This window comes from Vipera berus (assembly GCF_964194415.1).
Source record: "Vipera berus genome assembly, chromosome: 2".
NCBI classification, from domain to species: domain Eukaryota; kingdom Metazoa; phylum Chordata; class Lepidosauria; order Squamata; family Viperidae; genus Vipera; species Vipera berus.
Window position 1 is genome coordinate 73,811,248 of NC_138203.1, and position 60,020 is coordinate 73,871,267.

Here is a 60,020-nt window from a genome sequence, read left to right on the forward strand (position 1 = left end):
TTAACTTGAAAATTTCTATGGACAGCAATAAAATATGTATTAAAAGAGACTCATGCATCCTGCATGATGGCTAGAGCAAAAAATCATAAAGCTCCCTTGGAAAAAAAATGTTAACAGTTCTTTATTAGTACTGTGCAACATCTGTTTATGATCTTTAAGCAAAGGCTTCTGATAGTATTAAATATGGATTGGTATTTCTGCTTGAAAAGAAATCTGAAACACAGATGGTTGTTACTTTCCAAAGAGACAATATGTTCATTCAAGCTATTTCAAGCACAGTTTTATACTTACTGTACCAACAAGTGCAATCATAATAGTGTCTTTTGAATTTTATATTTAATCGTGAAATCAGAACAATTACGGGATTGAAACCTAGTTTTCTATTTAGAATGGTAAGTTCAGATTTGAATAAGTCTTTCAGTGCAGATACAAATTCACTATTTGCAAACACAGCATTTCCGATTTACACTGGTAAAATCAATGCATGGTTATAGTGAATTTTTTGCAACATTCACAACTTTTATTGTGTTGCTTTTAAATACAGTCATGTTTCAAGCACAATTATAGTGAATAGCTGCCAGTATTTCAACTTTAAAATTTGGTTACCAGAATATACTATTTTGGAATTAAAACTAAAAATAAAATACACATATTTTGCTTGTATTTTATGTTTATGTAAATTGTAGAGTTTTCACTATTAAGCACTTTCACTTTTGCAATGAAAGTAAATGGATAAGTGCTTCATCTCTTTAAGCTTCTACAGTATGTACAAAATTCTTTGTGCAGCTGGAAGAAACAGGGAGACCACTGCTTTTGATATGTCAGTTCTACAATCCAAGAAATCTCTTGATATTTTGTATATCAGACACAATTTTGGGAATCTCTGTTTCCATAGCTGTCAGAATCCATTTATATCATATTCATAAATGTATGTTTAAAACGTTGTTCCTGGATTCTGCCATCTCCCGAGGAGGAAGGAACGAATGTGTATTGAGCCTATATTAGGCATTTCAAAGGAAAAGAGAAGCCTTTTGAACTGGGGGAACAAAAGGGAGGGTTAGGGTAGGTAGCATCTGGCTTGTGTCAAGGAAGACAGCAATAAACATAAAAGGTCCTAAGTTCCTTTTTCCCACGAGAGGGATGATACAAGGTAACTGATGGGGGGCTGACCAAATGGGGTTAAGGGGGGGTTGAACCGGGAACTCTTTATAAGGTTTTAGTTTGTAGAACAATATTAAGTCCTGTCTTGTATTCCTACAACCAAGCATGTTATAGTAAAGATTCCTTTTGGACTAGATTTGGCTCCAAGAGTTTTGTCTTCCTAAGTCGTGGTTTGGGGTGGGTCCTGACAATAGCATTGATTTTTGCATCAGTAATTATATGCCCTGCTTTTTAAACCAATCTTCTTTATATATATTTCTTTTACAAGGAGTTTCATTAGCACGTATAGTAAATTAAACATATGCATACATTGGAATTTTTCTTTGGTAAATATTTGCACTTCAAACAATTCTGATGTAAATATATCCTAACAGTAGTCTCCAGATCGTTTTCGCTTTCACTCACACACACATTTTATTCAGTTTTGTTGTTTCTAACGTCTTTCAGGGGGGGGGAACCGAGGGTTTCTTTTCTGCTTGAACTAACAGAAGCATATGTTCTTATACAGTTTCATAGACGAATCAAGCCCCCACTTCATCAAATTATAATGCTAGATGGCTTTGTCATATGAAAGAAGCCTTTGCATTTGAGTGCCTCTATTAGTAAAAGACTCAAATATCTTTACAGCAAGCGGCGAAGCAGTAGAAACTCTGTAGTGTAACAACTGAACTCTGCCTTAGGCGCAGGTTCATCTTGTTTCAATTTCAAAAGGAACTTTTAAACTACATTAATGAAACTGATCACAAGATGTGTTGATCGCGGAGAGATAGGGAGTGGACCTTAAATTACGAGGCGTACCTGCCTTTGTGACAGGGATTATTTATTTATCGCATGGCACATTCACATCCCATAAAAACACAGATAAAAACGATAACAACATATGACACATACAGGGAGTGCAGAATTAGTAGGCAAGTTGTATTTGTGAGGATTAATTTTATTATTGAACAACAACCATGTTCTCAATGAACCCAAAAAACTCATTAATATCAAAGCTGAATATTTTTGGAAGTAGTTTTTAGTTTGTTTTTAGTTATAGCTATTTTAGGGGGATATCTGTGTGTGCAGGTGACTATTACTGTGCATAATTATTACAGTAGGCAACTTAACAAAAAACAAATATATACCCATTTCAATTATTTATTTTTACCAGTGAAACCAATATAACATCTCAACATTCACAAATATACATTTCTGACATTCAAAAACATAACAAAAACAAATCAGTGACCAATATAGCCACCTTTCTTTGCAAGGTCACTCAAAAGCCTGCCATCCATGGATTCTGTCAGTGTTTTGATCTGTTCACCATCAACATTGCGTGCAGCAGCAACCACAGCCTCCCAGACACTGTTCAGAGAGGTGTACTGTTTTCCCTCCTTGTAAATCTCACATTTGATGATGGACCACAGGTTCTCAATGGGGTTCAGATCAGGTGAACAAGGAGGCCATGTCATTAGATTTCCTTCTTTTATACCCTTTCTTGCCAGCCACGCTGTGGAGTACTTGGACGCGTGTGATGGAGCATTGTCCTGCATGAAAATCATGTTTTTCTTGAAGGATGCAGACTTCTTCCTGTACCACTGCTTGAAGAAGGTGTCTTCCAGAAACTGGCAGTAGGACTGGGAGTTGAGCTTGACTCCATCCTCAACCCGAAAAGGCCCCACAAGCTCATCTTTGATGATACCAGCCCAAACCAGTACTCCACCTCCACCTTGCTGGCGTCTGAGTCGGACTGGAGCTCTCTGCCCTTTACCAATCCAGCCACGGGCCCATCCATCTGGCCCATCAAGACTCACTCTCATTTCATCAGTCCATAAAACCTTAGAAAAATCAGTCTTGAGATATTCCTTGGCCCAGTCTTGACGTTTCAGCTTGTGTGTCTTGTTCAGTGGTGGTCGTCTTTCAGCCTTTCTTACCTTGGCCATGTCTCTGAGTATTGCACACCTTGTGCTTTTGGGCACTCCAGTGATGTTGCAGCTCTGAAATATGGCCAAACTGGTGGCAAGTGGCATCTTGGCAGCTGCACACTTGACTTTTCTCAGTTCATGGGCAGTTATTTTGCGCCTTGGTTTCTCCACACGCTTCTTGCGACCCTGTTGACTATTTTGAATGAAACGCTTGATTGTTCGATGATCACGCTTCAGAAGCTTTGCAATTTTAAGAGTGCTGCATCCCTCTGCAAGATATCTCACTATTTTTGACTTTTCTGAGCCTGTCAAGTCCTTCTTTTGACCCATTTTGCCAAAGGAAAGGAAGTTGCCTAATAATTATGCACACCTGATACAGGGTGTTGATGTCATTAGACCACACCCCTTCTCATTACAGAGATGCACATCACCTAATATGCTTAATTGGTAGTGGGCTTTCGAGCCTATACAGCTTGGAGTAAGACAACATGCATAAAGAGGATGATGTGGTCAAAATACTCATTTGCCTAATAATTCTGCACTCCCTGTAAAATCCGACAGGGAAGCCCTGATGAAATACAGTGCATGTACGTTTGGACTGACCGCTTCAAAACGATCTTTTGCCGATTAGAACACCTGTGCGCGTCTGCCTAATTCCTTGGCCATCAGGGTGGAGAAAGGAAGTCGAGTCTGCAAAACCGGGACCTGCCGCCTTCCCCTTCCCCGCGATGTCACCAACCGCTTTGGAGTACGGCATCCGACGGCAAAACGGAGAAGTCCTCCACTGCACAGGAAATGTGAGGAAGGGGGCGTTTCCTCCGTTCTAGCCTTTCTCGGTGGTTCTTCCGGAGATTTAAAACGTCACTTCCGTTTTTTTCCTACGGGCCCTAGGCCAATCACGGCGTCCTCTACCCCCGAATTCTCCGCCCCCTTTTTCCAACCAGTACTGAGTTGCCGTCCTGAGGCAAACAGGGCTCAGTTCCCTCCTTCGGGTCGCATGCGTCTCTCGCTCGCTCTTTCTCCTTCTTCGCCCCCGCCCCCCCTTTCTTTCCACCGCCAGACGCCGACGTAGCAGAAAGAAAAGAGATGGCGGCGGGCAAGGCAAAGGAAGCCGCGGCGGGAGGAACGCGAGGCGCCCGCAAGATTAAGGCGACGTCGCGAGGGCGCCGTCTCGAGCTGTAACCGTTCTTTCCCCTTAGGACGCCCACCCCCACCCGCCGGTCCCGTAGCTTCAACCCGCCAGAAAGGCAGCTCCGACTCCCTTCCTCTTCCTAGCGCCTCTCAGCCTTGCGAGGGGCGACGCCGGCCGCCGAGAGGAGCTTCCATTCCTTCGCTATTATGCTGGTACCTCTCGGGAACGGCGAGAGCCTCCCGGCCGCCCGAGACAGATGCTGAAAACCCTTCTGGCTCCGGCCGCCGTTTCTGCCTGCTAGGACGGCGCCTGGCCGGGACGCTGGGTCCCTCTCCAGCCATGTATTTCCTCAGCGGCTGGCCCAAGAGGCTGCTCTGCCCTATAGAGGCTCAGGAGCCCCCGCTCGGTATTCAGGCCGACCCGCAAAGGACTTTGTTCGCCGTGTTGTCCCCGTCCCAGCTCAGCGTCTGGTACAACAGGGTGAGTAAAGCTGCTTCACCGCGTCGTCACCCTATAATCACCTGCCTGTTTTTGGGCTGCCTTCTCCTCCCGAAGCGCTCTCCTTTTTCCCCCACCCAGCCAGATTACTCCGTACCTGACTTTAGCGAGCCTTTCTTCCCCCCTCTCGGGTTTGAATAGCGAGAAAGATGTGTGTATATGTATATGTGTGTTTGTGTGTGTGTATACATGTATGTGTGTGTACGCATGTATGTATACATATGTATACATACGTGTATACATGTATACATGTATGTATGTGTATGTATATATATATATATATATATATATATATATATATATATATATATATATATATATATATATATATATATATATATATATATATATATATATATATATATATATATATATATATATATATATATATATATATATATATATACACACACACACACACACACACACACACACACACACGTGTGTGTGTGTGTGTGTGTATACATATATATATGTGTGTGTGTGTGTATATATATGTATATGTGTATGTATATGTGTGTATATATATATATGTGTGTGTGTGTGTGTATGTGCGTTCATGTGTAGCCTGGGGATGTGATGATGAATAGGGAAATACTTTAGAAAAAGTGGCTCAAACAAAACTTGTGGCTTTGGTTTGTGGTATGGCTAACCTGAATGTGACTGTGTTAATGTTATCCTTTTAAATATGGACTGAGGGGTTTAATATTTTTAAACTGTGATTTAATTTTTGCGGCTAGACTTAATTTAATTTATTTTAATTTTATATTGGATTGTTTTTAAATTTTCCTTGTAAACCGCCCTGAGTCCTTTGGGAATAGGGCGGTATATAAACCAAATAAATAAATAAATAAATGTGGGTCCTTTGCCTCTTCTCTTAAATCTTCAGATTGACAGCATTGTTTAGATGTATTTTTAGTCACTTAATGGACTCTAGAGGTGTGAGAAAGTTGATTGCAAAGGGATGCTTACTTAAAAAGAAAGGACTTGTTGTATCATTCTTGGAATGCTTTATTTTCTTTTGAACTTTACTAGTATTTCTTAATCTCAGTTCCAAATCTGCCTTCAGGTACATACAGGTAGTCCTTGATTTAAATTTGTTGCTGAGGAGACATTTGTTAAGTTAGCTGTGCCCCATTTTATGATCTTTCTTATCATAGTTGTTAAATGAAGCATTGTGGTTAAGTTAGTAACACAGTTGTTAAGTGAATCTGGCTCCCCTATTGACTTTGCTTGTCAGAAGATCATAAAAGGTAATCACATGACCCTGGAACACTGCAACCATCATAAATACATACCAGTTGCCAAGCATCTGAATTTTGATCACATGACCATGGGGATGCTACAGTGGTCATAAGTGTGAAAAATGGTCATAAGTCACTTTTTTCAGCGCTGTTATAACTTGAATGGTCACTAACAGAATGGTTGTAAATGAAAGACTATCAGTAGTTGTAATGGCTTGGGCACAGGGGAAAAAATAATTCCAAGAAACTGTTCGCCACTTTTAAAAGGAGCAGCAGAACTGCATTCTCAAGAGTTCAATCCTGTGATATTTTTCCTAAATTATATTTACATTTTAGGCAAATGGCAATAACTCCTCTTGAATTTCCATTTTGTATACTTGTGACAGTTATGAAAAGCATTTAGGTTTGCATCTGAAATGTTCATAAATTTGAGTTTCTTCATTTCATACATTTGTTCCATTGGATATCAGAATCCATGGAAGGAACAGGATGTGCTGTTTATATAAGATACATAAGAGATGTATTTAGAAAGAACCAACTAACAGTAATGATGAAGGTAATTTGGTGGGTTTAAATTTTCTGTAAGAGTGAAATGTATTTCAGTAACAGTAACGACATATCTGACAGTATAGTACTGTATACTCAATTACTATATACACCATATGGTGCCCATGCCTTAACATTTTTTTTTCTGTAACTGAATTTGAATGTATTAATATCATAGTGTAATGTCCTATCAATCTGTTGGTCTAAATTTAACATTAATACTTTGATTTCATAAAATCCAGAAAGGAAATTGAATTTTAGTTGTTCCATTTGCCTTAGCTTCTATTTCATTTGGTATCTATGATGCAATATTGTGTTGCAATGGCAGTCTGTTAGTTCCAGTAGTTATTTCTTTGTGACTATTAAAATAATGATCTTAATCATGTTTATCATACTATTACATATGTTTGCATTAGAGTGTAATTTGTTTGGGACAAAGCAATGTGTTTTTATATTAGATGTGATGTTCGATAAAAAACATAATCCTGGAAGGAAATTCAGAAAACAATGATTAAAATTAAAATGATTGGACAACCTCCTCAAGGGATTTCTTAATTTACAAAAAAAGGTAGAGATGGAGCAATAAAGAAGAGAAATTTAAAAAGCGAATATGAAAAAAAGAATATCAGATATACTGTATTACTAGAACTGAAGATTAGAGAATCAAATGTAATGGAAGGTATAGGATGAAAAAGAAAATATATAATTACCTACAGCTCACTTTCTCAACACGTATTAATCATCTACGTGGCATTAAACAATTTTGAATGCAGTTCTACATATACTTCCATGAGATTAAACTCTGAACTAAGTACCAGAATATCAATTTCCAAATGTATTATGCCATTACACAGCCTTTGGATGGCTGTTAGTTGTAAAGGATGAATACAATTTATTTTTGCTCATAATTTATAATTTATCTTTCCATTTTTCTGGCGAGGAGGGCAAGTTTATAATCCATTTGCAAACATCCAGTGTAATATATGTATGTTATTAGGTTATTTGTGCAAATACAGAAAGCCTTTGTTATCTTCAATTTTGTTCTAGTATTTCACATATGTATAACTTTTTAGAATTTTTTTGTATTTTATATGCCCAAATCCCAATAGTTCTGAATACATCACCAACCTTTATTTGTGCTCTTCCTCTTGTCCTAATGACTTCACATGAAGTTGTGAATTCTTTAAAAGAATCTTCAAACAGAAGTTGGATGGTTATTGTCAGAGTTGCTATAATAGAGTCTGTTTTGAGATGGTGTTGGATTGTATGACAACTAAGGTTCTTTCCAGCTCCGATTCTATGAGTAGATTGCCAGCTTGTATAGATAAATATTTTTAGACAAATGCATAGTTTATACATGTGTCTATAAATGGTATCAATGATTTGTAATGTGTTTTATGTAAATATGGCATCAGAATTGTAAAAAAATTTCACTATTAACAAGAAGCATTGCTGAGAAGCTATTTTTTTCAATATCTGCTATTAGAAATTTCCCTTTTTAATTGGATATTAACAATGCGAGCTATTTTATTATATGTTTTGTTATATCCACTAGAGGTGTCAAACTCAATTTCATTGAGGGCCGCATCAGCATTGCGGTTGCCCTCAGGGGGCCGGGTGGGTATGGCCAGGGTGGGCGTGACCTACTGGGTGGGCGTGGCTAGAGCGCGTATGGCCTACTGGGTGGGCGTGGCCAGCTCTACATTGTTCGCATCAAGGGTGCCTATGGGGGCCTGGGCAGGAATGGGACAGATCTGAGGGTCTCTGGCAGAAGGAGGGTCTCTGGGCCAGGGCCAAGGCAGTGGGGGCCGTTCCCTCACTGTTTCCAAGATGGCTTCGCGGGCCACATGAAACCACTTCGCGGGCCGGATCCGGCCCCCGGGCCTTGTGTTTGACATGTCTGCACTAGATAAAATATCACTGAAATGAGTTTGATCCAGAGGGTTCTGTCATTAAAGTAAGAATGGAAGCTATATTTAATAATGATTTGTTCCCAATAGAGCCAGTTCTGTTCTGTGTAATAGAGGGACCTTTTGAACAGTTTGTGTGGGGTAGAAGGATTGCAGTAAAAAAAAACCACACACACAATTCAATAGAGCAGCTAAGAAGTTGGGACAGAAACCAGGAAATATGCATTTTAGGCATGGGAGATGGCTGGGTGGCATTGAGACAGTCACTCTCTTGGCTCAACCCACCTCACAGGACTGTTGTGGAGAAAAGAGGATACATATGAACACTGCCTTGAGTTGACAATACAAAAGAGGGATTTAAACAGTTGAAAAGAGGAACTTTTTCAATTTCTATTACTGCTAACAATATTTTCTACTGCATCAAAGTATACCATCCGCAGTGTGATTCCAGTTGGCAGCAACCATTTGCAAACATGTTTTCACTTGTAAATTGCAGTCCAATTTTACATTTCTAATATGTAAAGCAGTTTTTTTCTGAAATTATGCATATGAACACTCTTTTGGATAGATGAAGAACTGGGTGACCTTTGTATTTTTTGGAAAAAGACAATAAGATTATGACTCTCTCTTAAAATCTAAGGCAGTAGAGGGAAAGGAATAGGGTCAGTGCAAGAGCCATGTTAAGATACTTAATATGACTTCCAGGTTTCAGTTTCCAACCCTTTTGGGCCAATAGATGGATTTGGAACTGTGCCATAGTTGTACTAAATAAAGTGGCAAACATCGGAAAACTATTAACAATTCACTAAATACTGTTGTAATGAGCATGGCATGTAGCCATTTTTTTGAAGTCAAGATACTGAGGCTAAAGATAATTTTAGCAGAATGGTTTTAAACTGTATGAGTCATAATTACAAATATGCAGAAGGTATAATGGAAAGCTTTTAAATAATTAGCAGCATCTATGGATAACTATATTAAAGGAAAAAGCTTGTTAGGCTTATTCTCTATTCCACCTTTTCTTTAGATGCTTATGTCTGTTTCAGCCTGCTACATTCCAAATTATTTCAGAAGTAACTCCCATAAAGGAACAGTTAGTGAAACAGTGAGTTTTGATACAGAACATCCCTGTCGCTGGTAATCAAAAAATTATAGGGTTAGGAGTGCATGTAACATAGATGTGTGTGTGGACAAGAATATCAACCTTGCTGTCAAGCAAAATCAAGCTTTTAATAGCGAGTGCCACACAAAGTGCACTAACCAAACAGGTGGTAAGAAAATAGGGGAACTCAGGCACCACACAGGTTATGTATAAAGTAAACACAGGATCAGTCATAAAGGACTCAAATGTTTATACACCAATGCACAGAGTATGAACAATAAACAGGGTGAACTAGAAATTCAGGTAAATAAGGACAGATATGATATTGTTGCCATTACAGAAACATGGTGGGATGAAACCCACAAATGGACACACAGCTAAAGGGATTTAAATTATTTAAAAGAAACAGGCCAATAAAAGAGGAGATGGAGTTGCTCTATATCAGACATGTCAAACTCGCAACGTCACATGACGTATCACAACGTATCTGAGCTTTTTCATCATTGCCGGCAATGGGGTGGGTGCAGTTTCTTCATGACGCATTCGGCCTGTGGGCCAGCAGTTTGACACTCCTGCTCTATATAAAAGAAATAACTACATCTCTACAGAAATAGACCACAACAATGATGAAAACTGTCTTGAATGCATTTGGGTCAATATAAAAGGGGGAAAAATGACATTGCCATAGGTATATACTATAGGCCACACAACCAAACAGAGAAAATAGATTAACTTTTTGCTAGTCAGCTAACTAAGGTATGTAGGAAGCACATCACAATAGTAATGGGGGACTTTAATTATACCCTGACATCAACTGGGAGACAAACTCTGCACCAAGTGGAAGATCAAGCAGATTCCTGACAAAACTAGCAGACAACTTTGTCTCCCAAAAAGTAGAAAAGGGAACTAGGGGGTTAGCCATACTAGACCTAATCCTCACTAACAGAGATGAAATGATAGAAGGTGTTGAAGCCACAGGAACCTTGGGGGGAAGTGATAATGCAGTATTGGAATTCAACATTACGGAAGCACAAGCAATAGAACACAGTCAAACTAGAGTCTTGGACTTTAAGAGAGCTAATTTCAATAAACTTAGAGCTTGGGAAGGATTCCATGGATGAGAATCCTCAAAGGGAAAACAACTCAAGAAGCTTGGGAAATTTTGAAAAGTGAGATAATAAAAGCCCAGTCTAGCACAATACCAATAAAGAAGAAAAATTACAGCTCTCAAAAGAAACCAGTATGGCTGCATAAAGAACTCTCTGATAAATTGAAACATAAAAAGGACAAGTATAAAAAGTGGAAAGAGAGGCACATAACCAAAGAGCCTTGGTGGAGCAGTGGGCTAATGCCTCCTTAAGTAACACCAGCTGCCTGCAATTAGTGCAGGTTCGCATCCCACCAGGCTCAAGGTTGACTCAGCCTTCCATCCTTCGGAGGTAGGTAAAATGAGGACCCAGATTGTTGGGGGCAATTAAGCTGACTTTGTAATAATGCCGCTTGGGGTGTGTATGAAAGCCCTAATAAGCAGGCATATACATAGAATGAAGGCTACTGCTAAGCTTGTAAGCCGCCCTGAGTCTTCGGAGAAGGGCGGAATATAAATGTAATTTAAAAAAAAAGCAGAATATCAGCAACTTGTCAGAGCCTGCAAAGATGAAGTGAGGAAAGCTAAGGCTCAAAATGAACTAAGGCTTACGACCAAAGTCAAAAATAACAAAAAAAGCTGCTTTCAACATGTAAAAAACAAGAAAAAAGTTAAGGAAATGATTGGTTCATTAATGGGGAAAAGTGGCAAGAAGATTACAAGCAACAGGGATAAAGCAGAACTATTTAACTCGTTTTTTGCATCTGTCTTTACACAAAGGGAAAAAACAGTCCAATCTAAACAGTGCCATTAGAAACACAAGATAGGCAAGAAAATGGTAAGTGAGCACCTGTCCAGCCTAGACGAATTCAAATCACCAGGACCAGATGGATTACGCCCCAAGGTTCTCAAGGAACTGGCAGATGTGATCTCAAAACCACTGAGCTATATTTTTCAAATATCCTGGAGCACTAGGGAACTACCAGAGGACTGGAAAAGAGCTGATGTAGTTCCCATCTTCAAAAAAGGGAAAAAAATAGATCCAGGAAACTACAGACCTATCAGCCTGACCTCAATACATGGGAAGATTCTGGAAAAGATAATCAAACAACAAATCAGCGAATATCTAGAGGCAAACAAAGTAATTACTAAAACCCAACATGGGTTTGTCAAAAACAGATCATGTGAGACAAATCTTATTGCATTCTTTGACCAAGTGACAAAATTAGTGGAACAGAGGAATGCTGTGGATATAATTTACTTGGACTTCAGTAAGGCATTGGATAAAGTAGATCACAACCTACTACTTGATAAGATAGAAAAATGTGGATTAGACAGCATTACCACCAGATAGATTCATAGCTGGCTGACTGTGTGGTCCTCAATGGAACTGCATCTACATGGAGGGAAGTGTGTAGTGGGGTGCCCCAGGGCTTTGTTCTAGGCCCAGTGCTCTTCAACATCTTCAACAATTTGGATGAGGGGATAGGTGAGGAACTCATCAAATTTGCAGACAACACCAAGCTGGCAGTAATAGCCAACACTCCAGAAGATAGGCTTAAAATATAGGAGGATCTGGACAGACTTGAACACTGGGTGCTGTCTAACAAAATGAAATATAATGGTGAAAAAAGTAAGGTTCTACATTTAGGCAAGAAAAACCAAATGTACAGGTATAGTATAGTATAGTATAGTATAGTATAGTATAGTATAGTATAGTATAGTATAGTATAGTATAGTATAGTATAGTATATACTATATGTTTTGTTGTTAGCCGCCCTGAGTCCTTCGGGAGATAGGGCGGGATATAAATCCCATCAATAAATAAATAAATAAATAAATATAGTATAGTATGGTACCTTGTTCAATATTAGCAACTGTGAGAGGGATCTCAGAGTCCTAGTGGACAATCACTTAGATATGAGCCAGCAGTGTGTTGCAGCTGCCAAAAAAGCCAACACAGTGCTAGACTGCATTAACAGAGGGATAGAATCAAGATCACATGAAATATTAATATCACTTTATAATGTCTTGGTAAGGCCACACTTGGAATACTGCATCCAGTTTTGGTCACCACGATGTAAAAAAGATGTTGAGACTCTAGAAAGAGCAACAAAGATGATTAGGGGACCAGAGGCTAAAACATATAAGGAATGGTTGCTGGAATTGGGTATGTCTAGTTTAATGAAGAGGGAGTCAAGCTATTCTCCAAAGCACCTGAAGGCAGGACAAGAAGCAAGGGATGGAAACTAATCAAGGAGAGAAGCAACTAGAACTAAGGAGAAAGTTTTTGACAGAACAATTAACCAGTGAAACAACCTGCCTCCAGAAGCTGTGAATGCTCCAACACTGGAAGTTTTTAAGAAGAGACTGGACAGCCATTTGCCTGAAATGGTATAGGGTTTCCTGCCTGAGCAGGGGGTTGGACTAAATGACCTCCAAGGTCCTTTCCAACTTTATTATTATTGTTATTATTATAGCTTGTAGGTCCTATACTTGTCTATGTTTTAATTAACTGCTGCTGCTAAGTTGTGTATGGTATAAGGCAAAAGTCCTTTAATTCATGATTCTTAACTAGTTACGGTTTAATGCTACTCGGTACAGGAATCACATTGGGATTTGTGAACCTATCTGCATGTCTTTCATAGTTCTTCCACTTTAGCAAGGGTTTTACACTTGTTTCCCTCAGGATTTCGATAGTGAGAAGATCTCTTCCTCTGAGCATGCCTGTTTCTGGGGTGCTGCTGGTTAAGGCTACTAATTCCAAAGCTATGACTAAATAGAACAACGGTTATCTCATTTAGAAAATAAGAGGAGGGCATTTCAGGTGGCAGGTTGTAGCTGCTTTCATATCACCTTGCCTTTATTTAACAATTTAAAAGTCCAACAGATCCAGAAAATAAACCATGAATTCTCACAATCTGTATGTCATCCTACTGAAGACAGTTGGATTTGAAAGACATAGATATTAAAACAGGATTCCTGAAAGGTCCTGTTGGTCTTACAGAATTATTTTCTTACCTACAAAAACCACTACCAACATTTTTCTTTCCCAATTATGGATTATTAATAGCTTCAGTTTTTCTTCCATTTTCATTGAAATTACGCTAAGCAGAAGAAGGACTTTCTGTGCTTTTGTGTAGTCTAGTAGTTTCACAAGTCTCTTCATAGCACATTTCCCATTTTTTCCATTTTTCAGGTACACTATATGTGTACGTGAAATCTTTACCATCCATTCCAGGGGGTATTGCAAGATTCATCCAGGGTTTATAATGAACTTCAACATGTTAAGGCTCCCCCAGACGCACTGGGCTGACTTTCCATTAAACAAAACTGTTCTATTCCCCTTTTCCTAAATATTTAGAGTAGTACTCATTAGCTTCTGATAATTGTTCATGTCAGTGCTGTTCTATGAACTGTCTTCTGAACGACTCTGTGAGGATTTCCAGTTTAATTAGGAAACAAACCATTGCAAGAAAAAACATTTGCAAGATACACAAAAGACCTAGGCAATTTGCCTCATATTGTCTAGCAAAAATGTCCACCATAGCAATAATAAACAAAGGCATGTAGGCACACACATAAAGCAAACACATACTACAGCAATCCAGACAAAACATTTAGAAGACCATATATTCTTTTGTATTGGTTATAGTCATTCCTGTGTATTCTTTGCTACCCCTAGCTTTTTTTTCCTGAAGGCCATTTGCTAAATATATGTTGCAATATACACATGAATCAAGAAAAACAAGGTAGAGTATTAGCATCAGAGGAACTATCCAAGTGCTTTATAAGCTCTTTTTCTGATTTTCAGAAATGTAATGTGAGCTTAATTTTTTTAAATTGACACATAAGAGAATTGGTTGATATATAACATATGATATGCTTATTACAATGCTCAGCTATCACTGTAATTTCCTGCCATCGACAATGCATATTTAATGAGCTGTATTGTACAACACATAGGACAAAAAATAAGTAATATTTGTTCTGAAAAAATCACTTGCAAGCAGATTGTGATAAGGTTTTGTGTAGCAGAGACAAGACTTGTGCTCTGTCATCCTTATTTTTACAAATATCTGAAAGCCCTTTAACCCACTGAATTGAGATGATACACAACATTTAGAATCAGCAGGATAGCCTTCAGAATCTAGTAAATGAGCTATACCATATTTTCCGGCGTATAAGACGACTGGGCGTATAAGACGACCCCCGACCTTTGAGAGGATTTTCAAGATTTTTCGTCTTATACGCCAGAAAATACTTACATGCCAGTTGCCAAGTGTCCGACACAAGCCCGATTCAGACCCGTCTGATGCAGATGGTACAAAGCCCTGCCGGTTCCCGCCCGACGCCGGATGGCTCCGCCGGTGCCACCTCGAGAGGGAAGGGCGTGAGGCGCCTGCCACAGCTCCCTGAGGACTCCTTAGCAGCTGGGGAGCGTGCGCGTGCGCAGGACTGCCCTGCCAGCTCCCGCCTGACGCCAGCCTGCCCTGTTTCCTCCACAGTGAGAAGGGAGGGCGTGCCTTCCCGGGCTCGTCGACTTGCAGCCATGCCAGAGCCGAAAGGGGCTTTTCCTTCCACCCACCCTTTGGTTTAAGCTCCCGGGGTCTGGCGTTTGCAAGGGGGAGGGGAAGGGGCTTAGAGGCTCTTGGGGGTGGGAAGGGAGAGTCACGTTGGAGGGGGGACTGGACTAAGGAGGCTTGAAGTTGCTTTGCAAGAACGGGGGCGCTTGATTGATTTATGTACTATTTTCCGGCGTATAAGACAACTGGGCGTATAAGATGACCCCCCAACTTTTGAGAAGATTTTCATGGGTTAAAAAGTCGTCTTATACGCCGGAAAATACGGTAAATAGGTAAAATAGGATTGCTTCTAAAGATACAAAAATCAAATTGTTAATTGCAGTGCTTATATGATTTTTCTGATACATGACTACACTTCATATTTTCATATTTTGAGTTGCCAATTAAAGTATTTGTTTTAAAAGTGTGAAGTACTTTTGGCATATCTTTCAGCAAGATTAGAAGACTGAAAATTTAATCATCTTTCAAACAACAGTTACTATTTATAATTGATAATAATATGCTTCAGTGCTATGTGACATTTTCTTTTAAATGTTTAAGCTCTTGTGTAAATGATAGAAAAGTGAAATGCACGTGAAATGATAATGCATAAGGAAAATTAAAATTTCTATGTATGACTTTGAAAAAGAAGTCTGATATCAGAATGTAAAGCAAACAAATACATCAAGAATGTCTGAAAGTAGCAATATTGATTTGAGATACGAATTTGTTTATTGTTTGTAGAAGGATAGTTCCAGAATGCTCTATCTTCTGTGAAACAAATAAAAGCATTTTTGAAATAGCTGGTCAGCCATAGTCTTAATACAGTCAACTTCTTTTCTGCTTTCTCCTTGCTTTTCTCTTCCATTTTCTTGATGAAAATGAAGGCTACTGCTAAGCTTGTAAGCCGCCCTGAGTCTTCGGAGAAGGGCGGGATATAAATGGAATTAAAATAAAAAATAAAATAAAATTTTACCAGTATATAAAATAAGATTAGTTGGTGCTAATGCTTCGATACATGTCTATTCAGAAGTAAGATTTCAGTAGAAGTTTCTATCAGATAAATTTTTATAGGCTTCCATGTAAATAAACACTACATCCATAAAAATATTTTATTGCTCCTACGCAGTAAAAAATCTTCCTTAGAAGTATGTTAATTTATAATACATATTTATAATAAATTTGTCTTGATTATTATCCTATCTTCCAAAAGAGCAACATTTCAAAATTAATGAATGATTATGGTTCTTGCTAGTGCCTGTCTGAAACAAAACAAGATGTTATTGTTTTAGCATATTTACTTGCAATAAGCTTACATGCTGAGACTAGCTACTGTGCTTGTGTCCAGTTAGATTTTCTTCCATACAATTCTCAGTTTTCCTTATGAGAAAAATGTAGGACTTTTTTTTCATTGAATCTTAAGATATTTTAAAGTAAAGGTAAAGGTTCCCCCGCACATGTGTGCTAGTCGTTTCCGACTCAAGAGGCCGGTACTCATCTCCATTTCAAAGCTGAAGAGCCAGCGCTTGTCCGAGGACGTCTCCGTGGTCATGTGGCCGGCATGACTAGATGCCAAAGGTGCACGGAGTGCTGTTACCTTCCCACCGCAGTGGTCCCTATTTTTCTACTTGCATTTTTTTTACGTACTTTCGAACTGCTAGGTTGGCAGAAGCTGGGACGAGTAACAGGTGCTCACTCTGTTACGCGGCACTCGGGATTCGACCTGCCAAACTGCCGACCTTCTGATCCACAAGCTCAGCATCCTAACCCACTCAGCCACCGCATCCCTTTATTTTAAAGTACTTATTATTTAAAAGATGTATTTGACTATCCATCTTAAGCAACTCTGGGCAGCTTATAACAATCATAAAAGCAATAAATAAAGCAATCATAAAAATAAATAAGTCAAAACCCTGCATCCAGTTAGATGCATTTTCTTCCATACAATTCTCAGTTTTCCTTATGAGAAAAATTGTCCCTCAGCCACCCTCCTCCCATGCATATAAATCTAGCATCTCAGTAAAAAGCCAGGTGTTCATGGCCTTCTGAAAGGTTAGAAGTGTGTGTGTGTGGGGGGGCTGTTGAATTGCCAGGAAGGGTGTTCCACAAGGTAGGAGCAGCCATGGAAAAGGCACACTTCCGAGTTTCCTGCTCAATGGAAAGATTTCAGGGAGATTTCTGTCCACCCTATTTAATTGAGTGGGACGGGTGATTATTCTTCCTGAAAGGCAGTCCTGCAAATAACCAGAAATATATTCTCTGAACTTAAGTTAACTTAACTTAATGTTTAACAGAACCCTTAAACAGAATCCTTAAACTTTCAGTATAGAAAGTTTCTGTAAATATGCATAAACTGTTTAAAACTATTTATAAAAGCAGGTATGTTCCAGCATGATTACCATATTTTAGTAAGTGGTTCTTTTCATGGGGTCCTTATAAGGTTATTTAATTCATTTTGCTAATTTCGTATGGGAAAATATATTTCCATAGTAATACAGATAATAAATAATCTGAGAAAGAAAAAGAGTGGAGTAGGTCAACGTTTTTCTAATTTATACAATATTTCTGAGTTAAATGCAGGCTAAGATAAAATAAATTATACATATCTATGTAAAATTGTTTTGGAAGATAGGAGTTTTAATGTTAGAATTCAAGCTAGAATTTTACTATAATTTCCATTGAAGGAGAAAATAGAGAAATGAAGTACAAGTATCTCTGATTAGGGAGAAATCATTACAGTACTAAACTGTGCTTCTCTTAACTGCTGAAGCCCTCTTTTCCCATTGTGCTGCTTTCCTCAGCAGCTTATCTTCTGCAACAAGTTGCCATTAGTTACTGCCAAATGTTATAGGTAAGATTGTGCTTTAAATGCTATATCAGCCATTCCCAACTGGTGCCTTCCAGGTTTTTTGGATTATAGCAACCATTGTTCTTGACTGCAGGCCTTAAATGGCATTGGAAGTAGAGGAAATGGAAATTGTAATTCAAAACAACTGGAGGGGCACCAGATTGAAACAGCTTGAAGTAATATTATTGCAACAGCACATGCCAGAATACGGCGTGTGGAAGATATGGAATCTTAATATTCCATATCTTCATTTTAAGATATGAGTTTTCAGTTGAATTCCTATCATTATTGAAATGTATTTGAAGCATAAAGGTAAGGAGGTTAGTGCATATATTATGTGCTGATATAGTAGTTCGTGGTTGCTTTGAGCTTGACAGAGTTTAAAACCTAAATTTTTCACATTGCTAAATTTCATGGGTTACAATATGAATGTAAAACTACTTATTTATGGGCCACCCAAATCCAGTGGACTTTGGGCAGTGTATAAAAATATAAAACAAAACATAAAGGCAGCTAAAAACATTGAATCAGATTGACAGCTCCAACTAAAATGATGTAATAAAAAGCAAAATCTATAAAATAGGGATCTTAGACCAGAGGTCCCCAACCTTTTGGGCACCAGGGCCTGGTTCATGGAGAACGGTTTATCCATGGACCGGAAAGCTTGTGGTTTTGTGTGCTGCCTGCATCCCACAGATGGGGCTTTGCTTGTTTGTGCGGACTGGTTGCTGGCATGCCACGGACCAGGGGTTAGAGACCTTAGACAAATAATAAACATAGTCCCCAGATCTGAAATCAAAGTTAGGCTTTCAAGCTTTCCAGACTCCTAGGAGAAAAGGTGCCAGCCTTATCTCTGAGGGAATGCTGTTCCAGAGGGTGAGGCCAGAAGACATGCTTCCTAGGTCCCACAAAGTGATATTTAATGGAGGGGAGCTGGAGCACACTCATTTTGCTGGAACATACTGGCCAGGCAGTTTTTCAGATATCCATCTAAAAGATTAAACATGCAGATATAACTAAGGTTACTTATTTGAATATACTAGAAACCAAGCATTACACTAAACTTAATAAGTAGTTGAATAATGATCATAACTTTTCTATCATTATTGATTGTAGAATCGGTGCTGGAAATGTATAACACTCTACATATAACACTCTGCTAGCCTTTGTTTAGAAAAATAGCATTGGAAAACCATAAATCTCCAAATGTGTCTAAAAACAGTGCAATAATTTGAAAAGTAAATTATTCAAGAAATTATTGTTTTGTAATAAAAGCAAGTTCTTGAATGGTACTCTATTTTCATTTAGATATTCATAAATGAAAAAAGTATAGCTTTGACATACTATATTTGTTTTATAATCTTTTATTATACTCTTGGGACCCATCAAATTTTCTGGAGGTATATTATTGATACTATAGGGAATTTATAAATTAGCATCTTGGTGAACCATCAGCTCACTTTCCAATGTTTCTAGTATCTTCCAGTACATTGATCTGAAATTTTATGCTGCAAATGATAGAAATTAAATACCATTATAAAACAAATTTTGGAACAAATGCTCAGACGTTTGTTAAAATAAACATTTCTGGGCAAGAGAGAATGTTCTGATCTTTCCAAGCCTGAGAATTATGATGCAATATTAGCTTTTATTAATACATTTCTCACTTTGGAATGATTAACTATTCTATCTGAATAGAACCATTTTGAATGATAGCTGTACATCTTGAATAAATGTTTGAAACCGGTAATAGTGCATGAGCCATATTTTTTAGCAGAACATTTTAAGACATCATGCTTAATTTATATCCTGCTAATTAAGTAAGATTATATTGTGGTTTTGAAATAAGGAAGTCTTAGATTTTCCTAGCCACAATTCCTAATTAATTTGCTAAGAGGTAGCTTCTTAAATGTTAATGTATACTTTTTGGTATTAAGCATTGAATTTAGATATAGAGCAATATCTTAGAAAATATAAACAATGATTTTTACGGTTGTACTATAGTCTTCTTTGAAAAGAGGTAGGTGTGCTATCACTTAAAGTGTTTAAAGCTATTTGAAAGAGTTGAACTTGTGAAAGTAATAGCTAGTAGATTTAGACTTTTAAAAAAAAGGTAACATTGAAATATAAAAGAATGTAACTGTTGTGTACTATCTCTCTTCCTATCCCAGCCCAGTGTGCTAATTGTAAGCTACAAAGAAACATTAAAAGCTGTGTCGCAGTTTGGACATTATGACCAAGCTGAATGGAAGCCTGACAGTACCATGATAGCTGTTTCGGTAAGTAAAGAATCTTGTATAAGTCTAATAGAGAGACATTTCACATAAGTTTTTATTGAAAGATATAAAATTAATTTAAAAGTAAATTTAAAATATAGATGGAGTTGGTATCTAAATTTCTCATATATATTTTTTGCTCAGAGCAATCAGATCTGAAGAGTTAAATGCCATCTCTTTTAAGCTGTCATCGGTTAGGGCTGTTCCACAAGGCTATCACAGAGTCCTTTGGGTACTCTTTTTTTTTGTCTTTCCTCCAAATATGTTGGATAAAGAATTCAGTGTCCTATATTCTTATGATTCCAGCAACAACTTGTCTGAATACAAGTCTAAATTTGGGGTTGTATTATGCTTCATAAAACCATCATTCTTCATAAAGACATACATTCTGAATTTTTAATATCTCATTCAAACATATATTCACATCTTTACATTGCATTAATCTTTGTAATATATTAAACACAAATACAGCAATAGTAGGACATCTTCTTAGAGATGAAACATGCTTACTTCATTTTTCGATAAGATTTCAAACACTTATTTCCATTGTTTGATATATTCCTGTAATTTGTCAGTGTAAAATTAAGGTTCTCTGAATGAGGAACAGGGAGGTTGTGAGGCCACAGTTACCCTCCCTTGGTTACTTGCTTGATTGGCTAATTTTATTTAGCATCATAGTTGGCGATTAGCTGGTTTTTTTTACTCATTACATTCCAAAGCACTATTTTAAGGCAGTTTTTGCATATATTTGTGGCAAAGTTGGGAAAACATTTAATTTTTTTTTAAAAAATGGCTTTATAGTTTCACATGGTTGTTATTCAAGAAATCTAATAAAGTAGATTTTTGAAATACAGGTAATCATAATTACCCATTATCTCTTCATGTATCATAAAAGGTATTTTTAGTGTCCAGTCAATAAAATAAAACCATATTGATAAACTAATTTGTTTTAAACATCTTTGTATTTAAATGTGAATTTAAACGTGAATTTTGATTGATTTGGTATTCTATGCTTCATTATAATATGTTTTCAAATAATAAGGAAAATAATTGTCTTTATTTTCAAGTTTTAAATTATTAAAGTGCCAAATCCTGACTGTTGTTTTATTATATTGCTAGTGATCATCTCTTGCTACTAATTTTTCAAAATCTCAACAGATTTTCTAAGTAGCAAATTTTGTTATCCAATATGGCAAATTCTGTTTAAAAAAAAGCTCACAATTTTTATTTAATTGCTTGGTTTGTATTACAAGTAATATGTAATTTTTATTCTTTAGCATAAAATAGTAAGAGTGGTGTTTTTGCCACATCAAAATACATTTTTGAGATAATACATACAGTATTCCAGTTAGCATTCAAATACTTAAAAATGAATAAACACAGTAATGAATTTGGTGTGGTAAACAGGTATAATGTTGTGAGCTTATGCATAAAGTTTGAAAAACTGATGGAATTTGACAAGATTGTCATTAATCAATCTAGTATCCAAGCAGTTTGTTTCAGTGATATTAAAATTAATTGGTTTGATTACTTGATAGGCAAAGAGAAGCAAGGTCAAGTGCTGAAACATGGCATAACTATAATGTTTTCTGTATCAAGACTTGAAGTATTGGAGCAATCAATTACTATTATTTGCATCATCTTGAAATTTCAATGATACACAAAAATATGAAGGGGAGGCATAGATTTATTGTTGACCAAGCAAAATTAGTATCTGGACGTTTCAACACAGTGTAGCATATAGCTTGAACCTTGCTCATAAAAAAAAATGACATTAAAGGTAATCTGAAGAATCAGATGTTCCAAGCACATACAGCATTGGTTTCCTTTGGATTTGTGGCCAAAGTAATATTACATAATATCAATATCATAAATAATATCACATTTTTAATTCTAATACTGCAATATTTACTAGTAAAAGAATAGGGGAGAAATAAAACCATTTCTCATTTCTGCATTTCATTTCAAAATGCAGGAAGTACAAATTTATAACTGTTCATAACTTGATTCTCTTCCATCAAGTCTGCACTTAATCCATGTGATTTCTTGGTGGAAAAAGGAAGCCAGGTAACAGGCACAAGGCCTTGCTTCATCCAAAGTACCTCTTTGAAATATTTTATAAGATTGATATCCTAAACCTCATGAGACTTCGGTATTTTATCCATGATAGCCTGGATCTTTTACTGGCAAGACTAGGTTTGGATTGCTTAAGAAAATTTGGCATCATTCTTCTGAGCCTGCTGTAACTTTCGATAATGATAATTGCTATTGTTTGGAAGATCCTATATGTAAATCTGTTTACTTATACAAATTCCAATGGAAGTTAATGATAGCTTCTTAAAATTAGAGAACTGAATATAAAATAAGAACAAGTTGGAATAATAATTGTTACAGAAAAATGTATGTTAAATATGACTATTTCAGCCTTCTTCATATTAGCATATACAGAACTGAGTCTTATCAACTTGTATGGCAAATGGAACTCAAGAATGCGCATCTATGCTGATGTCAGGATGATACTTCTACAAAGTGTCATTTTACACTTTTTTGTAGCATAACACAGCAAATGAATAAATTATTTAAAGACAGATAATGGTAAAGAATGCAAGATTAAATAGACAGTGCTATCTTGTTCCTTTTGTTTCTTTCAAACACTGAATTCAATTAGAACATAATCTGGAAATTGTAATATATACATAGATATAGAAACACATCTGTGGATAAGTCTTTGGATTTATAATAGTTTTGCTTTAAAAATTGAAGAAAAAAATATCACTAGGTGGAGCAATTGTGGAAATATGCTTTCCTTTTCCATCATATTCTTAACTGAAAAACAGGAAACCATGCTTGGAAAGAAACCTGAAACCTGTATTTTTTTTCTTCCTTATGTCTTTGAGAAATATATTTTAAAAATTAAATCATTTAAAAGAAGGAATTTGGTTAACATTCTTTTAAGTGTCTGCTTTTGATTTAGAGTCCATTTTACTTTAATTTTGGGGAAAATGCTTATTAATGTTGTGGGCAGTTATCCATCTAATGGGGAGGTTAGGATTAAATGAATAAAACAACATATTGAAACCAAAGAATGAAAATTCAAAAATCAGGTGTTTGAACTAATATTGTGTTTTCTCTCTCTCTTTCAAAATATAAACTCCTCTGCCTTTTAAGTACCTTTCTGTCTTAAAGTTTTCTTAAACTTTTTTTCTGCCATTAATTTGGTTAAAATATAAAACTTCAATATGTCATGAACAAAAAGTATTTCTGAGTAAAAATAAAGCACAGATAATGTTGCTTATCAAGTTTGTTTACTCTAGAAATATGTATTGGGGTAACTTGGAAGACTAGACCAGGGTTAGGCAACCTCGGCTCTTTTATGACTCATGGACTTCAACTCCCAGAATTCCTGAGTCAGCTGACTCAGGAATTCTGGGAGTTGAAGTCCATGAGTCATAAAAGAGCCGAGGTTGCCTAACCCTGGACTAGACTGTATGGTCTGATACATTTTTTTAAAATTTTCATAAATGTAAGACACAGTTCAGGGAGAAGAGAACGCTGTTTCTTACTTCATGAATAAAATATGATTGATTTGTAAGCCGAGGACTACCTTTTTTAGTTTTTCCCTTGAATGCAATATTCATGTTTTAAATATATGGAGTTTAAATTACTGACAGCTCTATTTATGTGAAAAAATTAAATCTATTCATTTTTTAATTTTGGCTGTCTTATCTTTTAGACTGCAAATGGATACATATTATTTTTCAATCTTCTTTCTTCAAGAGACAAATACTTGTATGAGCCAGTGTATCCCAAGTAAGTTTTACTGTAAATCCTTTATTGGTTCCATTGTACAGGGCTACATAAACAAATTTCACAGAAATAAACACCACAGAAACATATTTCTAGTTACGTATTTCCTTTATTTTCTTCCCCTTCCCCAGATCTGTTTTGGTACTTTAACATTTTGCTGAAAATATTATTTTTGAATTAGAAAATATTCATAAGGGAAAATATGGGGAAAGAAAAACAAATTTGCTTTTTGTATGACATAAAAATATGGCTATATTAGTAATGTATACAGTATATTTGTCAATTCTTTTGTACTTTTTACTCCATAATATGAAATTTTAAAATTCTGTTTTAATAGCAGGAACTTGAAAATTCTATTTAATAAGTATAAATAAGAAAAAAAATACATATCTAGATCAGTTGTCTAGAGAAAGGATGGGCAGATTTCAGGCATATTCAGAAGTTGGCAGTGATTTAGAAGTGGTTTGTTGGTTCAGTATACTGACAGTGGTTTGTTGTTGGCAGTGATTTGTTAGTGTATTTGGAAGTGTTATCAAATTAACCATCTAGTAACCCCAACAATTGTTATGTTAACCCTTGGAACTTTATTAAAGTTAACAGAACACAGCAGTGCTTCTTCAAAACAGCTGTATTATTTCTTTAAAAAAATGATAAATAATGCCAATAATTGGATGTTCTCAAACTTTGCAGTGCTATGGGGAAAAAAATTCACATAGGATTGACTTTTGTCATATTGATGACATAAAGGCAGGAATTTGTCCTAGATAATTCAGTTTAACTAAAAATAGATGAGAGCCTTTGGAAAATGAAGTGCTTTGGGAAAGAGATTTGACACAAAAAAATGTTCCATCTAAAGAATTTCCTTTCAGCTGGATAGCATTTTTTAATAACAAAAGAAAACCTGGTTGCATTTGTTTTCTTCAAATAACTGAAGGCATAAGGAGAATATTCCTATTGAGTAAGAATTGTGAAAATAAAAATGATTAGAAATAATTTTTTTTCTTTTTAACTCCCATTTCATTTTTAAATCTTTATTGACATATGCCGAGTTAGATAACTAAAGACACTTTAAAGCAGAGGTGGGGAACTATGGCCCTTTTATGACTTGCAGACTTCAACTCCCAGCCTGGTTGGCTCAGGAATTTTGGGAGTTGAAATCCACAAGTCATAAAAGGGCTATAGTTCTCTCCCCCTCCTTTAAAGGGTCTAATAGTTAAGCTCAGCTAAAATTCTGAATTTGCTAGTCACACATCTGCTTAGAAGTGGTGATGTGATACAGTTTTCTACCCAGAATGCTTATGACTTGAATAGGTATGCATTACCCATAAACCCCTAAGTATGTACAGAGTTCTTTTCAAATGAATCAGTAGAAACTATGTTTTTCATTAGTATCAATAAGAAGAGAAAATATGTTCTTCATTTGGTTTTAACTCCCAGGATTTTTGATGCAAGTAGAACAATTAATCCAAACATCACCTTTTTCCTATTCTGCCTGTCTGGAAATTCTGAACTGTGATAGTGTTGCAGCTGTGACCTCTACTTGCTCAAACATGCTCTGGACTTCTTGCTTTTCCTGATCTGGCAGGGAACATGTGAGGTTTGACTTAGTTGTGCTAATATCTAGAAAAAAAAATAACAACTGGTTCTTAAAGGTCGGACCAAACTGATTAAATAACTCTCTGCAGCCTATTAGATGAAATCGTTTCACTGCCCCCAAATCCTGGCTCCATTAAATTGAAGAATAGCAGCATATGTAGAATGAAGCACACATATTTCAAATTACAAAAGACTATGGCATCTTGAAGCATATGCTAAAGTCAGGGATTTGTTTAGTATAATAGTGCTTAAAGGCCTTTCAATCACAAATTTCTGTTAGCACTGGAGATGGTGAAGTGCTACTGTTAATAGGAAGACAAGAAACACTTAAAGGTCTGCTGCAAATTAATAGTGATTTATCAGTAGAATATAGTTCCTGTTCCTGTAGAATACATATATAATACAGTTGTCTTAATGACTGAGTGACCAAACTCCTTTGTGCTATACATTATACTGAAGTTTAGCTTTCAAAGCTATGATGACCTTGATGGCACTGAAATAATACTAAGCCACTACCTTGAATTAGCTGCATCTAAGGCAAATTAATAGAAATGGGGGATATACAAAACTCCCCAGTTTGGGAATAGTGCTTTCTGGAGAACTTTGGAACATTCTGTAATTCTTCCAGATCAGACTAAACTTCTTCCAGGATCATACTGTCCCAGGGATGGTCTATGGTCGAAATGGAAGATTTAAGAGTTTTCTGGAACTGTTTGTGAAGCAGTGAGCTTTTCAGCATTCTTATTCTTAGTTGAATATTTTAATAATTACCACTTGGTTCCTTAAATTATATATAAACAAGAGGGACAATAAAGTTTTAGAAATCAATCTACATTAAAAAAATCAGTTTCATTTAATAAGTATCTGCTATTATGTTTTGACCATTTTGTGTTTACTTCATGTTAATAAATAGAATTCTATTAATTTTTTTCTGTCACTATGTTAAGAGATTAGCTAATTTTCAAAGAAGTGAGCTATCATAAATAATGTATGTAACAGCCACAAATATTCTTTCTCCTAATATCAAACTCTGTCCTGTGATTTTGAAAAAGTATTAGTTTTCAGCCAAAAATTAAATACTTTATGCTTTTGATTAAAACGGTACTCATCTTCAGAAACTCTTCCCATCTCTGCTGCCTCTAGTAATAATACTCTTGTCAATTTGAAGAAAAAAAACTTACAAATCTGCTATGGAAAAATGACAATCATCTCGGAAAATAATTGTTTGGAAAGGCTATGCATGAAATATGCATATTTGTGTTTATGATAGAAGGAGAGATACACATGTAGTTCAGAAATGCTCTTAGGCTTGATAGATAAATAAATTTCTAAGAGTATTATAAAACATTCTTGCTGACAATCCCTCATATCTCATTGTAATAGAATTAGAATTTCTATACAATGTATTCATAGAAAACATTTTATATAGAATCACTTGTTTTTGCCTTCTGTTCATGTGTTCTTTAGTGATCTTCCTCTTCGTTTCTTTTAATTTTTAGACATCTATGGTAAGAGACTACAGAAATATAGCTCTTGTTGGTTTGGCAACATAGATGAAACATTCTTTCCTGCTTCTGTCACCAACTTACATTCAGAGTTTAAAGGTCAAAGCTATTGAAGTACTAAAATAAAAGTTCACAAGGCTATTTTGTGTGTCAGAGTATTTTAAAGGGGTGTGATCATGTTATATCTTTCAACCTTTTCAGTGGCTATTAACAAAGAAAAAAGAGTAACGTGGAACCATTTCTGTTAAAGGATTTAACATTGCACGGGACTGAATTCTGGCTTGATTCCCCTTAGACTGAGAAGAAAAACAATTAGATTTTGGCATCTTCTGCAAAACAGTATCAAATTATGTTAGATGTTTGAAATGCATCTTTTTCTTAAGACTTAAATATAACATTTTAAATGAATTTAAGTGATTTTAGATATAAGGCAGTGGCTTCAACCTGTGGTCCATGGACCTCTGGGGGGCTCCAATGTCGTCACAGGGGGTCAGCAAAGGTTTGAAGAAATGTTATGATTTAAATCTTGAGTTAAGTCTTGGAGGGTCCATGCCCATGATCCATGGCCACAAAATGTATTTAAAGGGGGATCTGTGGTAAAGAAAAGGTTGAGGACCACTGATATAAGGCATTGGTTGGATTTGTGGTAGGAGGAAAAGGCAGAGGATGTTATGGAAATAGTGGTATGTGGAAACAGAGCAAGAAAGAATGATGGATATGAAAATATTAGCTGTTCAGTTAAGGAGACAAATGGGAGCAAGGTTGTGGAGTTGCATTTTAATTCTAGCCTGTTGGTCCTAGTCATAATGTCCTCAGCTTTTTATTCCCCTTCTGTAACTGGATGAGTCAAAAACATTATACTCATTCATTTATTTATTGAGGGAAAGGAGCCAAGGCTACTTATTGGTTTTAGGACTTCTGTGGAGAACAGATCACATTTTTGTTTGTATTTATGCAGATATATTGAATATTCAAAAAAGTTCATAAACTTTTATGCACCACTATATATGTACTGCCTTTTCATTGTTTAGGTGTACAGGTAGTCCTCAACAACGGTTTGTTTAGTGACCATTTGAAGTTACAATGGCACTGAAAAAAGTGACATGACCATTTTTCACATTTATGACTGTTGCAGCATCCCCATGGTCATGTGATCAAAATCCAGACGCTTGACAACTGATTTGTGTTTATGACAGTTGCAGTGTCTTGGGTCATGCAATCACTTTTTGCAACCTGCTTCCCATGTATTTTACCAGGAAACATAGATAGGGCAGGCTAGAAAAGTCAGTGCCTTCCTAACCATACCCAAGCACTCCGATTTTGTTGGAGGTGTCCATTTTGCAATCCAAGGTTATGGTGACCTAACCCTAACCCTAAATGGAATTTTCCTCCAATGGGATTTTCCCATGTATTTTATCAGGAAATGTAGATAGGGCAGGCTAGAAAAGTCAGTTCCCTCCTAACCTGACCCAAGCACTCCAAGTTTGTTGGAGGTGTCCATTTTGCTCTTTGAGTTCATGATGACCTAACCCTAACCCTAAGTGGAATTTTCCTTCATTGGGATTTTCCCCTGTATTTTCCCAGGGCAAGTTGAAAAGGTAGGCTAGAAAAGTCAGTGTCCTCCTAACCATACCCAAGCACTCTATGTTTGTTTGCGATGTCCATTTTGCTCTCCGACTTCTGGGTCACTTAACCCTAAAGCCTTTTATCGTTTTGTAACATGAAAATCATGGTACAAATAACTGAAGTAATAAATCTGTGTTTTCTGCATAGATAAGCTTTTCTTGATGAAAATTTCTTTCAAGCTCTTTTGAATTGCAACATATAACTGTTGTTGAGTAGATAATATCTTTCTGAGCATAAACTAAGTCTTCAGTCTTCATGATTTCATAATACTGATTAAATTGTGATCAAGTTATAGAAACGGTAGGAGCTATTTTGCATAAAACTTATTCTGGGAAAGATTATCTTTCTTGGAAGCTATGAATATTTGGTTGTCTTAGTACCACATATTTGATTATATCAAACGTCAAAATAATTGTTAAGTGTTTTGCATTGAAATATTGTATATCTCCATGGGTAGAGGAATCTCAATGCCATGCAGTAATTTGGGGTTGAAAAGTATTTCCTATAGCTTACTTTGGTGGCTGGAGGAAAAGTGTGAATTAGACTGAGTATAGGTCTCCCCAAGGCTTTTTATAAGAATTGTTTTCAGGACCATAGCTTGTAATATAAATGTTGGTGGGTGCTTGGAATGTTTTGCTTTATCATGTATCTTCAGATCAAAGTTTATTTTAAGGATTTATTTAACCACAGGCTGAATTAGTATGTTAATATACAGAACTTGGGAGGAAAATGTATTGAGTACTGTTGATTCTTTTTTTAAAAGAGGAAGCCCCCATCTGAAAGGAACACTGTATTATAAGGAAGAACAATGTGCTCCATCATTAAATCTAGAGAAGAAACAAGTGCTAGATTTACAAGCATCTATTACCAGGTACAGAGACTAATAACTTATATATTTAAATTCTTTTCCAGAAAATCAGGAAATAAGGTGATTAATAATGCATTATTATCAGATTATAGTATAATTAAGAGTAGAAGTGAATAATGTCATCTTAGAGTATCAATTTGCTTGGCAGTTCCTTAGAATCTTTAGTAGATCTTTTCATCATCTACTATTTAATTCTTTTAATCGGAAATACTACAGCTGCCCCCACCCCCAAAAATTCTAGAAACTCTGATAAATGGGCTTTGAGAGCTTAAGGGCAGATAAACTGGTTATACTGTTTGGACAGATTCTGTATATCTTTTCCTGCAGCACTACTGAGTGCCAGGATATGGAGCTTTTGCACTGTACAAGTAGTCCTCACTTACGAACCACAAAATCTGTCGCTAAGCAGAGTGGTTGTTAATTGAAATGCCACCTGACTGCACTGGCTTACATCAGTTCTAGCGGTGGTTCTTAAGTGCATCACCACAGGTTGTTAAATGCAACATCATGTGACTGCAGCGTGCAAGTTCCTGTGACTTCTCTGTTGACTTTGCTTGTTGCATACTGGCTGTGGTGATTGCAAATAGCGATAACATGATCATAGGATGCCTCAACCACTGTAAATAAGCACTGCTTGCCAAGTGACTAAATTATGATGTGACTTTGGAGATGCTGTGATGGCTGCAATTTTGAAGACTAGCTATGAATCTCCTTTTTCAATGGCATCATATCTCTGAGCAAGCAGTCAACGGACCACTTGTATGCAGTCTGTGCTATTTCTGTAGTTACAAAAGTACATGCGCTCAATTGCCAGTACAGGGTCTGAACCCATTGAAGCCCCACTGGCTACCTTTGGGTGGCAAATCCCAAATAGGACCAATCTGGCCATGTAATGCCTCTTAGTGGTGACCAGTGTAACTGAAAACACAATATATACATTGTATAAAAATAGAACATTTTCCTTTTCCCTTAAAGTAGAGGGGATGGAAATCATGTAAAACCTTGTACATGCAAACGTGAAATAATGTAACATGGTATCTCTCTCTGCTCTGAATGCTTAATAGAAGGTGAACTGTATATACCAGGGGTAGGCAACCTCGGCTCTTTTATGACTCATGGACTTCAACTCCCAGAATTCCTGAGTCAGCATAGCTGACTCAGGAATTCTGGGAGTTGAAGTCCATGAGTCATAAAAGAGCCAAGGTTGCCTACCCCTGGTATATACCATTCTGATTAATTTCAGATAGTTGGGAAGCTCTAAAGTAGTGTCCAAAGGTCTGTTTCCGATTTACTTTGCTTCTCTTAGCAGAATCCAGGGCTACTTTCAATAGTTCTTGTCCTTCCATCCCTACATCCTTCCTCAGTGAGTTGGAGAATTATTTAGAGCAGATCTTGGAGGTGGTGTTGGGTTATGTCTATAAAAATGTTTAAAAGTTCTAAATAGAATTGATGTATTGGTAAAAAATTCATTTCTTTTGTATCAAATGTCTGATAAAACAATGTGCCTTGCTTGTAGTTTACAGTCCATGCTAGAGGATCTGATCATTGCTACGGCTGATGGTCTTCTCCATCTTATTCACTGGAATGGTTTGACGAATGGAAGGAAAGCCATAAATCTCTGTACAGTGCCGTTTTCAGTGGATCTACATTCATCTAGAGGTATTTCTTATATGTGGTTGAAAAGTGGGGATTCTGAATTAAAATTGAATTAATATTTTTATTAATTCATAGCAATTCCCTTTTCTTGTATTCTATGGAAATGGAACTGATGAAGAGAGCTTGCACTTTAATAATGGCAGCTTTTAATAACTGTGTTCTTTACCAGGTTCTTTTTTGGGTTTTGAAAATGTACACATAAGAAATATGGAATACTGTGCTACTCTTGATGGATTTGCTGTAGTGTTTAATGATGGTAGAGTTGGTTTTATTACACCAATGTCAAGTGGATTCACAGCAGAGGTAAGATTTCTCAGTAGTTCAACAACAGTTTGATTTTTCTAACATATAACAAAATATTTGCTCATCTGTCCATTTAATAATATTTGAGCTATGCTTGAGAAATTGTAAAAATGTATATAATTAGCCTTGTTTACTAGAAAATAGGGTTAATTTACAGAAATATATAAATAAAATGAGATTCGGTTTTTTGCAGTAAAATATTAATGGAAGATTACCCCTATAAAGAAAGGAAAATATAAAGTAATATTTCTAGAATATCTGATTGTTTCATAATCTCATATTGTTATATTCTGCTAATAAATTTGAACTATATCACTTTGTTCTTTGTAAATTTATCTCCTTGAAATATGTTATTCTCGTGCATCATTTATACATTCTTTGATTAACAGTTAGTACTATATAAAACAAATATTTCAAAATGCATATTGTACTTATAGCTTAAAACTTCTATCAATTGAAAAAGAGCATATAGGCCATGCCTCATTTTAAGATGTAACACAATGTGCTGAAAGCTAAACAGATGACTTGGACAAAATATTCTTGCAGCAACTCCATGGTGTTTGGGCACAGGAAGTTTTCGATGGGACCTGTGTGGCTATAAACAACAAGTACAGATTAATGGCATTTGGCTGTGTGAAGTAAGTTGAACATCAGAAGTGGAATATATTTTTTAGATTATCTGAGTATAAAATTGTTACTATGCTAAATTTCCTGAATTCCTTATTACCATTCTTTATAAGAGGACATTACCTTAGCTTTTAAATGCAAATCCAAAGTGTATCATATCATGGGGGAAACTATCTCTTGTAAATGAAGTTATTAATTTAATTAATTCCGTAGTTAGCTAATATGGTTGGCAGAAGTACATGTTTTTAAATTCCGCTGTTTTTAAATTAATGGTGTTTATATTTTGTACATTAACAGTTGTTGCTATAATAATGTTCAGGTTGCCAAGTGCAGCAAATCTTTTATGTACATTGAATGATATTAGATGTCAAGCCTATACTGGATAAGCACGGTTGTAGAAAAATGTCTCAAACCAGTAACCAGAGAAGTGTATTTTTGCTGTTGTTATAATAAAAATAGACTTAAAGTTAAAGGAAATTCATTCCTTGTTGCTTCTTATTAGGTCTGCTTGCCCAGACCAACCAGAATTAGTCTGCAAAAGGTGTGGTTAGCTATTATTTCCATTGTTTATTATGGAATTAAAATAATCACCATCCTCATTCCTGCAGCTAAGGTTTGTGGTAAATAACACTCAGAATGGATTATCAGGCCATGTTTAAATGCTTAAGGCTGAAAAACAAAGGAGCAAAAGGCTTGCTCTGAACTGCTTTTCTTTTTCGTGTAGTAAGAATGTTCAAAACATTTTAGAGTGGTGGTATTGAAATAGGAATATTGTTTGAATATTTGTACAAAGGTTTTTTTGTACAATTTGCCTTCCTATAAGTTGATTATTATTTGCCTTATATTCTGCACACATGTAGAACATGTTTGACATTCTTTTGTCAGATATTTGAGGTGTGCTGTCATATCCACTGCATTCTCCTCAAGGCTAAATGTGCCAAATGCCTTCACTTTCTCTTCATAATACTTAGTTTTTAGTGCATTAAGTACCCTTGTTGCCCTTTTTTAAACTTCAAATTTTCTGAATTACTTGCCCCAAGGTAAGAAGGCCATTTTTCACATTGTAATATGAAATGGTACTGTGAAAATAATTTACCAGAATATTAGAACATTCTGTTGTTATCTAAAAGATTAACTATTCATTGCATTTCTAAGTTAACTGCTGTATGGTATAAAAGTAGAAAAAGGTTGGATGTGAAGAAATAAATAAGAAAGCTAACCAATCCAATCTAACAAGCACTGTGGATATTTTATGTAGTACAGGGCTTTTCAACTGGTGGTACGCATACCACCAGTACGTTGGGACTTGGCAGGTGGTATGTGTATGACGGGTTGAACAGCACTGTAAATTAATGTGTAAAAAAAGTGTAAAAGTGGAGGAGGTGAAGCAGCAGCAGCAGCAGCACTGCACAGACTTGTGGGAAAGTCAGCTGGAACTGCACGAGGCATTGGCTGGGTCCTACTGAGAGCCCAGGATCAAAATGCGCAGCTCCAGCTGATTGGCAGCGGCCTTGGAGGTGGCAGGCAATCACACGCAGTCTTCGGATGGAGATTCAGCTGGAGCTGCATGATGCATTGCCTGGGTCCTGCTGAGAGCCAGGATTGCTGCGCACAGCTCCAGCTGATTGGAGGTGGCAAGTAGCCTCATGCAGTTTTGAGGTAGAGATTCAGCTGGAGCTGCGTGAGGCATTGTCTACCTGGGTCCTGCGGAGAGCCCAGGATCAGCATGCGCAGCTCCAGCTGATTGGGAGTGGCAGGCAGCCTCACGCAGTCTTCAGGCAGAGATTCAAATGGAACTGCGTGAGGCATTGCCTAGGTCCTGCTGAGGGGGAGAGAAAAGAGGATATAAAGGGCGGGAGAAGAGAGAATATTAAAGGGGGTGAGGACTACCTGTACTTTATCACTTTTTTCTGGTTTTTTTAGTCATCAAGTTTTTGACACCTTGCTAGGCGACTGGTGGTACTTGAATATTGCCATATTCTAAAAGTGGTACAATCGGTGAAAATGTTGAAAAGCCCTGCTCTAGTAGACCCCAATGGATTCAGTTGGATGCACGGGGCTCATGCAGCACCTATTAGCAGTTCTTTCAATAAGTCATATCTTAAATCTAGAATTAGTTTAAGGCCTTCAGATGCTACATTCATGCCCGACATTTTTAGTCCTTTGAATCAAGCTCTCTGCACAGCCCTAATATGATTATGACATCTGTTTCCCTCTGACACTAATGAGGTACAGGTAGTCTTTGACTTACAACAGTTCATTTAGTTCAAAGTTACAACGGCGCTGAAAAAAAGTGACTTATGACGCTTTTTCACAGTTACAACCTTTCCAGCATCACCATGATCATGTGATCAGAATTCAGATGCTTGGCAACTGGTTCATTTTTTATGACTTTTGCTGTGTCTCAAGATCATGTGATCACCTTTTTTGCAACCTTCTGACAAGCAAAGTCAATGGGGAAACCAGATTCACTTAACCGGGTTGTTAACTTATCAACTGCAGTGATTCACTTAACAAATGAGGCAAGAAAGGTTATACAATAGGGCAAAATTCATTTAGCAAATAACAACAGAAATTTTGGCCTCAGTTGTGGTCATACGTTGAGGACTATCTGTATTTGAATTAATTATATGAAGTGGACAGTCTTTACATTCAGATTTTCATCTAGTCAGCTCAATTTTAAAATTCTTATCTCAGAATTGTTTGTGTTTCTTTTTTCTTTTCTAGTGGTTCTGTGCACGTGTATACAATAGATCATTCCACAGGGGCCATGCAGCTTTCTCACAAACTGGAACTAACACCTAAGCAATATCCCGGTAAGCCTAATTATATTAAAGTTCAGATTGGATTGTTTATCATCTTTTTGGTGATATCCCTCCTTGATTCCTTTATAACAAGTAAACAGTTTGGCATACAGTGTCCGTAAAATAGGCTAAGCTACATATCCAATCATCTGGGATAATGCACGTTCAATTATGTATATCCTGTACAGTTCTGTAGCAGACAATATATTTCTATCAAAATTTAAAATATCATTGTTATTACCCATCATAAAATACAGTCAGGCTGTTGTGCTCATGGCCGTACCATGTGCGTAAAGACAGTTATTTCTTTCTTTTAAGGAGGAGTCAACAGCTTTTGTTAACAGTAATAAAACTAGCAGGTGTGAGCTAAAAAAAAATTAAAAAATTTCTAGACGTTAGGAAAGAGCTGTGTTTACCATAGTTCTTTTTTTTTAAATCTAGTGGCCATAATGGTTTTGCAACCCAGATTGTTCTACTAGTCACCCAATGTCAATGCATTGTTTGCTTAGTCATGCAAAGAGAAATCGAGTGGTTGGTTACCAGGAAAAAAAGGTTTCCTTTGCACCAACATTTATACATCCAACACATAGTTTAGAAAGTTATAAATCTTACTTTGCATTTCCGGGTATTGTGTTCTGACTACAGGCTTGTTAGAGACGTAGAGAAACTGCTTGGAAACAGTTATAAGGTTCACTTATGCTGTTCCAATATTTTTTATTTGCTTGGGAGGAATTGTGGCAAGGCTCGAAAGATCTACAAAAACTAAGCTAAGAACTCTGGTGAAGTTTTTCATATCCTTAAGCAAGAATAATTTAAACAGAGGGAGGGCAGAATGTAGATATGCATTTTCTGTTAATCCTGATGACTTCTCACTCTGTTTTTGTGCATTACTTCTATGTATCTCATGAGGAGGATGAAACTGTGCAGAGTTTAATGAAATTAAATTGCATCCTGTTAGGATTAATATTTTGGGGGATATCACCGATCCCACAGAGCCAATATACTACAGTCTTCTCTTCACTTGTAACTAAGTTTCTCTTTCTGATCCCGAAAGAATAACGAGTGTGAGATTGAATTGAATCCCTTTGTGTACCATTTTGAATTTCCAGAAGAAAAGTGAGAGTTAAATATATTAAATAAACACTATTCAACTACTGCTCATCTTTAAAATAGTTGAAAATATTAAAAACAGGTTTGTTTTTTAAAAATCTGCTGACAATTTTTGTATTTCAATAGATATTTGGAACAAAACAGGAGCTGTTAAACTCATCAGATGGTCTCCTGATAATTGTGTTGTTATGGTGACCTGGGAATGTGGAGGCCTGTCTTTATGGAGCGTATTTGGAGCCCATCTTATTTGTACTCTAGGAGGTGACTTTATGTAAGTAACTTGTGCTTCATATTAGGAAATTTAAGCAAAATGTGTATCTGCTACTCAACTTTTTATTTGCTACACAGATCTTAAACTATTTTTCTTTGCTTAGATGTTTAATATCTCACACTGTATATTTTGTTGACTGAGTTAGTAAAGCAAAATGCTCATATTTTTCTGCACAGTATTTTAATAAATGAAATGTTTAACATGTCAATGAGAGGCTTTATCTACAAAACCAGTTCTCCTTTCAGTCTGTGTTGTACAAAATATAGGTCTGTGTTTTTATGTCCAATGTATACCATCAAATTCAGAGCTGTTTTTAATAGCCACAGAAGAGCTTCCTCGTGGTTAGTAGACTTGTTGAAGTTGAGAAAACCTATCTGATATGATACTTTTAAATTAATAGAAAAGTACAAATGATACTAAAAATCCCTAGAATAGGGTTGCTGAAACATTTGTTATATAATGCCTATTTTTCTTGGCTATTTTGGTTTAATATATCAAGGATGAAAAGGAGGGACTTGGAAACAGAATTAAAAATGCCTCCTAATTAGTATGTGTGTAGTGAATTGAAACACAAATTCTCTAATATCCAATATTTAAATTTAATATTTTGTTTATGCTATTCATTTTAGTCATCGAACTGATGGTACTAAAAAGGACCCTCTAAAGATCAGCTCTATGGTGAGCATCATTTATTATTGTCTTACTAGTCTCTTTTTTTCTCCCTCATCTAGGCACAAACAATTAAATTTTACTCTAATACTTACCCAAATAAATTAACCTGGACTTTTCCTCTCTACTTAAGTTGAGCTTCTTTCTGCATTTATGTTACAATCCAGATATTTTCAAGTTACTTTCTTAATTTAATTTACTTAATTTACACAAAGACAAATATTCAGGTTCACAAGACTTAGCAAATTATATTCTCTGTCTAGGACAGATCTTAGAAAATCACAGCATGTCGTTCCTTCTGCCAGAATAATAAGACCATTCAGTTCATAGGAACTGGAATATGTCTTGTATAACTGTGGGAAAGGGAGACATAAAGGAGGAGAAATGTGCTTTTCATCACACTTATTGGTGTCAACTTGATATTACCGTATTTTCCGGCGTATAAGACGACTTTTGAACCCCTGAAAATCTTCTCAAAAGTTGGGGGGTCGTCTTATACGCCCAGTCGCCTTATACGCCGGAAAATCAGTGGGTGGCGTCTGGCGGGAGCCAGCAGGGCAGTCCTGCGCACACGCGCACTCCCCGGCTGCTCCTTAGCAGCTGGGGAGTGCGCGCGTGTGCAGGACTGCCCTGCCGACTCCTGTCCGATGCTCTTCGCTCTTGAGGCAGCTGCTGCCTCAAGAGCGAAGAGCCGGCTTGCTCTTCCCTCTTGAGGCAGCAGCTGCCTCAAGAGCGAAGAGCGTGGAGCCGGCAGAGCAGTCCTGCGCACGTGCGCACTCCCCGGCTGCTCCTTAGCAGCTGGGGAGTGCGCGCGTGTGCAGGACTGCCCTGCCGACTCCCGTCCGACGCTCTTCGCTCTTGAGGCAGCTGCCTCAAGAGCGAAGAGCGTGGAGCCGGCAGGGAAGTCCTGCGTGCACGTGTGTTTGCAGGACTTCCCTGCCGGCTCGCTCTTCCCTAAGAAGTCCTGCTCCTGTCCGATGCTGCGCTTCCGCCGGGCGGTGCTGGCCGAGACGAGCCAGCAGGCAGCCGCCGTGAGCGCGGCGCTGAGGGGCAGCAGCCCCACGCGCAGCAGCAGCCGCCGGCTCAGCAACAGGTCCGAGCGCAGGAGCCGCACCGCCAGGCTGCCCAGGAAAAGCAGCCACACTGAGAGGCTGCACGCCCAGTCCAGCTCCATGAGGGGCAGGGCGGGAAGCCGGTCAGGAAGAGGGACCGGGAGCCCGGGCCGAGCGCGCCTCGGCTGACGGTGAGAGGGAAGCGGCACATGAAAAAGAGGCTGCGGGCGGAGCTGCCCCGCCCTGCGCCGAATGGGAGAAGTTCAAGGCCTGGGGGGGGGAAAGCAGGAGGGGCGCCGGCCGTGGCGGGTGGCGGCTGCCCTCCGGCGCTGCCTGCCGCCCGGGAAATGCTGCGTCTCGGGGGCCAGCAGAAGCACGGGAGCAGTGGGAGGGCCGGCGGGGCCAGTCGGGCCTTCGCCTCCTCTGCGACGGACAGGGAGGGCAGGGCATGTAAGTATTTTCCGGCGTATAAGACAAAAAACCTTGAAAAACTTCTTAAAAGTAGCGGGTCGTCTTATACGCTGGGTCGTCTTATACGCCAGAAAATACGGTAAGCATTCTTTGAGTAGAAAAATTCTAGACAGTATTTCTTTATTCCAGTGTTTTAGTTGTTTTAAATAGCAATAGCACTTAGACTTTTATACTGCTTCACAGTGCTTTACAGCCCTCTCTAAGCAGTTTACAGAGTCAGCCTATTGTCCCCAACAATCTGGGTCCTCATTTTATCAACCTCAGAAGGATGGAAGGCTGAGTCAACGTTGAGCCAATCAGGATCGAACTGCTGGCAGTTGGGAGAGTGAGCCTACAATACTGCATTCTAATCACTGGGCCACCACGGCTCAGAATGATGATAAATGATACACTCTTATTTTTTATTTTATTTTTCTTAGAGTTGGGGATCAGAAGGTTATCATTTGTGGGTAATCGATGCAAATAACTTTGGGAATTCAGTGACTGAGAGCAAAAACAAAGGACAGCATTTTGGGATTTTGCAATTTCAGTTCATCAAAAGTGCACTCGCAGTTAATCCTTGCATAGTAAGTATTCATGTTTGATGATTTGTAGTCCTAGGTCAATTTTATTATCTTTTTGGTCAAAACGTTGCCTAATTTGGATTATCTTAAAAAAAAATTAAATGTAAATAAAATTGTATATAATAATATGGCTGTGCAAACATTTGAGATATAAAAGTGCCACCTCTCTTAAATAATCTTTTTCCAATTTTACTTATTTTCTTTGAAACTTTGTTATTCTTCACTGTCTGAAGTACTGACTTCTTTGTTTATTCACAGAGCAGCCAGGAGCAGGTCCTTCTTCAGGGAGAAGATCGCTTATACTTGAACTGTGGTGATGTAGTGCAAGCTCAGAATCCTAGAAGTTCCTCAGCACATGCTGAGCATAAGACTGCCAGAGAAAGAGGCCAATCTTCATATGAGAACTTAGATTCTCAGGGTTTAAGCACTTTATTAGGGCACAGACATTGGCATGTTGTACAGGTAACTTCTTCTCTTGGCACTTGACTGCTTCCCTTTTCGTATCTTATTTTTTGAAAACCTGTCAGCTTTTGCTGTGAAAGAAGACCAGATTAAAAACTACTGACTTCCCAAGGCCACGTCTTAAACTGCTTGGAACTTTTAAGTGTGACTTTCCCATATAAGAAACCTACCATTAGCTCTATAATTGCTATTGTCTATTAGGATCAAAATATCTTTATTGTTAAAACTTCCTAACTGAATTTTTTTACTTATGTTCCTGATAGAATACACATATATACATGCCAATAAATATACCTATGCCAATAAATATATAACGTAAACACGCAAGTAAAATTTGTTAATAATTTGACCTCATGTAATAGTGTAGACTTAATCCTTGACTTACAACCATCCGTTTGTGGACTGGCACAAGCTATGGAATTTTCGTTGCTAGTTTTGCATTTCAGAAAAAGAATTAAAGACTAGTTCTTCAGCCAGTTTTTTTATTTATAGCATTATTCTAGTTGTTTCATTGGGTTTTTAATTGTTTTACAATTAAACTTTCCTTGAAAGTTCTTTGCAGTAGGTAGGGGTGTAAAAGCAAATAAAAATAAATCAGATTGGCTATTAATACTCCACCAAATCATTAAACAGAGGAGGACAGACTGTTGAAAAAGTCATTAGCTATCATATGGGTCAATATTCATGTGAATTTTTAAGATTTTTTTTTAAAGATTAAAATGTTTCTAATCAGGAAAGTAACCTCTCAGCAGAAAGAATTTCAAACATCTGATTTCCTTAAGGGCCAAACCACACATTGAGTCAGAAATGTCAAGCTCGTGATATCACGTGACATCACGCAATGTATTGGGACTGTTTTGCCATTGCCGGCAATGGGGTGGGTGACACATCCGGCCCGCGTGACACGTCCGGCCCGCAGGCTGGCAGTTTGACACCCCTGCATTAAGTCATAGCTCCATGTTTAGAGCTCCATGTTTAGAGCTCCATGTTTAGAGCTCCATGTTTAGAGCTCACCTTATAATATTTCTCAGGAACCACTATAGGATGGTTCCATTTTTATTGAGGTTAGGGAAGAGATGGGTCCCCAGTATCTTTGGCCTCTATCTAATCGTGACTTTGTGATTATCAGCGAGTGCTGGATTTAAAACAAAGTGGGAAAGTTACAATGAGGGGAAAGGCATAAAACAGGGATCTTCAAACTTGGCCCTTTTATGACTTGTGGACTTCAACTCCCAGAATTCCTCAGCTAGCTGATATGCATGTCAAGATATAACCGTAGATCAAGTAACCTTTCAGATTTGGGGACTTAAAATTTATCCAGTCTATAATATTGGAGAATGTAGGTAATAAAATATGCAATATAGAAGGATCTGTGCTGGATGATTATTTCAATAGGTTTGCATAGTACAATTATTAGTATATTTGATATAAAAACACAATGTTTCCAATCTTAATTTTTCTTTATTAAAATGCATGATCATTGTAACATTGTTTCTACCAAAATGTACTCAGCTTTAGACATTTTGAGACATATGCAAATCCTATCATTAGTAGTTATCATTGGTGACCTTTTATTTTAAACAATCCTTTACAGTCACCCTGATATTATAAAAAATGCTGAATATCTACTATAGAAATATCCAGAGATCTTGTACTGAAAATGGGAACAAACATTTGCAGGTGAAACCATGTAATATTTTATCTATTGACTTTGATGAAATGTGGTAATTGTAATAATTTTTCCTAATGCTTTTTTTCTTTTTTTGAAGATTCACAATATATATTTAGAAATCAACTGGCCTATAAGGGTAAGCTGTTTTAAAATATTAATACTTTACAATATTGTATTGAGATAGAAACTTCATTTTTATAGAAATAAATTTGATGGGGCAGCTTGTATTAGAAATTATTATTAATGAAATAGGGCAAATAGTATAATTCCTCTGTTAATAAGGACCTAACAAGTTGCATTTGTTTAGTTTTCAGCCATTGATAAGATGGGGCAGAATGTAGCTGTAGTTGGCAAATTTGGCTTTGCACATTACTCTCTGCTTTCCAAAAAATGGAAATTGTTTGGCAACATTACCCAGGTAAGTGACTGATTATAAATTAATTGGTGGGGAAAGAAACATTACTGTCTAAAAATATTATAACCAATTTATAGAATGTCATTGAGGTTTATAGACTTGATGGAGTAAACAGTAGATTTTTAAAAAGTTGAATAATTCTAGCTTTCCATTTAATTTTAGGAACAAAATATGACAGTTACTGGAGGCTTAGCATGGTGGAATGACTTCATTGTCATTGCATGTTACAACTTAAGTGACCGCCAGGAAGAGGTAAGGCAGACCTTGAATATAAAAGATTGAAAAAAAATTTGTTGGTGCACTTTTATGGCAACATTAAATAGAAATCTGCCTGTCACATAGTTATATTAAAACTTTGCTGCCTGCATAGCAATAACAATGTCCCAAATTTCAACTACTTGTTAATTTCATTTTTCTTTCTGTTCTTAGAAAGTATTAGAGTTAAAATTAATACTCCCCAAAATTCTAATTTTTGTAAATATGTTTTTATCACAGCTGATGAACTTATTGAGATAAGGAATGCCCAGTGATATTTTTCAAACAAAACTAAGAGGAGAAAGTAGACTCATTCTAAAATGCCAAGGATGTTTTATGGCAGGTTATATTATGATATACTTGGGATAAAGGAAATTCCCTAAATATAAATATAAAATCCAAATACAAATAATGTGATGTTAGTCTCATTTTTCTTATGAGTATGATAGTTCAGAAATTGGATTCTCCCTCCATGGAAGTTATATTGTTTCATACTGTAAGTTTAATTGTTCAAATGTCTGCCCATTATTACTTTTGCATTGTGTTTTTAACATGATAAATATAGAGTGTACTTTCTTTCTCATCTCAAGGAGGAAAGGGATAGTGAATGAAGAATATTAGGATCACGACAGAGATTAAAAATCCATTCCCTGAAAAATCTAGTTGAAGTGTAGATCAGCCAGGTTGCCTTATTATAAATTCGTCATGAAAGGAGGAGACTAGGAAATTAGTTTAAATTCTCCTTATAGGTTTGTGATCAAAAGTATTCATTATTCTTTCAGCTAAGAGTATATTTACGAACAGCCAATCTGGACAATGCATTTGCTCATATCACTAAAGTGCAGGCAGAAACATTATTGCTCAGCGTCTTTCGGGACATCATAATTTTGTTCAGAGCAGACTGTTCCATTTGCCTTTATAGTATTAAAAGAAAATCTGATGGGTAAGTATACTTCAAATATGTTATTGCATAATTTGTTTTACTTTGTTTTTCTTTAGAGCATGGGTTAGGGAGAAGGAAACCTTTGGTGAAACTCTCTGAATCAGATTCGAGTGGTGTCCTTTTTGCCCTTGTTCATTCTGATGTAAACAATAACCCAGAGTTCAGTATTAACAGGCATTCAGTCATGTTTAACTCAGCAGGTACTTCATGTTAGGGAACTCAGCAAAGCTAACCTTTAAAATGAAAACATTTTCCTTAACCAGTAGCATTAGAAAATTGCCAAATATATATATACATATATATATATATATATATATATATATATATATATATATATATATATATATATATATATATATATATATATATATATATATATATATATATATATATATATATATATATATATATATATATATATATATATATATATATATATATATATATATATATATACATACATATATATATATATATACATATATACATATACATATATACATATATATACATATATATATACATATATATACATATATATATATATATATATACATACATACATACATACATACATACATACATCATATATATATATATATATATATATATATATATATATATATATATATATATATATATATATATATATATATATATATATATATATATGTTTAAGTATTTGTCAAGGCTTTTTGAATGGACCTTGCTAATTAACTCTTTCATTCCTGTTTTGGCCCGGCTCAGGGCTTATCCACAGGAACTAGTCAACTTATGACAGCTCATTATTTGTGCAAATTATTCAAATTGCTAATAAAGAATTTGGGAGGCTAAGATGATCATTTCGAACTCATTTATGTTCTCATCAGTTAGTCATACATAAATGAGTTTGAAATGATCATCTTAGCCTCCCAAATTCTTTATTAGCAATTTGAATAATTTGCACAAATAATGAGCTGTCATAAGTTGACTAGTTCCTGTGGATAAGCCCTGAGCCGGGCCAAAACAGGAATGAAAGAGTTAATTAGCAAGGTCCATTCAAAAAGCCTTGACAAATACTTAAACATACATTTGCCTTGCCTTCCAGCTAATATAAGAGAGAAAGAACCCCGTGGCTCAGGAGGTTAAAACACTCCCTGATATACAATCAGCCCGGGTTCGAATCTCAGATAAAGGGTATGACTAACTGATGAGAACATAAATGAGTTCGAAATGATCATCTTAGCCTCCCAAATTCTTTATTAGCAATTTGAATAATTTGCATATATATATATATATATATATATATATATATATATATATATATATATGTGTGTGTGTGTGTGTGTGTGTGTGTGTGTGTGTGTGTGTGTGTGTGTTTGTTTTCTGAGGTTTTCGCGGGTGTTTGTATGTGGATCTTTGGTCATTCGGGTTTTTTCCCACTTAGAATTGAAGGTGTAAGAGCAATGTTTCGACGGAATCCTAATCCCCCACCCAATCAGAGCACACCTCCGCCCACAGAACACACCCCCTCTGGCAGTTTAAAAAAGAGGAACAAACAGCCACTACCACATGCTTCTCCCAGAAGAAGGAAGCTGAAGCCACCAGCCTGAGGATGACGGATGGGATTCCGTCAAAACGTTGCTCTTACACCTTCAATTCTACGTGGGGAAAAACCCGAATGACCAAAGATCCATATATATATCTTGGTCTCGTAAGGATTGTTGTATTATCTGAAAATTATTATCATACTAATAAATAAAAATGTTAGAATACTTTTTCAAGTCCCACAGACGTTCATTTGGGGCTAGGAGGAGACTGACCACTGGGCTTTTCTTTGTCTTTCAGCCCTAATCCCACTACAAGTATTCAGGTTCTGCAAGAGGTTTCTATGTCACGTTATATTCCTCACCCTTTCCTTGTTGTGTCTGTTACTTTAACATCAGTAAGAACAGAGACAGGCATCAGCTTGAAAATGCCACAGCAGGTACCTACAGTTTTTAAAATTATTTTAAAGCTAGAGAAAGTAGACTTTATACTTGAAAACAGTATACATAAGACAACACCATCTCTCATCAAATCTGCCCTATGGTTGAGGCAAGATATATGATAAGAGACATGGCTGATAAATCATGGTGTTTCAGGTTAAAGAGAAGAGAAAAATGCATGTGTTTGAATTAACACTGATTTTCCTGAACATCCTAATGTACACCATATCTTTATGAAGGGATGGTTTGGATTGCTGCTGTTTTTGCTGCTTCCTGTAGGGCAGGGGTCTTCAAACGTGGCCCTTTTATGACTTGTGGACTTCAACTCCCAGAATTCCTCAGCCAGCGTGCCTGGCTGAGGAATTCTGGGAGCTGAAGTCCACAAGTCATAAAAGGGCAAAATTTGAAGACCCCTGCTGTAGGGTTGTTTTTTTTAAAGTTGATGCTACTGAGAATTGCTATTCTTCTGAATGAGAGTTTACTTGTAAAACCTTTGATGAATCAGTATGGCTCTATGATGTTCAACATAAAAAATAAATTAGTGGGAAAGATAAGGGATATAATATCAATGATAGCTTTACTTTTTGGAGAAGGCAGTTGGGTCATCAGCTTTTTGTCTATGATCAGTGTGGATTGAATGCAATTGAATAGTATGCTTTTATAAACAGAGTGCTGATAATGATGTGTTTGAACTTTTAGAAAAATAGTAAATCCAGCAGAATTGAAAAATAGTAATAAATATTGTGTTTTTTGAAGGCCTGTGAAGCAGAGAGCATTATGTTAAATTTAGCAGGACAGTTAATCATGGTACAGAGGGATCGATCAGGTCCTCAGATACGAGAAAAGGAGTGTAGTCCCAACCAAAGGAAACTTGTGAGTTAATTTATGGAAAAATTACATTGAAAGGAATGCACATTGTGAATTAATCTAAATGTGTAATACTTTGTTGATCTTATAACTAAAGCAAGTGTTCTTTGTTAATGAATGACTGTAACTTTTTGAAATTTTTGTGACATTGCTTTTCTGTAACTGCCTTTTTTAGATGCAAATTAAATTTGTTTCCATTATTATTTTCAAATAGCATTTGCTTACCCAACATTGTATGATAGTGATTAATGTACATGTTTTTTTCAAACACAGCTAACAATGTGAACTGTAGCAATATCTTAATAAATATAGAAAGGAAGGGAGACAAAAATAAAGGATTTAATATCAGTAGCAAATGTAGACAGCACTGTAAGTTTAGATTATTTTTAACTGAACCTTCTATTTCTGTACTTTGGTAACCCATTTATGTTATTATAAATAAGCTGTGTTGCTGATTATTTAAAATAATATGGGGAAAATGCATAGTAGTAACAGGATAATATTTAAAAAATATGGAGGAAATTAGGGAGAGTTACATTAATTTAGTAAACTAACATTTGATCATGCTTATATTGAAGAAGAATGAGATGTCAGCAGAATTAATGTTTGTGTGTTGCCATATAAAACTTGATGAATAACTTGTGAAAAAAGGGAAAAAAGAAAATAGCTTAATTAATATTATTCCTATGTTTTCAGCTGCCATTTTGTGCTCCTGTTGTACTTGCCCAGTCTGTAGAAAATGTTTGGACGACCTGCCGTTCTAACAAACAGAAGCGGCACTTATTGGAGGCTCTGTGGCTCAGCTGTGGGGGATCGGGTATGAAGGTCTGGCTTCCTTTGTTTCCCAGGGACCATCGCAAACCACATTCCTTTCTTTCAAGACGGATCATGCTGCCTTTCCACATTAATATCTACCCTTTGGCTGTTTTGTTTGAAGATGCCTTGGTTCTTGGTGCTGTCAATGACACTGTGCTTTACGACTGTTTATACACTCACAGCAGTGCTGTTGAACATTTAGAGGTCCTCTTCCCCTTCTGCATTGTTGAGAGAACATCTCAGATCTACCTCCATCACATTTTACGCCAGCTTTTGGTGAAGAACCTAGGTGAACAAGCCTTGCTTTTGGCTCACTCTTGTGCCGCATTACCGTATTTTCCTCATGTACTCGAACTGATGCTCCATGAAGTGCTGGAAGAAGAAGCTACCTCGCGGGATCCCATTCCCGATCCTCTCCTTCCCACTGTGGCTAAATTTATTACAGAGTTCCCCCTCTTCCTACAGACTGTTGTTCATTGTGCTAGAAAAACAGAATATGCCCTGTGGAATTATCTCTTTGCTGCTGTTGGAAATCCAAAAGACTTGTTTGAAGAGTGTTTAATGGCCGAGGATTTAGATACAGCTGCATCTTACCTTATTATTCTGCAGGTAATTGTATTCACTCATCTTATTCTGACAGTGATAGGATGTGTTAAATATGCATCCCAAAGGACACAGGCATCTTATTTTGACAGAGCCTTGTCTCTTACAAGTACATATTTATTAAATAAGGATGGAAATAAAAAAGAGGGATGTTAATTATCTTTGGGAATGAAATTGTCTATTATTTAGTCATCTGTGTAAGTACCCATATAGAGGAGCTGATTCATATAATAGGTGCCTCTAGGCCATTTCTGGCTAGCAGTCCTATCATAGTCATGGACAGTAAAATCATGGGCCGTAATTATTGGACTTGGACAATGAAAGGAAAGGTGTGAAGTTTGATGCATGCTTTTATCTGCAGCCTTTTTTGTTTGCTTATTGTTATGCTAAATTTTAAAAAAAATCAGTGGCGTCTGTGTAAAAAGTGGTTTATGTTGGTTCCAGAATATGGAAGTTCCAGCAGTTAGTAGGCAGCATGCAACTCTGCTATTCAATACAGCTTTGGAGAAAGGAAAGTGGGATCTTTGTCGGCACATGATCAGATTTCTGAAAGCCATTGGTTCTGGAGAATCGGAGACTCCTCCTGCTACACCAACAACTCAGGTTTGAAAGGCACATGATTGCTTTATCATAAATGTCTTTGACAGTAATCCAATATAATTTTGAGGGGGGGAAATATTCAAGTCCCATATGGAACTTGCTAACTGTCCAGTTATCAGATAAATGGATTCTAATCATACACTAAACCATAGTCCTTTTTATTAATGAATGACTGTATGTGAACATGATTATTTGATGGTTAAGGATAACTAGAACTTGTAACCCTTATTTGGCATCTTAAGCAAAGGGTCTGTTTAGCTTTGCTTGTGTATAGTGCCACAAGACTAGTCTATGCATTGTTTTAGTCCTAAAAACAAGTATGGTAAAAGTATTGTGAAGCAAATTTTGATTTTGTAAATCAAAATGACTCCATCAATCCTTATCGTGCTCCTGCTTTTGCCATTTCTAGCTTGTTACTTTTAAATTCCTTTCAAAGGAAGTTAGGTGGTCAGGTATTTTAATCAAAGGGAATAGGGGGAAAGATTCATATTTTCAAACTTTAGCACAGCGCTCTCAGTATTAGCAGAATCACTATTTGCTAGTAGTTGTGCTTTGATATCTGCAATCTGCAAGATGTTCAAGCTAGGCCTATGCTTGTTTTGGTAACAGATGGCAAGATGCCTGGACAGAGGGTTTTTTTCTCTTAAGCTATTTGATTCTAAAAGTTACAGACCTTTTTAAACAAATAATCAAATATAGCATTAAGCCTGTCTGAAGGAGTAGGCACCTTAATGTCATAATATAACAATAAAGCAAAAAAGTTACTATTATCTAAAATGTTTTGAAGTCATTATAAGTAAGTGGATTTTTTTCAGGGAGCATCTGTTTGATGGAGGATTTCTTGAATAGTTCACTGTTGTGAAATTCATTAGAAATATTTATTTCACCATAAAACCTACTCTCAGCTTTTCTAGTTGTCAGCCAGTTGGCTCTTTGCTTTAAATGTAATATAATCAATTTAGACACTTCCAAACTCTAACTAGTTCTCCAGCCTGACTATTCTTATTCCTTTCTTCCATGTAGGAACCTACTTCAAGTGGTGGCTTTGAGTTCTTCAGACATCGCAGTATTAGTTTGTCTCAATCTGGAGAGACACTTCCAGCTGGCAAATTTAACTTACAAAAAACCCTGAGCATGCCATCTGGCCCATCTGGGAAAAGGTAATCAAGTAGAAGAGAATATACGACTCTTGCTATATATATATAAAATGAAAGTCTGTTTTTGGTGTTAACCTTATTTCCTATCTTTGTAGGTTGAGTAAGGAAAGTGATTGTGCTGAGAACATGTATATTGACATGATGTTGTGGAGGCATGCTCGACGTCTTCTGGAAGAAATCAGGCTTAAGGATCTTGGTTGTTTTGCTGCACAGCTGGGCTTTGAGTTGATAGGCTGGTTGTGCAAAGAGCGTAACAGAGCTGCCCATGTGGACGATTTTGTGACTGCCTTGAAGAAATTACACAATGATTTTCTTTGGCCATTTCCCATTATTCCAGTGTGCTCCATAAATTCACCTCTGAAGAATGGAAAATGTAGGACAGGTATCTTATCCTTACTCTCGTTTAATTTATCAGAAGCTAAATGTAGCTTTAGAGTAAATGGAAGCTTACAGTGCAGTTACCTTTCATTGTGTTTTCAGACATTACATGATTATTTTCATATTTGTACCAAATCCATTGTTGGTACTATCATAGGGGCAAATGTAGCAGGCATTTTGAATTCAAGTTGTGCTGCACATTAGCACACTAAGATTAAACATGTCTAATTCAGTCTTTGAAATTAAACTATTTAAACAAAGAATAAAAACATATAGCAAGTAATTGTTGGAAGAGGATACTATCTACCTGATGAATGTTACAGTTAAAGTGTTCATAGGAAAGAAAATAAATGGGTTTGGTTTCACTGTGTGCAGGTTACACTGTGTGTGGTTTTATTAATCTATACTGAAGCTCATGGTAGATATCCTGAAGTAGTAGGGGTTGGTTATAAGTCCTTGAAATGAATTAGGCTTGAAATATTAAATAGCATGTTTAAGGCTGGAACAACAGCTCATTCCCATGCTTTCATTTCCAGTAATAGGTGAACAACTCTTAAAATCACAGTCTGCTGACAGCTTTTTAAACATGGAAATAGACACCGGCCTCCCAGATGTACCAAGGACTCATAGCTGGTTTGGTGCCATCAGCTCCTCCCAAAGAGAGATGGATACAGCATCTTCCCATGGCCCTCAGATGCAGGACGCATTTCTCTCACCTTTGTTAAGTAAAGTGGGTGAGTTCTTTATTCTGATCTTTGGCTTTCTTTTAGGTGATTACGGGTGTTTTATCTGAAAATAAAAATATACTTTTCGTATATAACAATGGCCATTTGCTTCCTAATCTTTCTTGGGAATAATGCAGAAGGTAAAGGATTAAATAGCAGAGGAAAAACAAACCAATAATATGTTCATATTTGGGATGAATTCAAAATAGGAATTCTATTGGCAGCAGCAAACTAGAACTTCATCACAAGATAGCAGCATGTGTACATGTATAGTGACCATGCTAGTCTCTTTTGGAGTAAGCAGTGTTCACAAAGTGCAGAACAAGAATAATAAATTTTAAATTGAAAAAAGTTTATTTATATCCCACCTTTATTATTTTTATAAACAACCCAAGGTGGTCAACATACCTAATCCTCCTCCCTCCTCCTATTTTCCCCAGAACAACAGTCCTGTGAGATTGGTTGAACAAAGAGTGAGTAACTGGCCCAAACTCACCCAGCTGGTTGTCAGGTCTAAGGAGGGACTAGAACTCACCATATCCCGGTTTCCAGCCTGGTGACCTAACTACTAGAACAAATTGCCTTGTTCGAATCAACATCATTCAGTATAACTGTCCTTATGTGTCTGTCCTTATAAACTGTAACCAAACTTCTTAACCTGTTGTTCTTAAGGAATTCATTAAGCACAACCTCCTGAAAGTCCTCTCACTCTCAACAAATTTACTCTTTGTATATTTGCTTTGCTGTTAGATTCACATTCATTCTCTCTGTACTGATAGTCCTTCCTTGACCGAGGTACTTGGAACTGGCAGCTCCACCACTAAGCAGCGTGGTCATAAAATACAATGTCATGTGACTGTATCCTCTTAAAGTGGCAGTTGAAGTTGCGGTTATTAAGCAAATCTCACATAGTCGTTGGGTGTGATGTCACGTGATTGCCATTTGCTACCTCTTGCCAGCTTCTCCACTGACTTTTGTTGGAAGCTGGCAGTGAAAGTCACACATGGTGATCTTCTGACTGAGGGACACGCAGCCATTGCAATTGCAAGTCGATTGCCAAGTGCCTAAATCTTGATCCTCTGACCAAGAGATGCTACAATGACCACAACTACAAGGAACAGCTGCAAGTCTCATTCAACATCACCGTAACTTCAAATAGTTGTTGAACAAGCTTTTGTTAAAAGAGGATTACCCATATGACTAACTTAATTTGAACTCAGTTCACTGTTATTCAGCACCAACTCATTCTTATCCTATCTCTTGTTTTACAGCATCCACTTCTTAAGTATCCCATATTATAGTCATACCTACAGTAATTCTCATTTCCATTTTGCACGTTGGGGAGATTCATGGTCTAGTACACAACTATTTTAACTTTTTTTCCTTACAACAGAACACATGCCAGTCTCAGCCTTTCTTCTAGCATTTACATATTTTAAATTTTGTTTCTCCATTTCCCCTTCCTTAGTAAAGTCATTTATTTGCTGCTGTTTTGGCTATTTATGTATACTTTATGATTGTTCACTTAGTTTTCCCAATAAAACACAACTTGTTTTGTTACCTTAATTTTTTGAGGCACAAACACTTTCGTGCATCACATAGATTAGTGTTCACGGCAGATGTGGTACTTGATAACATGACATCTACATACAAAAATACATACAGGTTTCATACTTTTTAATATTCCACAAGCATTCTCATACATTTATCCATAAAAATATTAAACAGCCAAAGGTACGCTACTCTATCCTGCTGAGATGCAGTTTTTTGCACACTTTAAATAAGACACAGAGAAACCAAAACATCTCTATTTGTTTTGCTGTATTTGACAGGTGATGAGGGGAGCATTGGCTCCGCCACAGATCTGACAGAGACAAGCTCTATTGTGGATGGAGACTGGACTATGGTGGATGAAAATTATTCCGCCTTGAGTCTGACGCAGTCTGAATTGGAACGTATCTCTTTGGAGCTAGCCAGCAAAGGGCCACACAAATCACAAGTTCAGCTGCGGTAAATGAGATGGGAGTTTGTATCATCATTGGGATTCCTTTGAGCTGTTCTTAGAGGATGGGGGCCAAGGATAATATCCTGTGGGGAAAACGGAATCTTTGCCTTAGAAAGTGCCTCTGGGTCTTTTTGTAGGTATTTGCTTCATATTTTCATGGAAGCAGGATGCCTGGACTGGTGCATGGTCATAGGCCTGATCCTTCGAGAATCCTCAGTCGTCAATCAAGTGTTTAATCTAGCGCAGTCTTCAGAGGTCGATGGGGAGATGTTGCAGAACATTAAGACAGGACTGCAGGCAGTAGAAAGCTGGGCTTCTGTCGACTGGTGAGTTGCATGAACCTCCTTTCACTATACATATGATCTAAGCTACTTTTCTAGGAAACAGCAGTAAACAAAGAAATAATACTGTTTAATTTATTCAAACCCTTAACCTCTTTGAGGAAGGTATTCTATATGCTGAAACAGTGAGGGGGAAAATTATTTGATCCCCTGCTGGTTTTGTACGTTTGCCCACTAACAAAGAAATGATCAATCTATAATTTTAATGGCAGGTTTATTTTAACAGAGACAGAGTAACAACAAAAAATCCAGAAAAATGCATTTCAAAAAGTTATAAATTGATTTGCATTTTAATGAGTGAAATAAGTATTTGATCCCCTACCAATTAGCAAGATTTCTGGTTCCCAGGTGTCTTTTATACAGGTAATGAGCTGAGATTAGGAGCACTCTCGTAAAGTATAAAAGACATCTATCCACAGAGGCAATCAATCAATCAGATTCCAAACTCTCCACCATGGCCAAGACCAAAGAGCTGTCCAAGGATATTAGGGACAAGATTGTAGACCTACATAAGGCTGGAATGGGCTACGAGACCATCGCCAAGCAGCTGGGTGAGAAGGTGATAACAGTTGGTGCGATTATTCTTAAATGGAAGAAATACAAAATAACAAAATCTCCCTCGGTCTGGGACTCCATGCAAGATCTCACCTTGTGGAGTTTCAGTGATCATGAGAACAGTGAGGAATCAGCCCAGAACTACACGGGAGGATCTTGTCAATGATCTCAAGGCAGCTGGGACCATAGTCACCAAAAAAAATTTGGTAACACACTACACTGTGAAGGACTGAAATCTTGCAGTGCCTGCAAGGTCCCCCTGCTCAAGAAAGCACATGTACAGGCCCGTCTGAAATTTGCCAATGAACATCTGAGTGATTCAGAGGAGAACTGGGTGAAAGAGTTCTGGTCAGATGAGACCAAAATCGAGCTCTTTGGCATCAACTCAACTCACCGTGTTTGGAGGAGAAGGAATGCTGCCTATGACCGCAAGAACACCATCCCTACCATCCAACATGGAGGTAGAAACAGTATGCTTTGGAGGTGTTTTTCTTCTAAGGGGACAGGACAACTTCACCGTATCAAAGGAATAATGGATGGGGCCATGTACCATCACATTTTGGATGAGAACTTCCTTCCCTCAGCCAGGGCCTTGAAAATTGGTCGAGGATGGGTATACCAGCATGACAGTGACCAAAACACACAGCCAAGACAACAAAGGAGTGGCTCAAGAAGAAGCGCATTAAGGTCCTGGAGTGGCCTAGTCAGTCTCCCGACCATAATCCCATAGAAAATCTGTGGAGGAAGCTGAAAGTTCAAGTTGCCAAACGTCAGCCTTGAAACCTTAATGACTTGAGAGGATCTGCAAAGAGGAGTGGGACAAAATCCCTCCTGAGATGTGTGCAAACCTGGTGGCCAACTACAAGAAACATCTGGCCTCTGTGATTGCCAGCAAGGGTTTTGCCACCAAGTACTAAGTCAGGTTTTGCAAAGGAGTCAAATATTTTTTTCACTCATTAAAATACATATCAATTTATAACTTTTTTGAAATGCGTTTTTCTCGATTTTTTTTGTTTGTTATTCTGTCTCTCACTGTTAAAATAAACCTACCATTAAAATTATAGACTGATAATTTCCTTGTCAGTGGGCAAAAGTACAAAATCAGCAGGAGATCAAATAATTTTTCCCTCACTGTAATACCTGGTATAATTTATCTATGGAATTATTTTGTAACTGCCTGACTTGTCCTATTAATACATTTGACAGGAGTTCTTATTTCAACGTTTGAAGATGTGTAATGTGAACAGAGAAGTATGTATCCAATGATATGCATGGTGTCTTGAATGAGGATATTTCTCATAGTAAAGCAGTAGGTTACAATACCTAATTATGGCTAGGAAGCTCCAGGACAGTAGATTAGATGGGAAGAAAAACAAGAACCATCTCCGCCAAATAAAAGCATTGAAAAACCACTTGCAGGTTGACATAAAAATTGAAAAATAAATATAGAAACCAAGATCAATTTTAGTGAAAATTTGAACAACGTATATATTTTCATTGTGCAAAGGGCATCCACCTGTTGAGCTGGCTTAGTACACCAAGTTAATAACCAGAGAAGGACAGTTGCTGAATTTGCAGTTTTAAAATGTTTGAACTAATTGCTTATTTTCTTATGTTCTTTAGTCCTGGCTATAAGCCATTTTTAACCATTATCAAGCCACAACTGCAGAAGCTGAGTGAGATATCAGAGGAACAGGTGCCGCCGGAAGCTTTTCAGCCTACAAATCTGTCACGGGTGGCTGAACAAGCCAGTCCAAGGGCGGAGGAGAACCGGCTTTCAGTTAACCACAGCGCTAATCCTCAAAATGAGGCTGGTCCTAATCCTTCAATCCGACATGATGAGGACAAGATTGGGCTGGAGAAGGAAGACCATCCCCCTCAAGAAGGCGGTTATGATTGTACTGTCTCCTGACAGAATCAGACCTGATAACTCTTTTAGTAAAGCTTCGTAATGATGGCATTGAAGAATACTGCTATTGGAAGAAAGTACAGCAATCACTTTTTTTCACAACATATGTTTAGTTTTGCTTTACTTTATTTTTGTTTTTAATGAATACTTCTTTTTACATGTGATGACTAGAGAATCTCCTTGAATTTGTGAACGCTTTCCCAGTAACGTCCTCAATTCTTTCATTTATCTGACTATGAAAAGCAGCAATATTTGCCTGTATTCCAAGATTTATTTGAATCTCTTGTAAGCTCTTTTTCCTTAATCATGCAGAACACCTACTTTGTATCAGTGTATATGATCTTTATTGCATTTTTTTGAAATGAAAGGGAAAAAAAACTTGGAGACAATTCTAATATTTACCCATCTGCACCATCCCCAACCCAGTTTTTGAACCAAAACTTGAACAAGTTGACAATGAAGCTTGCTCAGATGAAATGTTGATGCATTCTGTGTAGTTTAACTGCCTAAAGGAAATGATGGCCTGATTAAGCTAAATTCTGTTCTATAAATTATGCAGGTATCATAAATTTGACATCACCAAATATTATATATTAAAAATTGTAAAATACATTGTATCTTTTGTGAATACTCTTATATATTTTCAATATACTGTTTTTGCTTTTGGCTTTGCTCCACAGTGTAGGGTACCTTTATCTATCTTGCATGTTTGTATTTTTAACTCCAGGAAAGCTAAAAGTAAAGTTGCACTTCTATCAGAATGCAACTGATTTTCATCTGGCATTATTTGCAGTTTCATTTCGTCATTTAGTCTGTTCAGATCCATTCTGAGCAAAAAGATTTTAAATGAATTACTGAATTCTTATTTATTTCTATTGTAAAGATGCTTTCCTCAAGATTATTTTTGTGTAAATAAAACCACTTTATATATTACTGCTATTAAGACTTTGTAATGGCAATGTACAGTGTATATATTTAAGCCACCATCTTGCTAATATTTTATAATGCATATACTTGTAACTAAAAAAAATGTTTATTTTAACTTTCATACAACAATATTATGAAAAACTGGCTGCAGCAGAATCTCATGTTTGCTTGAGGTACTTATTTTTTCAATCTGCTGACTCCAGATTGGTATTATAAATACTGATGTGTAATATTAAATACCTGTAACAGTATTACAATTTAAATATTGATTGGCTTGTACTGTGCAGTTGGGGAAAATGCAGCACTACTACTTTTTCTACAGAAACCTAGTACTTATTTTTATAATAAGGGCGTAATTAATACATACATGGACCAAAATCATTTATGTTTTAGGTAGTATGAGAATCAGCATCAGCCACAGTCATACTTCATGAAATTCTCTATGCGAATTCTGAATGAATATATTATGAACAGTCAAAAATATTGCTTCCTAACCTTAGCAAATTGAAGATGAGTGGTCTTCAACTCCCAGAATTCTCAGCAGTGGTTGCTGGAAATTGCCAAGGTTGGAAAACCTGTTTAAGAGGGTCAACAAAAATACTGGTTCTGACTTTATATATTTGCTTAGAAAGGCATGGTCATGTCTTTTTATTGATAAATGTAATTAGACAGATTTTATTGCTGTTGTGTAACCTTTACCATTGGTAAGACTAAAAGTAGTGGTACATGTGCAATAACTTTTAAATAAAATATAAAGGGGCGGAAATGACCTAACTTTTCTATACTTCTGACATTGTATTTTGTCTACCATAATGGGTGCAAAAATTGTCACTTTTCTTACATCAGAAAAAAAGAGGCACTACTTTTCTATACTGTAGTGTTGAACATATTAATAGCTATTGCCACCACAGCCTTAAGCACTACACTGCTGTGGTTCCAGCCCTAAGCAGCATTTTTTTATAACAACGTTCATCACATGCATTATCTCCAGTGCTCTTAATTCTGTTACTCTTAATAAGCCCTTTTCACATCTCTATAATGGGGACATCTTCCTACTCTGGAAGTTAAGCAGGTTCCTGTGTTACTTGATACCCGTACTAGAAAATGGATGCCACCCTGAAAGCAGAAATATTCCCAATTGACCAGCATTTCCCTCTGAATAAACTGCATAATACTATTAAAACGGAAGGGTTTAAATAGTTCACTTGATGATACGTACAGGAAGAAAGGCATTCCATGTTTAGCATGCAGCAGATCTAAAACTGTATAGAAAGGGCTACTTGAGCCACTTGCTAAAGCTCCAGTTCAAGAAGAATGTCCATTAGTCTCCTTCATTGGTACAGGTGATCATACAAAAAGTGTCTTCTCCAGTTAAAGGCAGAAACTGAGTCACAGTTGTTTTTTAATGGTGGAATGAAATGTGCACACTCAATTCTGCTGGACTTCAAAGCAAAAGGGTTTTAGAACACAATTCTTCCTGTTGCTAGGAGACAATGCAGTAGAGCTTGTTTGGTTTTTGCATCTGCTTTCTCTCCAAGCAACCAAATGATGAGTGGGAAGAGATTCCATTTATTTAATAGATTAAGCAGTAAAGATTTTTCACCTAAATCTGATGGAAGAAGTTGCTGTAGCGTGCATATTTATTTATTTATTTATTTTATTAGACTTATATACCGCCCTTCTCCCGTAGGACTCAGGGCGGTTCACAAGGTTTTTTAAAAACAATACAACAAATTACAAAAATTAAAAACAAAATGATTACACTAACCTTGAACTAAAAACCCCAATTACAATTAAAATACAATTAAAACCCCAGTTAATACTCTCAGTCCAGGCCAGAAAGCTCTTCAGGTCCCGGTGGAATGAGCGAAGGTCAGGGGCAGTCCTAAGCTCTACAGGCAGCTGGTTCCAAAGGGCCGGCGCACCCACAGAGAAGGCCCGCCCCCTGGGTATTCTCCGCTGGCAATCTTTTACCGGCGGTACCCTGAGAAGACCCTCCCTGTGGGAGCGCACAGGACGAAGGGAGCTTGATGCCGGCAGCAGGTGTTCCCTTACTTACTTACTTACTTTGTTTAGGAAAGAATTGCCATTGATTGAAAGAATGCAACTGCCTGCTCTAGTAAGGAGGTAGTGGAATGGGACAACTCGCCACAGGACAATTTAACATTTCATCTATTTAAAATAAAATATTTTAATTTTTGTCATTCACATTTCATTCTGTTGTTTTTTTTTACCGGCTGTACTCAGCGTGTGGTCCTCAATGGAACCGCATCTACATGGAGGGAAGTGTGTAGTGGGGTGCCCCAGAGCTCTGTTCTGGGCCCAGTGCTCTTCAACATCTTCATCAATGATTTGGATGAGGGGATAAATGGGGAACTCATCAAATTTGCAGATGACACCAAGCTGGCAGGAATAGCCAACACTCCAGAAGACAGGCTTAAGATACAGGAGGATCTGGACAGACTTGAACACTGGGCGCTGTCTAACAAAATGAAATTCAATGGTGAAAAAAGTAAGGTTCTACATTTAGGCAAGAAAAACCAAATGTACAGGTATAGTATAGTATAGTATAGTATATAGTATAGTATAGGTACCTTGCTCAATAGTAGTAACTGTGGGAGGGAGCTCAGACTCCTAGTGAACAATCACTTCAATATGAGCCAGCAGTGTGCTGCAGCTGCCAAAAAAGCCAACACAGTGCTATGCTGCATTAACAGAGGGATAGAATCAAGATCTCATGAAGTATTATACCACTTAACAATGCCTTGGTAAAGGCACACTTGGAATACTGCATCCAGTTTTGGTCACCACGATGTAAAAAAGATGTTGAGACTCTGGAAAGAGTACAGAGAAGAGCAACAAAGATAATTAGAGGTCTGGAGGCTAAAACATATCAGGAACGGCTGCTGGAATTGGGTATGTGTAGTTTAACAAAGAGAAGGACTAGGGGTGACATGATAGCAGTGTTCCAATATCTCAGGGGCTGCCACAAAAAAAGAGGGAGTCAGGCTATTCTCCAAAGCACCTGAAGGCAGAACAAGAAGCAACGGATGGAAACTAATCAAGGAGAGAAGCAACCTAGAACTAAGGAGAAACTTCCTGACAGTTAGAACAATTAACCAGTGGAACAACCTGCTTCCAGAAGCTGTGAATGCTCCAACACTGTAAGTTTTTAAGAAGAGACTGGACAGCCATTTGCCTGAGTAGGGGGTTGGACTAGATGACCTCCAAGGTCCTTTCCAACTTTACTATGATGATGATGATGATTTGCATCCTTTCTTTAATGATTCTATTCCACCATTTCTTTGATTGTCCTGCAGCGAGTTGTCCCACAGCGAGTTGGTCGTGACGAGTTGTCCTGCAGTGAGTTGGCTGTGGCAAGTTGGTTGTGGCAAGTTGGTCATGACAAGTTGGCTGAGGCGAATTGTCACAGACCAAGGTGGTTCAATTATTCAAAGTAGGGAACACCCTCCTTTCAGCTGACTTCAAAACTGAGTGCTGCATTGAAGAACTCCTGCAATTCAAAATCTTACTGACAGAACACTTGCCATTCTGCAATTTTACCAGCCGGCTATTGCAAGAAGCAAAAGAAAAAAGGAGGTGGTATGGTCTCTTTCCACAAGCCACTCTTATTCTCTGCCCTAGTTGGTAACAGCCATGTGAGCAGTTTGAAATTGAAATTTAGGAGGGGAACTGAACATTCATGTGCTTTTATGTCTTGCCTGTAGTAGTCAATAAATCTTCAGTGAAGTGGCAGCTCAACAATCTGAATTTCTTCAATATTTGAAGTTCTCAATCCCCAGTCATTTACCTTATATTTCTCTTCCTTCCCAACTAATTTTCTCAAATGTCCATTTGATAATGATCACCTGATTTCTCCCTGCACTCTGATTCTTTTCATCTAGTCTCATTTTGCTTCCAAGTTCTTAGTGTATTCACTGTTTTAATCTGCTACTAACACGTCACTGTTCTTACAAATATATTGTGATCTTGCTGCCAAACTGAACTATCTCACATTTTGATCTTCACCTGTTCACTGCCTCTCATATAGTGACTCACAGTTGCTGCAGAATCCTTCCCTTGAGACAGGGGTGTTAAATGCATCCCGCAGGCCGGATACATCATAGTGAAACCGTGCCCACCCCATTGCCGGCAATGGCAAAAAAGTCACGATATGTGGCGACACATCACGTGATGTTGTGAGTTTGACACCTCT

General features: G+C 37.1%; 1 protein-coding gene across 2 annotated transcripts; it reads left to right on the plus strand.

Annotated features, from left to right (window-relative positions):
- Positions 1–4,151: 4,151 nt before the first annotated feature.
- RIC1 (RIC1 homolog, RAB6A GEF complex partner 1) lies at positions 4,152–56,586 on the plus strand. 2 transcript variants are annotated; one of them, XM_081317135.1, is made up of 26 exons: positions 4,152–4,683; positions 20,175–20,282; positions 24,013–24,089; positions 29,577–29,684; positions 31,198–31,340; positions 31,507–31,640; positions 32,187–32,278; positions 34,995–35,083; positions 36,308–36,452; positions 37,082–37,130; positions 39,064–39,210; positions 39,466–39,669; positions 41,439–41,477; positions 41,649–41,759; positions 41,919–42,008; positions 42,794–42,954; positions 44,782–44,920; positions 45,678–45,794; positions 46,485–47,213; positions 47,652–47,810; positions 48,831–48,967; positions 49,060–49,346; positions 49,879–50,076; positions 51,900–52,077; positions 52,210–52,398; positions 54,592–56,586. In XM_081317135.1, the coding sequence occupies exons 1-26, from the start codon at positions 4,543–4,545 to the stop codon at positions 54,878–54,880; spliced, it is 4,260 nt and encodes a 1,419-aa protein (XP_081173261.1). In that variant the 5' UTR covers positions 4,152–4,542; the 3' UTR covers positions 54,881–56,586. The 2 variants fall into 2 exon arrangements, with proteins under 2 accessions (XP_081173261.1, XP_081173262.1); XM_081317136.1 differs by lacking the exons at positions 4,152–4,683; positions 20,175–20,282 and having other exon boundaries at positions 24,062–24,089; positions 29,579–29,684.
- Positions 56,587–60,020: the final 3,434 nt, after the last annotated feature.

Excerpts from the sequence above, each read along its gene's own strand:
- RIC1 (XM_081317135.1), top strand. The coding sequence starts at position 4,543 with ATGTATTTCCTCAGCGGCTGGCCCAAGAGGCTGCTCTGCCCTATAGAG. Across the intron at positions 4,684-20,174 it reads TCAGCGTCTGGTACAACAGG|CCCAGTGTGCTAATTGTAAG; the intron begins GTGAGTAAAGCT and ends TTCCTATCCCAG. Across the intron at positions 50,077-51,899 it reads ACCTTTGTTAAGTAAAGTGG|GTGATGAGGGGAGCATTGGC; the intron begins GTGAGTTCTTTA and ends TGTATTTGACAG.